This window comes from Arvicanthis niloticus, chromosome 2 (genome assembly GCF_011762505.2).
Source record: "Arvicanthis niloticus isolate mArvNil1 chromosome 2, mArvNil1.pat.X, whole genome shotgun sequence".
NCBI lineage: Eukaryota > Metazoa > Chordata > Mammalia > Rodentia > Muridae > Arvicanthis > Arvicanthis niloticus.
Genome location: NC_047659.1, coordinates 99,967,889 through 100,039,785, shown reverse-complemented (window position 1 = coordinate 100,039,785; position 71,897 = coordinate 99,967,889). Strand labels below are relative to the sequence as shown.

General features: G+C 44.6%; 2 protein-coding genes across 3 annotated transcripts; both read right to left on the bottom strand.

Annotated features, from left to right (window-relative positions):
- Nucleotides 1–26,862: 26,862 nt before the first annotated feature.
- Chchd5 (coiled-coil-helix-coiled-coil-helix domain containing 5) lies at nt 26,863–30,603 on the bottom strand. Of its 2 annotated transcripts, none has more exons than XM_076929731.1 (4): nt 30,418–30,603; nt 29,944–30,101; nt 29,699–29,864; nt 26,863–27,049 (listed from the first exon to the last, which is right to left on the bottom strand). In XM_076929731.1, exons 2-4 carry the CDS (start codon nt 29,970–29,972, stop codon nt 27,026–27,028), a joined length of 219 nt encoding a protein of 72 aa, XP_076785846.1. In that variant the 5' UTR covers nt 29,973–30,101; nt 30,418–30,603; the 3' UTR covers nt 26,863–27,025. The 2 variants fall into 2 exon arrangements, with proteins under 2 accessions (XP_076785846.1, XP_034352818.1); XM_034496927.2 differs by having other exon boundaries at nt 29,944–30,084.
- A 2,119-nt stretch (nt 30,604–32,722) lies between these two features.
- Nucleotides 32,723–58,686, bottom strand: Polr1b (RNA polymerase I subunit B). Its single transcript, XM_034496183.2, has 15 exons — nt 58,385–58,686; nt 56,702–56,869; nt 56,111–56,257; nt 54,514–54,646; nt 51,557–51,693; nt 50,295–50,518; nt 49,640–49,811; nt 47,486–47,657; nt 46,380–46,661; nt 44,762–44,895; nt 42,512–42,682; nt 41,622–41,778; nt 37,776–37,972; nt 37,083–37,336; nt 32,723–35,408 (listed from the first exon to the last, which is right to left on the bottom strand). The coding sequence occupies exons 1-15, from the start codon at nt 58,559–58,561 to the stop codon at nt 34,526–34,528; spliced, it is 3,408 nt and encodes a 1,135-aa protein (XP_034352074.1). The 5' UTR covers nt 58,562–58,686; the 3' UTR covers nt 32,723–34,525.
- Nucleotides 58,687–71,897: the final 13,211 nt, after the last annotated feature.

The window sequence follows — 71,897 nt, the reverse complement described above, 5'->3', positions numbered from 1 at the left end:
GCTAGACAGGACCTTTTCCAGCGTTCCCACATGCTGGCCTGGAAAGCCTGCTGTTTTACCACCACCACCACCACCACCCACCCCACACAAGCATCCCAGGAATCTCTGACCCTTATTCAGTCTCTGAGGCTCCTGCCTTCAACCTCCCCTGAAGCATTGATGTGAGTCCAGCAGACACACTCAGATGCCTAGGGGTTGCCCAACCTCTTTCAGAAGAATATACTAACCTTTCTTCCTGGGCTATCTTCTCACGAGATAGCTTGGCTCATTTTCGTGCCTAAGTAAGCCTTTAGGCAGCCCTGGTCATGCATTAGAGTGAGTCTTCGGGTATCTAAGTATGTCTTCTTTTTTGTGTGCCATACAAAACAGCATTTGGAAGCCCAGCTACGTGAACAATAAAAAAGGATTTAAAAATGATTTTAAAACAACTTTTTGAAATATATTACAAGGGAGGTGATGGGCAGTTTCTACGAGGGGACCACAACACTGACAAGGGAGTGGGTTCTTTTAAACAGTGAAGGATGGAATTATCTCCTGGACCATTGGTGTGGGCTCCATTTGTGGATAGACAGGCACTGAAGCCAAGCACCAAGTAGTCGTTACCTGATTGTTAAAGTGAGGAATTAGCTTGTGTGTGTGTGTCTATATTATCCCCCCACCAACACATATATAACAGATCAACAAGGTCAAATCACTGACAAAGGGCAAATTAAAATTTAGGCGTTAGTGATTTAATGATAAGCATGAAAATATATGAAATAGAGGCTGGAAGGGAAAAAATAATCCAAAAAATCCAGAGAAAAAATAAAAATAAGAGAAAATATAAGTATACTGCAAAAGCAAAATGATCAAAGTATTCTAAACCACCAATATTATGACAGATATAACAGACCATTAATTATTATATAGATTAAAATCAAACACACAGAATATCAATAACTAAATTTTTCATGTGGAGAAAAAAACCCCCTAATTGTAAGAATAGATGATAGGAAATGCAATTTTAAACTGTTGATAAGAAACATCTAAGCGAACCGGCGGTGGCGCAGCGGCTAAGGCGGCCTGCAGAGGACGCGGGCCCCCCCCCCCCCCCCCCCCCCCCCCCCCCCCCCCCCCCCCCGCTTGTTCGAATCCCGCTCCGGTCCCATTTGTGTCCACCAGAGTCTCATGGGAAAAAAAAAAGTTTGGCGGCCGTGGTGGCGCAAGCCTTTAATCCCAGCACTTGAGAGGCAGAGGCAGGCGGATTTCTGAGTTCGAGGTCAGCCTAGTCTACAGAGTGAGTTCCAGGACAGCCAGGGCTATACAGAGAAACCCTGTCTCGAAAAATCAAAAAAAAAAAAAAGCATCTAAATATTTAATTTCCAGAAGGATTTAAAGTAAAAAAAAGTAAAATGATATATTTAGAGAAACTAAAGAAAAGAATTGTGGCCATGATCACATCAGGAAAAGAAGAACCGAAGGCCAAAGCAAGAGATGGAGGAACATTACAATAAAAGGTTAAATACACCAGGAACATGAAACACAGTTTGGGAGTATGGCTTGTTTGCATAACATACATGAAGTCTTTAAAAAAAATTAATTTCATTATTTATCTGTGTGTACATGCGTACACATACAGATGCTCACATAGGCCAGAAGAGGGCCTCAGATTTCCTGGAGCTGAAGTTACAGATGGTCCTGAGCTGCCCAATATGGGAACTGAACTTGGGTCCTCTGGAAGATCAATGGTGGTGAGAATTTTCTCTGGGTGTTTGTGTGGTGGAGGGACAAGGCGACAGCTACCTCCCCTCCTCTTAAGGTCCCAGTGGAAAATCAAGGTGTCATTCCACCAAAGTTCACTTTGGGAGGACCAATGAGTTTATTAGGTTTACGTGCAGATCAGTGGGTGAGGAGACACAAGCGGGAGCATGGGTGACCTTAAAGTAGGCACACTGGAAGGCCTGCACCCAGCATGGACGACTCTCCCGCTGGATAAATGGAGTCACCCCTTCCTAGACCTTCCCGGCCTACATACCTCTAGCTCTTTCATGAGGCCAGGTACAAGTTGAGCAGAATTGCTTGCATTTGCTTGGGAGAAGTGTCTGGATACTCAGGTGAGCATCCAGAGCGCTTCTTCACGCCCTCCCCCTTGTGTAAGGGGACTTCACAGTCAGTGTGGGTGGTTTGGCTCAGAGGCTGGTCCTGACAAGCAAGACATGCTCTTAGGTTCAATCCCTAACAAAACAAAACAAACGGGGTGGGGAGGGGAGAGGGATGGGGGGAGGAAGGAGAGACAGAGAGAGACAGAGAGACAGAGAGAGAACAAAAAGGCAAAACCAAACACAAAGGAACCTAACCTGAAGTTTAGCATATGAATTTTTAAAATGGGCAGAACCACAAGGGGGGAGCCACGACGTAGTCATTTTCACACTATTTCCATGGTGCTTAGACCAAGTGCCACCATGTTAATTGAACTCTGCCCATCAGCTTACCCTATGGACAGTCATAGAATATGACACAAGAGTCTGATGTCCAAATTGTTGGCATGTGTAAAAAAGGGCTTCAAAGAAGTACTGATGTCATTCTCTGACTGTAATTTAATTAAGTTAGACTATATCAGCCAAGGAAAGTGGAAAATTACCATATTTGGAACACCATGACTTAAATGATCCATATCAAAGAGCCAGAGAAGCTTGGTCAATGTGCGGAAATGAAAACAATGACAAGAATTAACTGCATCACAATGTCTCTCTATATATCAATAACCTTATATGCTCATGTTGAGAAAAACATAAAAGCTATGCATTCAGTAGTCATGGTAATATGGAACTTAAGAAATTACAAAAAGGAAGGTCAGCACAGCTCCACAGCGTTGATATTGTTTTTGGTTTGCTTTGAGACAGGGTTTCACTGTGTGACCCTCAGTGGTCTCAAACCTCCTGCCTTAGCTTCTCAAAGGCTGGGGTTTACAGAAATGGGCCACCACACTTCCCTCAGTCTCTATGAACCTAGACCTCAGATCTACATGGCCTCAAACCACAAGGCTGTGAGGACTAACATGGCTGAGGTGTGAGGAATCGCACTACTGACTGTGCTGTCACACGTGCACTCTTGCTGCTGCTGTATGGCATAGCGTGCAGCCCTGGAAGGAGAATATCCTAAATATTTTTTTCCAGGATGCTACAAACATTTATATGATAGGCCATTTCAGAGTTTTATCTGGATAGCCGCTCCAGCTGAGGTGACATATGAGGCAATCAGTGGCTCCATCTTTAGATACCCATTATTAAATCTCATCCATATTCAACCTTGATTCTAAGTTGATATCATACAAGGCTCATGTACTGGCTGGTTTTGTGTGTCAACCTAACACAAGCTGGAGTTATCACTGAGAAAGGGGCCTCCCTTAAGGGAATGCATCCAAGAGATCCAGCTTTAAGGCATTTTCTCAATTAGTGATCAAGGGTGGGAGGGCATGGGAGGGCCCACTGTGGGTGGTGCTATCCCTGGGCTGGTGGTCTTGGGTTCTATAAGAAAGTAAGCTGGGCAAACCAGGGGACGCAAGCTGTAGCATGTAATTATAAAAACAATCCTCGTTAATGCCTGCTACGCACCCGCAATGCAGTCTCCAGGAGCCACAAGTCCTGGTCTTCTCAGGTTCCCATGGTTTGCTGCTGCCAAACTGAGCCTATCTTCTTAGGCCATCCACCCCCTGCTAGCCCTGTAAAATGAAAACTCCAGAGGCTTGTAATTTATCAGCCAGATTTATAACAGTAAATCTTCAACTCCCAAAATGCCCACACGAAGAACTCAAAACTCAATCGATAGTGATACAAGCTGCACACCTAGATTGGACAAATGTGCCCTACATTATTCTATTGCCCTTCTATGATATCCACTACTGGGGGTCCTCCTGTCCACATGGTGTTAACAGCATCTTTTGAGGCGAATGCCCTCAGGTAGGCAATGACCTGTGACACAAAGACACCTACATGTTGTGTGTCGAGGGACACAAGTTCATCCAAATGCTTCTGGCTCAGGCCTCTGTCTCCAGCTTCCCTATCCTGCTCTATGGCGTTTTACGTTGATGTGTTATAACTGGAAGTAGAGTCATCTAAAGGTCCATATGTGAAAGGCAGGATCCCAGGGTGGTGCTATTGGGAGTAGTGGAACTTTAAAAGGAGGTGCCTAGTTGGTGGCCCTTGGGTTACTACAGCCATAATATTCTGGCTCTCAGAAGTTCTTGAGATCTCCGAAATTCCCAAGAATGTTGTCATGAAAAAAGCAAGCATGGCCCTTCCTGTTTTCCCTCTGCTCCTAGTGCAAGATGCAATTACTTGTTCCTTTATGTTTGTCACTGTCTACCATTTCTCAAGAGGTCATCACTAGAAATTAGAGCCTTGGATCTCGAAGACATAAGCTGAATAAACCTCCTTGCCTTCATAAATAGCCCTGTCAAGTTCTTCATTATGCCAGTGAAAAGCTGACTGAGATATCTATGCCAAACCTCTTCTTCCTTCATATGGAGCTAGGGTCAAATACCCTGTTATATTTGTTTTCTCATTTCTGTGACCAAATGCCTGATAAGAAGCACCTGGAGAGAAGAAGTAACTGTTTTGGCTCACAGTTCAATAGAGAACAAGATGTGGTGGCTGGGATTGTGTCTAGGGTAGTAAGAGCTTTCAAGCAACCTCAACAACTTGGGGGATCAGAAAGCAGATCGCAGCCTGGAATCATGGTTGGCTATAACCCCTATGGCTATATATCTTCCAATTAGACCCTAAGTCTAAAAGGTTCCACAACACCCCCAACACAAAGCCAAGCATCGATACTGGTGAACCTGTGCAGGGGAGGGGAAGCATTTCACAGTTACACCACAACATCTATTCACAGATCTGGTCCCCCATAAGATTTTCCCATGCTACTGTGACTGAAGTTCATTCTAGATAATTCCAAGGCACAGGATTTCTCTTCCATCACTTTGTCATGCACATGCACTCAAGGCTGTGTCATGAGTTGAGAGACTGGCTCTAATGCAGCAGAGGAAGAAGACACTGGGATCTTGGCCATGTGCTCATTTAATTGCCTTGTGTTCTTTGGATCTACTCCCAGTGACCGTTTCCCTCAATCTTGAAAGGCAGCTCCAGCTTCAAAGTCATTTGATGTCTTACAGTCAATTTCAAAATGTCCTTCAAAAGACGACTTTTCAAATCACTGTTTAAGAGTCATTTGTTACAAAAGGAATACCCCTGCTCCAGGTTCCCATGGCCCTGCCCTACATTTCCAATAACAAATCTTCTGGAGACTCCATACTGCATCTTTATCTACCATGAATAACCTGCCTATTGTACAGAGCATTTTGAACCACAGTATAGATCGGCTACTAAGTCTCCCCTTGATCTAGGTGTTGTTTGAACCACAACCTAGATGAATCAATGCCATATTGTCAATCTAATATAGGATACCCCAAACCCCAAGAGCTCTAACAATGCTATGCCTTTTTTTTCAGCAAGAAGGATTAGCTAAGACACAGCATCCTATCTCAGACCAGTGGATTCCCCAAAACCTTTTCTCAGTATGACAGAGCTCTAAATTTTAGGGAAAGGGAGCTTTATCTCTCATCTACTTTACTGACAATATTTTGTTCAGATACAATTAGCACCATGCTCTGTAGAATGCCAGGGTTATCAAAGGCGCTGGAGGCTCTATTGTGACAAGAGAATTTGCTCTACACAAGGGCAAGACAATAAATCGACTTTGCTGTGTTTCCCATTCATGAACAAAATAACTTTGAATTTCCTTACTGGTGAGGACTTAATTTGGGGTAGGGGGCAGGGAAAGAGTGAGACAAGGTCTCTCTATGTAATCTTGGCTGGCCTAAAACTCCTTATGTAGACCAGGCTGCCTCAAACTCAAAGAGATCCACTGGCCTCTGCCTCCAGAGCCTTGGGATTAAAGGCGTGTGCCATCATGCCTGGCCCTGACAAGGACACCAAGTGTCAAAGGCTGTATAAAGTCTCTGGTAGAGACTACCTCAGATGCATTTGGAGCTGTGGCTTGGTTAAACTCATGGAAAGCCTGTCACCCAGCAGAATCTTTGCAGTTCCTCATGACTATGAACCTATTGAGCATGTGGTAGGAATTGTCATTGTCGTGCCTTTAGTATTTGATGGAGGAGCTGACCTCTGCAATTCTTCACCCAGCATGGTTTTGCTTTTTCATTTCTTGTCTTAACATTTAATGCTAGAACTTTCCTAACATAACTGGTGAGCCCTCCAGCATGCCATTAAATATATTTATCCTACTGAGGAAAACTCAGAAATAATGCAAAGTGAATCTGTGAACCCGTTAGACCCACTGTGAAGGACAGTCAGGCAGGACTCTTTACCTTGTCTTTATTGACTTATTCTGGGCTGGGAGCCATGACAGTTTTTCAGGTCCTCTGGCATGGGTTTTAGGCCAGAAGTGAGTACCTAAGGCCCATGACAAATCCAGACATTCCATTCTCTATGGCGAACACTTAGTCTAGAACATGGCCATGGGTCCCTAAAGGAAGAGCCAGAAGGCTTCAGATACAAACACACTCTTGGTGTGCTGCTTTAAGTTATCAGGGCCGGCTACGGTGGCACACGCCTTTAATCCCAGGGCTCAGGAGGCAGAGGCCGGAGAGTCACTCTGAGTTTGAAGCAAGCCTGGTCTACCTAGGGAGTTTCAGGCCAGGTATACACACACACACACAAACACACACACACACACACACACACACACAAAGAGAAAGAGAGGGGGAGGGAGAGAGAGAGAGACAAGATGCCCTCCTCTTCATGGGATCTGAGTCTGAGGACTGACACAGATGTAGAAAGTGCATGAGGACTTAAGATTCTTGCTGAGGAGGGTTCCATCTGGCTTTGCTCCTCATTTTTCTGGTTATGTAATCAAATGTTAGTCAGCTTCCTTCCTATCTCTTCTCCCAAAGAATTTGGTGACTCATTAGCCATCACAGACACCTCTGTGTCAGGGCACGGTGGCTCCCACTCCAGGCTTGCTGTCCACTATGGGAAGTATGGCCACCTCAGCTCTTAGTAAGTACTGGCACCTGCCTCTGCTGTTCTGGAATCTTCCCATTTACATGAGGAAGTCCAGTTCAATGGCAGCACACCTTACTGTCATCCTGGGCCCATGTGAACCATCATCTCTCCGTTTCTCACCAATGCCAGAGGCTCCCTCACTGGTGCACTTGGAACTGAATCAAGAGTAAAGGACCACGATGCCAGTACTTATTCGCAGATTGTTCAGGTAAAACAGATGTTGGGGAAAGAGAGAGACAAAAAGCAAAAGAAGAAAAATGTCAATAATGGGAAAATCTGAGGAGTGTCTTTATCTGCTAAGCTATCTGACTAGCCTTACAATACTTTATATTTTCTAGTAATATTTTCTGCTGAGTAATTTTAAATTCAAATTTTAGGAACCAATTTTAATTTTCATTTGTGTATATGTTTGCATATATATGCCACATATTTACAGGTACCTGCAGAAGCCAGGAAAAAGGCATCAGAGTCCCCAGAGCTGGAGTTACAGGTGGTTGTGAGCTGCCTGATGTGGATGCCAGAAACACTTCTCTTGGGGCTCTGAGGAGATGCCACCTACAGTAGGCTCTTTTCCAGACATGGTATAGCAGGTTTCTACTTTCTGTTTCCTTAACACTGAATTTGAATTTTACCTATTCTTTCTTTGTTGTTGTTGTTTTTGTCTTCTGTCTTTTGGAGACAGGATTGCCATATCTAGCCCAAGATGGCCTGAAACTCAAGATCCTCCTGCCTCAGCTGCCGGAACGCTGTGATCACTGGTGTGCACCACACTCATTGTACATCAAGGGCTCAAAATTGGACCAGTCAAAAAGAAAATTTCTGCAATACATCTTAATTACGGCCCACCCTTATTTTGTTTTACTTTTTAAAAACAACTCAGAAAAACACTTGTGTGATCACTGTCCAATGTCTGGACTAGAAACCACAAAGATGTCCATGCCATTAATAAAATCTAGAAGTACGAACTCCTCTGTACTTCATGGTATGCAGTTTCAATGACGAAGCAAACATAATGTGATATTTAACCATCGATGCCTCTGTGCCTGGTAACAGAACCCAATTTGTTTCCATGCAAAGGATCTTTGACATTCCATGCACCCTTCTGTGTTCTGGGAGCTCCCTTAGTCAGCCTCAGTTCAGCCCCACAGAGTTTGAGTGCTTTGTTTACTTCATAAACGTCATATAAATATAGCTACTGCACTGCTGTTTAGGGAACAATGACAGGAAAAAAAATCTATATGTGTTCCAATAAATACTGTTTTTTCCTAAATATTTTTGTTTTATGACTGCCTGAATCCATGGATTTAGGGCCCATAAACATGTGGGACCAACTGTAATATACTGTTAATATCGTCTCTCTGTCATGATGCATCCCACAGAGATGTATGCTGAAGCCTTTGTAGCCAAATCTCTGCTGATTTGTAAAATTCTTTCCTAAGCAAGATGTGGTGATGTATGTCTGTAACCCTAGTACTTGGGAAGCTGAAAGAGGAGGATCATGGGTAGAAGGTGAGCCTGGGCCCGTCAGGAAAGAAATGGAAGAAAGAAGAGGGGAGAGGAGGGGAGGAGAGGGGAGGGGAGAGAAAACAAGGAAGGAAAAAAACTTATTTCCTGATTTGGTTTTCTAGACTGAATTGCTGGGTTAAGATGCTAATATTTTCCCAGGTCTTTTAAGCCATACTGCTTTGTTCTCCCAGAATGCTTCCCCAGTTGACTTAGGAGCTATTGTCTAAGCACAGCGCACTACACCTGCATCGATACCAAAACATAGCAATTTGCTAAATTAAACACTACAGCATCGTGTTTAAAATACATTTCTACTGATTGTCACTTGAAAATAAGGGGCAAGTAATTTATATTCTCTGAGCTTTAGTATAAATAACCTCAGCCTACTTCCAAGAAATATTATGAATAATTAAGTGATATATAACACTTGAAAGTATTTTAGGAAAATCAAGAGCGCTACAGAATGCAAATTCTTAAAATATTGATGAAGGGATGGCCGTTGCTAAGGTTTCTGATCTCTTTCCATAAGAAAATGGACGGCAGTGATGGTGGCAGATGCACACCAGGCAGCGTGAGATGCTGGTGTCTGGAGTCTCCATGCAGCCCACGATGGGCGGAGGAGTATTTTAGCTTCATTTGATAGATGAACAAACAGGCTCAGTGATATTAAAGAACCCTCCCTCCCTTAAAGGGAAAAAAGCACTTGGGGAGAAAAAAACAGGAATCAAGGCTCATTTTAAAACTTATTTTGTTACTATTGTTTTTGTTGTTTTAGTGTGTTTTGGGAAGGTGGGGACTGGAGAGAGATGGCTCAGCAGTTAAGGGCACATACTACTCTTTCAAAGGATCCAAGTTACTGACGTCAAAGGGGTCACCCATCCCCCACATCAGGTGGCTCCTAGCTGCCTGTAACTATTGCTCGACGGGATCCCACCGCCTCTTCTGGCATTCCTTGGCACATGCACTCATGGTATATATCATACACAGACATGAGTACACATACGTTTTTAAAAACTTTCACTACATTTATTTATGTGTGCACATGTTCACATGCATTCCTGGAGTACAAGAATTCATGGAGGAGTCAGTTCTCTTCTTCCACAATCTGGGTCTCAGGGATCGAACTCAGGTTGGCAGGTTGGCAGCAAGCCCCTTTACCAGCTAAGCCATCTCGATAGCCCAGTGCTTATCTTTGTCAAAGCTGTGCTCACACATTAGTGGCCACATGGCTGGTTCTGAATTGTAAGTTTGCGTGGTGGGGAGTAAAGCTGCCTCCATGGTCTACTGGACAAAGATGGGCTGGTGGAGGTCAATGGATAGAGTTTGGGTCAGAGGCCTTCCCACAGTGGGTCCAGAGGAACCTCGGACTAGTCTTGTGATTGCATTCTGGCCACATTTTGAGACTACAAATATACCACATACTTCATGACTGGGAGAGTCTCTCCACCTCTTCTCTGACCCATGAGTAAGAGCTACTATGATGTGACAGCCATGTGGAAATACTACCTCTTCCACTGAGATGCCAACATACACTTTGACTTCCTGTCCCTCTGGTGCTGCCATGGAAGATTTTAAAGATTCAGAGGTGATGATTCTAAGCACATCACCAATTAACTCTTGTGCATGAACAAGACACAGAGAGCAATGACAGTGCTAGGTTGGGCCTACGGACAAGTAGACTGACCTGATGTGGAAGAAGCCACATGAGAGGCGACCTGGCCACAGTGGAAGCAGTGGAGTCTGTGCATGAGTGTGGTAGGATGGCCTTCCCCTCACCCGTGTCACCATGGACACAATCGTGATGAATGTCCAACCTATTGTCAACAGAGGCCAACACTGAGCAATGGAATCCTTGGAAATGCAGTTCAGTTTAGCCAAGTTGTGACACAAGGAAGTGTCAGCCCCAGTGGCCAAACTACTTTAGTAAGACAAATGGCCCAGGAGCCAAGAGGGGACTCTAAAAGTTCTATAGCGTGTGTGTGTGTGTGTGTGTGTGTGTGTGTGTGTGTGTGTGTGTGACAGGCTTTTGCTCTATAGCCCCAGTTGAACCAACTATGTAGACTACTACAGCCTTAAACTTGCAGTGATCCTCCTGCCTCTGCCTCTGAGTGCTGGGATGGCAGGATGATTGAATATCTCCACTCATTCTATTGCTGGGCAATGTCTGAGCCTTTATTTCAAAAGATACACCGATGCAAAACTAGTGGTGGTCCAGAAAGCAGACATGCAGTAGTTTAGTTTCAGGGACACAGTTGTGGGACAGAACCACACCAGAACACGGAAAAAGGGTTGTGAAAGAAGTGAGATAGGATTGATGCCAGAAAGGGTGGCCAACAGCCCAGCACGGTAAGCATGTCTGGGACTGGTGGAGCCGGTGCCCCAGTAATGAGGCCTTTCCCTGCATGACACACAGGAACTAACTCTTGGCAGAAGTCACAAGCCTGGCATTCAGTAGAGTCCTCTGTAAGAGGGTCGTTTATTTTGTGCTCAGTGCATGACGGGAGAGGCAGTTTGTTGCTTAGTGGGATGTCAGACACTGCACCTTGCTCAGACCTTGGCTCTAGCCGGCCTCACTTTCTCCCATCCCATCACCCATCATGAGGACCGACATTTTGTCCATTTATGTAATTTCCAAACTTAAAGTGGACAAATACATATCTTTGTTCATTTTCCCCCTTTTAACTTTATTTTTAACTAATCCAAAAGCACCCATAAAATTTGCACACACTAATAGGGCATTATGTAAAGTCTTTAGACGTATGTCCACTGCAGAATGTTTAAATAAGGTTAAACATCTCTGTCTCTTCAACAATGACTTGGCGTTGCTCTATGGCAAAAACTCTAAAATCTTTCTGTCTGCCCCTTTAAAATATAGTATACTGTATTACCATGTACTAACACACCAATATGTTTGCTCCTGTCTAACTGTAGCCTAATGCCCATCGATCAGCCTTTCCTCATCCACGTTTAAATTTTTGAAGAGTTGCCAGCTCAGTTTCAAAGCAGCGGTACCATCTTGCCTCTCTCCCCCACAGACAGATATGCCACCACAAACACCACGGGCTCTTGGCTGCTTCCCAGTTTCCAATCCTGCCAAACACCCACTTTCTCATTTCTTCACCAATTACATGAAAGTCTTGATTTCCTAAAAAGTTTGGTTGTTTTACTGAGATGAAGGAGAAGCCTTGATAAAAATAACCATTAATTCTAAGTTCCGTTATTTCTTTATTCTTCATTCCTCATCACACTCTCACAGAGCTGAACAGCAAATGTTAAATGTAAACATTTATTAACCTGACAGGTTTTTTTTTTTTTATCACATAAAAGCCTCAGCTTTATACATTTTTCAATTTCGTTCGTCTGAGATTATATTTATCATGCACAGCAGGAGGCTCACACCCGCTTCACTTAGCAGCTTGTTAACGTATTACTTTTGAATATTAGATATGTTGGTGTGAGGGCTCTGTTTGCGTTGAGGACTTGGCTGCCAACGATGGGGCCCAGCTGGGAGCTGCTGTCTCTGAGAGAGATCTAGGCAGTTAATCTCATAATTTTTCCTTGCCAAACCTGACAGATATTGAAGAAGAAGTGCATGTGATAGAAAGATGAGGAACCAAAGTTAATATGGGGGGAGGAGAAAGCACTTCTCCCAAGTGAAGGGAGTGGAACCAAGTTGATATTTGACTGATGTGGGCCTTTGCTCTCTCTCCAAGGGTATTGGATAATATTGGGACAATGGCTTTAACGTGTTTAAAAGCAGCAAGCAGGGGTCAGTTGATAAAGTGTTTGCCTAGATGCACAAGGCCTGAGTTTGAATCCCAGCACTGCAAGAAACCCTGTGGTAACATGCTCACACTCCTAGCACTTGGAAGGTGGAGATCGGATGAGTTGGAGGCCAGGCTAGGATTCATGAGACCCCGTCTCAAAACAAACAAACAAAAAACCCAAAAAGTCAGACTCAGTCTTGTTGAGATTTGTCATGTAGAAAGAGCACAAACCTTGTTTGGAGGTGATTACATTTGGTGTCATTTATTAATACTTCTGTAAACAAACATTAACAGAACGTGTCCCCTCTATGAAGTGAGTCTCTCAAGGATTCTGATCAGAGGAAGATGTGTACAATGCAAACAGGTCTGGCTGAAGTTTCCATCACTGACATGTGCCCAGTGGTAACCTTGACACCTAAGAAAGCCCAGAGAAGGCAGCAGCTTGCCCCACAGGAGGAGTGGGGGGGACAGCAAGCCCAGAAAAGCTGGACTCTTCCAGAAAGAACCGCCACAGTTTTCTTCTGTGCACAATCCAGATTCATAAAATGTTAAGGCATGAGAGATCATATCCTGCAGGAGTCTTGACTTGGAGGACATTAATAGAAACCACCGAAACACACTGGAAAAAGTAAAAACCCAAATGCACAAAATGCGCATGCTCATGACTGAGCCGATGATGAACCTAATCAGCAAAGTCAAAGGATGCAAAATTTTGTTGAGCAGGTAGAAAACCTTGACTTTTTTTTTTTTTTTTTTTTTTTTTTTTTTTTATCATATCTTGCCTCCTTTCCTATCTGGCAGAAGAGAGGATCAAGATCAGGAGCGGCATAACTTCGGAGGTCGGAAGAAATTCTTTCAGAATAAAGATCACAGTACAGAAAACCCAGGGACAGAGGGCGAGTCCTGAGATGCACGCACAATGGGCGTGGGATGTGAGCTCTGGGGCGGGGCCTCCACCTGAGCAGACGGCTCACTCTGTGGAATACAGGATTGGGGTGATGGAGGAAAGCAAAAGCAAGCATCACGTCACCAGGTACGACCAACAGCAAAGTTGACTGATACCATCTCGGTTCTGCTGTAAAACCAAAGGGTGAATGTGTAGCCAGGCTTCAACTATGAATTAGAGACCGTCAGGGGAAAACAGCAACGGCAGCAGTAAAGATGAACCATGATTTTATTTCAGTTTACGCATCCCATGGCTGACTCTGGGATGTTTTTCCCACTTAAATACGCATGCTCTCTGGGAGTAGTACATCCCCCACTCTGGTTCTAACTCCTTCCCTAAGGGGGAAAGTCATGAACTTTAACTGACTTATGGGTTTCCATAAAGTCTTCCATGCATCCTTAGTTTTTGTTAACTCCCTCCATCCCCAGTAAACCTTTCCACCCCAGTATCCCAGGCTCTGCTTTCATGTACTCCACCAGCCCCATTCTCTATCAACCCCTCTTCCCTTTTGCCCTCTCATGGGCTCTTTCTAGTTTCCCTTGTTTTTTTTCCCCATGAGACGCGGGAGGAGGCGGGCGGGAGCAAGCGGGATTCGAACACGCACAGAGAGAGATGGCGCAGAACTACCCGCGCCCTCTGTAGGCGGACGCCTTACCGCCGGTTCGCTTCTTTCTAGTTTCCTGATCTCTACAGTTTTAATAAAACAACAAAATCTAAAACTTCAAAGCTAGGATCTGCATATGAGACAGAACAGATGTCAGGGGCCTGCATGGCCACACTTATTATTACATTCCCAAATTCCATCCATTTCCTGCAAATTTCATAATTCCATTTTTCATTACAGTCGAGCAAAATCCTACTGTGTGCACATACGATATTCCCATTATTCGCCCATCATTGGGTGGCCAATTCCATTTCCTGGCTTTTGCCAATAGAGCAACAGTGAGAATGGCCGAGCAAGTGTCTCTGTAGCAGAATAGACTCATGTGAGATGTGTCCAACAGTGGCGTCATAGACTCATCTATTATTAGAGTTTCAAGAAACCTCCACATGAGTTTCCATAGTGGCTGTATCAGTTTGCACTCCCGCCAGCAGTGCATGGGATGGAGCAGAATCTCAAAGTCATTTTAACTTGCGTTTCCTTTTTTTTTTTTTTTTTTTTTGGTTTTTCGAGACAGGGTTTCTCTGTATAGCCCTGGCTGTCCTGGAACTCACTTTGTAGACCAGGCTGGCCTTGAACTCAGAAATCCGCCTGCCTCTGCCTCCCAAGTGCTGGGATTAAAGGCGTGCGACACCACTGCCCGGCTAACTTGCGTTTCCTTGATGGCTAAGGATGTTGATTTAAAAAATATTTATTAACCATTTGTTTTGTCTTTTCAGAACGTTATTCAGTGTCATATCCCATTCTTTCCTTTGGGTTGTTTTCTTGATGTGTAGTTTCTGAGTTCTTTGCATATCCTAGGTCCCAATACTCTGTCAGATGTATAACTGGAAAACGTTTTCTCCCATCTCTGTAGGCTCCCATCTCTGTAAGCTCCCATCTCTGTAGGCTCCCATCTCTGTTGGCTCCTGACCAAGCCAGCTGAGTCAGTCAACAGGGTCTTGAGGGAGGCAGTGAGTATTGAAAAGAAAAGGACAATTAGACAACACTATAACATGATTCCAGCCAGTGCTGAGGCTGAAGCCAGTTTATTTTTTTCCAGTCTGCTTTTATATCATTCTAGGTACATACAAAGAATAGGGTTAGTCCTAAAGTAATCAAGGAACAAACAAGGCAATAAACAAAGTAATCAAGCAAGACAATAAACAAAGTTCCTTGGTCACTGTGTCTGGGCTTATCAGGATGACCAAGATACAAGGAATACAATACATTCCTCAGCTGTATTTATCCTGAGCCTACTTCCTTGTCCTAGTCCAATGTCAAATTCCTGCCAAATTCCTATAAGTGGGCCCCAAAAGCTCTCCACAGACTCCCATAACTGTAAGCTGCCTCTTCCTTTGACAGGTTTTCCTGCTTTTTAATTCCATGAAGTCCTGTTTGTCAATTACTGGCTTTATCTCCTGACTGATGGGCAGTCATATTAAAAAATTCTTTACCTTCACCTCAATCTTACCGTGCTGCCCCTGACTCTGTCCTCTAATAGTTTCAGAGTTCCAGGTTTTATGTTGAAGTCCTTGATCCGTTTGGAGTTGGTTTTTGTGCTGGGTAAGACATAGTGATTTGGTTTCGTTTTTTCTACATGGAACCATTTCCCAGCACCATTTGCTGAAGATGCTATCTTTTCTTTAGTATATTTGGCATCTTTGCAAAAAGTCAGATGGCGTGTTTGTGCAGATATGTACGTGTGTGTCTACATGTATGAATGCTAAGTATGGATATCTGTCCTATGCAGTGAGATTTATCTTGTGTGCCTGGCCTTTTAAAGGATCTCCAGTTTTTAGTCAACTATCCCTGTAAGAATTTTTTACCTGTTAGAACTGCTTGACCCTATGGCCTTCAGTGTTGGTTGTCTCTTAGATTTCTGGGAACAGGATAAGTTATTTGAAGAAAAAAAAAAAAAAAAAAAAAGGCCAGCTGGGGCTGAGAAAGTGGGTTGGGCTAGCAGAGTGGGAGAAGGCAGTTGGTGCAAAACATATGCTAGGAGACAGTTGGGCCAGGAGGGGACGGGCTGAGCAGAGAGGCTAGAACAGTCCTTATAGTTTGGAGCTTGGAAAACTGGGAGACGGGGCTGTTTAAGCAGACTGCGGGGCAACTGAGAGAGGAACAATTGGAGAAGTGTTTGAAGGGACTGGGCTGGAAACTGGGTGGAGGGCTGACAGGGAGTTAAGAGGACTGGATACTGTTGTAAAATAGCAAGCCATTTTACAGTCCTCTTAGCATCTCTCTTGGCCTCTGTATCCCTTTCCTCTCCATAAGATCTCTACATACATACATACATATATACATACATATTTTTCTTTTCTGAACTACATAAAAATAAGTCACACTATGAACATTTCTCTGTTGCTGTCTTAGTTAGGGTTTTACTACTGTGAACAGACACCATGACCAAGGCAACTCTTCTAAGGACAGCATTTAATTGGGGCTGGCTTACAGGTTCAGAGGTTCAGTCCATTATCATCAAGGTAGGAGCATGGCAGCATCCAGGCAGGCATGGAGCAGGAGGAGCTAAGAGTTCTACATCTTCATCTGAAGGTTGTTAGCAGAATACTGGCTTCTAGGCAGCTAGGATGAGGGTCTTATAGCCACACCCACAGTGCCACACCTACTCCAAGAGGGCCACACCTTCTAATAATGCCACTCCCTGGGACGAGCATATACAAACCATCACAATTGCTGTAGTTAATACTGATAGTCAACTTGACCACCTCTAGAAGCATCTCAGAGCTAAGCATCTAAAGTTGTCTGTGAGGGATTATGATGGGAAGACCCACCCTGAATGTGAGTGGCAGCACTTGCTGGTGTTTTGATTGGACAGGAGAAAGAGAGATGAGCACCAATTCCCATCTTTCTCTGTCCCCTGACTGCAAATGTAGTGTGACTGTCAGCCTCGTACCCCAGCCACTGTGCCTTTCCCACCATGATGGACTAAACCCGCAGACTGTGAGCCAAATCAAACCTTTCATTCTTATCAAATATTTTGTCATAAAACAAGAAAAGTAACCAATGCAAATGTGAATCAAGATCTTAAGAACAAAGACATGCACGTAGATGAGAATAGCATCCTCAAACTGAAGACATTTAGCCCTGATGCATGACTACTGCCTAACATGCAGCCCATGCCCTGTATCTTGGGAGTCCCAGGGATGGCTTTTAGAGCTGCCCAGAGCCTCTTTTAGTTGAATACTGTTCCCTGGGATTTTTCTGTCTTTCATGACACTGACATTTTTCAAGAACCCAGAAAAGCCAACTACACTGTCTTTCAATAGTGCGTTTCCTCATTCAAGTGGGGCCGCAAATGAAGGGTTTCCAGTACTGCTATGAAAACATATAGATGTAAAAGCTTGACCTCCGAGGTGATCAGGAAGGGAAGGATCTCAAAGGCATCACTCTTGGCTGATCTTGGGACTGAGCAATGAGTATGACTTACTGGAACACACTGTGTCAGGTAGAGGCATTCCAGTTAAAGACACAGTGGTGGGAGAGAGCATGGCGCCAGAGGGAATGGTAAACTAGGACCACAATGGCTTCCCTTTGAGAAAACCATGTAGATCACCTCATAGCCAGGTGGAGCTCATGGCAGAGGCCCTAGGCTAGGGATGACCATCCATGAGCCAACTGCTTGTTGGAAAATTCTCTGCGACAGAGAGTCCTAACCAGAGAAGAGGAAAAAAAAAAGAGAGAGAGAGAGAGAAAAGAAAAGGAAAGGAAAGGAAAGGAAAGGAAAGGAAAGGAAAGGAAAGGAAAGGAAAGGAAAGAAAAGGCTTGGCTAAAATCTTGACAAGTTCTATCATGTAATACCCAGGATGGAGGTAGCAGGGGAGTGGCCTAAAAATGTAGAAAGAAATCTGTGGAATATATGTAAAAAAAGAGAAAGAAAGAAAGAAAGAAAGAAAGAAAGAAAGAAAGAAAGGAGAGAAGAAAGGAAGAGAAAACACAAGTGAAAAGAGTTTCATTCAGGAAACTAGAAAGGGCATTTAAAGACAAATTTCTCTGAAATAGTAAAGACTATTCAAAGCCATCACCATGGGGATATCACAGGAAGAAAAAGATGGGACTGACAATAGAAAGAGAAGGTGGGGTTTAATAACCAATAGGCAGGGTAAGATGGAGCAGCCCTAAGATTACGGTAGGGTAATCCCAACTAAACTGACCTAGAAAGCCAGGTCAAGCCAGCAAAAGGTAGAGGAGGAGGAAGCTGATCAAATAGCAAGGGTTCGGAGATTGCACTACACTATGCCTGGCAGGGGCAAGCCAAAGAATACAGGCTGAGACTGAGGTCTGGCCACCAAGAGAACTCAGAGGAGCCTGACTGAAGTCTGACTGTGGGCGGATCTTAGGCAGGTGTTGACTGGTGAAGAGCTACAGAGATGAGAACTGAAAAGTACATCCATGGGACAGTGGGGGATGGTTTGGAGGTGGGGGTGGAGTTGGGGGTCACTGGTGATCTGGACAAAAGCTCAGAGTTTGAGGCTATTTTCCACATAGAACTGTGAATATACTAAAAGGATTAGTTTTATATATAATTCCTCTTCTATAGCCCTATAAATAACTATTATGTAGCCATGATAAGAATTACTTGTTTATATATAATATGGAACGATTGCAAGTTAAACTTCTAAGTGGAAAAAGGAAAGGACACAACAGTATATATAGTAAGGTAGCCTCTTTATAAAAAGAAGGGCATAAAAATACACATTTATATATGTAGGAGTGTGTCTGCACATGCATGCATTTGCTGACATATGCATAAAATGTTTATAAAAGGATTAAAAAAAGAAACTGGTAACCTTGGTTACCCAAGAGGAGTGGGAACATACACCCAGAGCAGGGGTGAACGGGATCTTTTCAACACAAGCTTTCTGTACCTTTGAAATTGGATGTTACATGCGGCTATGACTTATTTTTAAAATCAAAAATGCATATGTAATTCTTTTTGAGATCACACACTTGTGATTTACATCTTATTGGACATCTGATCAAATGGTAATATAATGTCCTTGTTCTCTTTCAAACTGCTACATGCATCTCATCTTGTAGACCAAACATTGCTTGTCCACCACTCCTAGTTACTCATTCCTGTAAACAGAATGTTTACTGCAGGATGTACCTTTGGACATTCCACTTTGTGCTGCATAAATTCCTGCAGCATGACTTCCTACAAGTGGGGCAAGACACTTCTCCATTGCTTTTCACAAAAGGCTGCTCCAGGACACAGAGTGTCGCCTCATGAACACTAGAGCTCAAGGTATTCCAGGACAGACAGTATTCTCCCCAAACTGTTCTAGTTTCCTTGCTGCTGTGATAAAACACCCTAAACAAAAGCAACCTGGGAGGATTTGCCTCATACTCCGAGGTCCACAGTCCTTCCCTGCAGGAACTCAAGGCAGAAACCACAGGGGACTGCTCATAGCTGCCTCATTCTCTGTCTGGATTGCTCGTTCTCACTTAGCTTTTTTTTTTTTTTAAATACAGACCAGGATGACTTGCCTAGGGATGGTGATATCCACAGTGAGCTGGGCCCTCCTGTATCAATTAAAAATCAAGATAATCCCTCACAGAAACACCCACAGACCAATCTGATCTAGGCAATTCCCCAATTGATAGTTTTCCTTAATTGTCAACTTGACATCAGGGTGAGTCATGACAAGAACGATACTGAGTGCTCACCTGCTTCCCACCCCCAACCCCCACCCCAAAGATATGGGTAGGCTGTATTTCCTAACAAGCCTTGCAATGAGGTAGGGTCGAGTTTGGATGTGAGCAACAGTGATAGACTCTGACCCCAGTAAATGTCCCCCTGACTCTCATCTTCCTATATCCACTTGCGCTGTGAAGGAGCTTGGATGGAGGACTCCAAACCCTGTAGGCAGAGTAACAGTGTTGGTCACATCTTTGAAGCACACAGCTGACTTGCAACTTCCTTTGAGTCTTCCTGCCCCAGGCAATGAGTTCATCCTGGATGAACTTGCTGGTACAGCACAAGGCAGGAAGTGAGAGGAAGCAGTAGCTTTCTAAGCTCCAGGCCATCTGCCTATCACACCACTACTCCAGTCTTCTTGTCCTGCCCCAAAGTAGACCACGTTCCATGCTGAGACCTGACGAGGACATGGTGACCATCTCCTTCACTCGTTCAAAGTATTTTCTGTTAACTAGGCATGACAGCACACACCTGTAATCCAAGCACTCTGGAGGATGAAGGCCAGCCTGGGTCACCTGCCAATGCCTTGTCTCAGAAAGCTAAAACAAAACAAAACAAAACAAAACAAAACAAAACAAAACAAAACAAACAAAAAAACTCTGAACGAGCTGGGCGGTGGTGGCACACGCCTTTAATCCCAGCACTTGGGAGGCAGAAGCAGACAGATTTCTGAGTTCGAGGCCAGCCTGGTCTACAGAGTGAGTTCCAGGACAACCAGGGCTACACAGAGAAATCCTGTCTCAAAAACAAAAAACCAATCAAACAAACAAACAAAAAAGAATTAAAAAAAAACCTCTGAACACTTACTGTGCGACATACACTATTCTAAATGTCTTTAATATACTAGCAAACAAACAAGAAAAAGATTCCAGTCCTTGTGTCTCCTGCTAGTAGAGAGGATGGGTAGTGAAGCTAATATCTTACAAAGCATGAGTCAGGGTGTGGCCCAGGGGGTTCTAAGAGTAGAAAAGGGGCCTGTGCCTGGGATCTTGGCAGAGCATGAGAGTGGAAAGGAGTGAGAAGTAGGAACCCAGTTGCGTTGACTTTTGGAGGCTGCTATAAGAACTTTTGGGTTCTGCTTTAAGGTTGTTGTTGTTGTGGTGGTGGTGGTGGTGGTGATGGTGGTGGTGGTGGTGTGTGTGTGTGTGCGTGTGTGTGTGACAGAGAGAAAGAGAAGGAGAAGAGGGAGAGAGAGAGAGAGAATAATCAGTCAATGAAAGGACAACTTTTGAAGTCAGTTCTCTCCTTCCTCAGTGGGTTTCAAGGATCTACCTATGGTCATCAGGCTTGCCCGGCAAGCTCTTTTCTTCTCTGAGCATCTCACTGGCCCAATCGGTACAGGAGGTTTCCCTCTGTACACTTTTAGACAGAGAAGTAGTATACATTCTGATTCATGACTTACCCAGTGAGCCTCTGCTGCATCAAGGGCATCTAGAGAAGTTGAAAGCAAAGTAGAAGATGAGCGGAAGGCATGAGACAATGGCGGTGGCTCATCTGAATCTGGTGACAAGGAGGCAGGATGAGTAGCTAGATTACAGGTAGACTTTGTGGGTGGTGAAGTGCGATTGAGTGTGAGACAGGACGAGTGCCAGAGGACCCTGAGGTCTTTGGTCTGAGCAGCTGAAAGAATAATAGATCTGCCTGCCTCAGGGAAGGGTGGGCATGGAGCCAGCTCAAGAGCAAAGTCATGAGCTCGGCCCTGAACACGGCAAGACCAAGATCCTCTAAGCCTTATAGTCTAACATATCGGAATGGAGTTGCTGGATTGTTGAGTGGAAGTTAAATTCCAGAAATTATTTACCTTCCATAGCTTTTTTTCTCTGTGAATCACAATACTGAACCACTGAGGTGCCATTTTGAATGCTGTGACACAGTGCATGACTTAGTATACTACCTTGGAGTTCGGTGCCAACAAGTCATCTCTGACTGTGGGTCAACTATTGCATTCTGTGTTAAGGCGACGATGGCTTAGTTGTTCAACACTGCAGATGTCTTGATTTAAATAGTGAAATGAGAAGCCTAAGGAGACTGTGTCAGCATGACCCAGATGTCACTGAAAACAAAGTGATGATGATGATGATGATGGTGATGAGGAGGAGGAGGAAGAGGAGGGTGCCTGTTTGATGAGTGGAGATATTCGTATAAATGGATTAGGAGTGAGAGAATAAACCAAAGAACTCACACCTCACAACATATAGAAGCACACGAGATAATATGTGCCCAAAATAACACACAGCAGTGCACATGAAGGCCTACTGTCACAATCGCACAACATAGGCAGACGCTTCTCAATCAGTCAGAAGTGGCATTTGACCAAGTGTGGGGGTACATGCCTGTGATCCCAGCCCCGTTAGGACACTCACAGACATCTGCAGATTAGGGACTCCAGAATCAATTGAAATGTCCTTTAGGACTACATTTCTAGGAAAGAGAATATATATGCGTGTATACACATACATATGCAGAGACCGAGGGATTTTATCAGAGTGGTATTTTTCAGACTTGGCTGGATGTTAAATCAGTTTTTAAGCTCGGATTATTATTATTTTTTTTAAATATGGATCTTATCCCAAGAGATTTGTACTTAGTTGGCATGACTATATCATGGCTTTTAAAAATCAGCATGCTGTGTAATAGAAGCCAGCATTCTTTCTTTCAAGACTGGTTTTCCTTAGAGAATCTGCCTTCTATTTGCACACAGTCCCTCTGAACAGCTTTTTGTTATTGCTTTGTTTTTGAGACAAGGTTTTGCTATGTATTCCCACTGGCCTGTTAGGTAGACCAGGCTGGCCTCAAATTTACTGTAATCCTACCTCAGTCTGTCAAGTCAGTCTGGGATTACAGGTATGTACCCCTACACTCTGCCTTCTGAAAAGTTTTGGTGGTGCTAATTGGCTTGCCCATTGGAGGCCAGGGCTGAAAAATACTATCATTATTATAGTGATTATGATTTTCAGCAGGGTATATTTAATAGCATCACAAAACTTCATCTTAAAAACCACTAAAGGAAAAATAGAAATTCTTGAAGACATGAATTGCTTCCTGGCTGACATCTCCCACCTTTTTACACCCACAGCCCATTGACTGGAACATTTGCCTGCTTAGAATTCTGAACACCAACCAGTTGTCTTAAAAGCCACATCTGTACCAGCATTCTCCAACGTTGCTACCTGACTCCACCACTGTTCCCAGTAATTCTCAACCACCCTTCATGCCCAGCACAGCTACTTGGTATTCTTTGTGAAGTGAGTCAGGTATTTTGAAGGATTTATCAAAAATCTTTTCACCAGTAATGGCCATGGTGGGACAGAGCAATTGGTGACAGCAATGATGGGTAAGAAGGGTGGGAAAGATGATGGTGGCCGCATCTGTGGCAGCTATGACAGGCTCAGGCAATGGCAGCCGAGGGGATGCATAGTAGCAAGGATGCTGGCCACAACTGTAATGAATTTAGAGGATCATAGCAACCAAGGAGGCAGTCACATTGGGTTGACTGACAGCCTTCACTTTGCCTGCAAGTATGGCCAGCAGGAAGTAGCAGGGAACAAAAGCTAAAGCCCTCAACAAAATAGTCCTCAATCAAAGGGATGATGGAGGTTGGTTTTCCTCACCCCTTGAGTGGGAATGTTCTATCTCCCAGAGTTCCCCAGAGAACTAAGGTATTGCCCACAGTGACGGTTTGCTTGGTAAGATCCTTCCCTTCCTGGTCATACTTCCTGTTGTTCTACGACCATGGCCTTCTGGGATCATCTCCTGACTCCCTGTCTTACATCTCTTAGCTAAGACAGTGTATCATGAGGAGAGTATGATTCAAGCACATATGGCACATTAACAGAACTGAGCCTCTGCCAAGCTGTAAAGCTGTGACAAATTTCAAAAGACTGAAACGTAAAAGATGTTACCGAACCGATTTGATTAGGCAAGATAACTAGAAAAATTCCCGCATGTTTAGAAATTAAGAAATATAACTCCAATTTTCTAAGTAATCCATTGCCAATAAAGAGATAAAAATTAGAAAATATGCTTTGTAAATAATATGTATATACTTTTATATTATTTACTTTGTAAATAATATGTAATAATGTATATACCTCAGTATAGGACATGCCTGAAACATTCATCTCAAAAAGGTGCAAGTCATGTGTGGTGCACACACCTGCAATCCAAGGCAAGGGGATCAGAAGTTCAAGGTCAGCTTTTGCTACACAGTAAATTCAGGCCATCCTGGCCTACAGGAGAGCCTGTCTCAAACAAATATAAGCCAAAATGAAGATCAACAAAGCTAAAAACAAGTTATAGAAAAAGGTCAATACTTGATATACTCCTGTTCTGATAAAGGAAGGAGGGAACAGCCTCCAAAACTTACTTCTGAAGGGCGGGATGGTGCTACAGATGCTACGGACCTTAGGGTAACATGATTATCATGAACAGATTTATGACAACCCCAAATCATCAGTAATGTGATAAGGTTCCAGGGAAGATGAAATTACCAAACCAGATACAGCTAGAGAAAAAAAAAAAAAAAAAAAAAAAAAAAAAAAAAAAAAAAAAAAAAAAAAAACCACCACAAAGTTGTGTTTGCTTAAACACAAGCACAGATTCTTTTCAGCCAAATGTCATCCAGAAGTGAAGTCTCCATTCCTGCAATGTGTGAGGTCTCAAGAATGCTTGGGCCAACAGAAGGCAATAGCATGATGCCTGTGAGGTCCTCCCTTTCACTGTGTTGGACCCGGCAGTCCCGACAGGCCATATAAAAACCGTCTAAACTATAGTCTGGACCTCCATTTTGTTGTCCTTATCTCACTCTTAGGAGCATGGAGCAGAAGCCCCACTCAAACAAAACAAGCTCTGCTGAAAACATGCCCCAAAGCCTTAGGGTTCAACCCAAATGGGCTAGGAGCAGAGTCACCAGATCCTAGGCAGCACTTTCAGGGCTACAAGACCTGCTGTTTACCCTCTGCCAACACCTCTTCCTTCCAGTCTTGCAACCCACATAGGGCCTGGCAGCCCCTCCAATTTTGCCTATGTAAGACTTCTACTTTGACTCCCAAGCCAACAAATTTCTTTTGTTTTCAAAGTAAATATTCAGGGGAAACTCCCAATGGGCCAGGCTATTTTCTAAGCCATGATACAAAACTTGGGATTCAAGTGGCTGCCTACTTTTGGAGTCACCTCAAGGGAGGAGACTCATCTCAATAGTTAATCTGAATGGATGGCATAGGTATTGTTGAGCCAAAAATTCTGTAGATCAAGGAATCTGAAATCTTGACAGCCTACAGAATGAATCTGGGGATATAGCTAGTTGGTAAAGTGTTTGCCCAGTGTGTACAATATCTGAGTTGGATCTTCAATACCACATAAACTAGGCATGGGACACATTCTTATATTCCCAGCCCTCAGGAGGTAGAAATAGGAAGAACAGAAGCCCAAGTCTTCCTTGGCTACACTGCAAGTTCAAGGCCAGTCTGGGATACATGAGGCTGCCTCAAAATAAATTAAAATTTTAGAGATTGGTTGGTATTAACAATCTGGAAAGTTCATACATAAATAGGAACCCTAGTGATCAGCATGATACAAATTAAGATTTTAATATATATACAAATGTATTATTTAAATTGAAGCTTTTTGCCATGGAAGTGACAGGTAATGACAGGTTACCTCTCCTGAATACCATGTGGGTTAGTGTCTTCTTTTATCAATTGCTCAAAACACAAAGGAAAAAATAATTCCTGTCAATTGCAGATGGTACTCTTAGTGCACAGAACCTTATAAATATGAACAGAAATGGACAATAACTTTCTGAAGAAAAAAAATATTTTAATATCCTCCCATCAACATTAAATGGCCTTTTCATCTTCTCCCTGGCTACTGACCAGGCTGCTCCCACTTATCTTCTAACCTCTGTTCCCTAGCAGTTACAGAGGAGAGCTGAAGCTTTTACCGGAATGCCATCCCTGGGCTTTCTTCCCTCTGGATCCTGGACTGATTCTTCATGAACTGACCATATTGGGAAGTCAGTGGGCAACCAAGAGCTGTTACTACGGAGACTGATCGGGATCTGCACGGGCTGGATCTCTTCTGTACTTGATTCCCCCACTCTTCACATGCAGTCCTCTCCTGAGAGCACGCTGATCCACAAGGACAGAGGTTCAGTGCCTGTGACAACGGCCCTCCCTGACAGACAGGGAGTTGGTAAACACACAATAGCTAAGTTCTTAGCCATCCTCAGAGGCCTCATTTTTGGCAGTGGTAACCAGTTTCGTAGTAGACTTTTAAAGATTTCTACCCTTCCAGCATGCAGGTCACGGGATCAAACTCAGGCCTTCAGGGGTAGTGGCAAGTACATTTACCCACTGTCCCATCTTGTCACCCCAAGAATGCACTTCTTATTGGCTGTCGTCTCCCTTCCCCACTCCCTCCCACTGTTTCTGGATTCAGACTGAGACCATACCGTCAGTGCCTCGCTCTGAGACTTGGCTTCTGGGAGACTGCTAATCAAGACAAAAAATCTAGTGATGGAAGCCTCCAAGCCATGTCTTTCCTGTTTTCAATTTTTAAAGTTTATTTAAAACAAGATGGGGCCTCAGGTGGCCCAGTCTGGCCTCAAAACTATGTAGCAAAGGATGACCTTGAGCTTCTGCTCCTCACGCCTCCCCTCGCTTCTGTCTCTACACAGTTGTTTTCAATAAGATCAGTATTTTGATGTCCACTGCCCAAAGCCTGTGCTTACTGCTCAACTGGTTCTAATTCAGTAGTGGAAAAACGTGCTATTTATTGCTCCTCCACCACATCTCTAGAAAACTGTATGAAAGTGTAGTGAATGTAGGCTGGGGACACAAATGGTAGGCAGGGCATATCTGACTGACATGTGTTCGGTTACGGGTTGTCTCCACCTAGGCATGGTGGTTCACACCCAGAACCCTGGCACTCAGGGAGACTGCTGTTGAGTTTGAATCCAGTTAGGTCTGCATAATGAGTTTCAGGACTGCCTAGACTTAAACAATCTGGTTGACTATGAGTGGGAGGGAAGCCTGTCTCCAGTGTATGGACAGCAGGGACAGGGGATGGCTGTTTGAGTCATCTTACTCCTAAGCCTAGAACAAGAGCACCCTGGCCCCTCCTGAGCGCGTACTTGGCAGACCAAGTAAAACTGGGGGATGGATGAGCAAGCTTTCCCTCATCTCTCCTCTTCCCCCCTCCAATACTGAAGGCTGGAATCAAAGCCCAGTACTCAGTCTTTATTTATTTAGCATCCCGATGTCCAAGAGAGCCAGACCCACAGCAGGGCCCTCAAGACTCCAAAACTCTTGTCACTCTTCTAGACAAGGACACCAAGTAGGACAGTTACTCATGTCTGTTTTCTTCAAGTCCAAGGGCTTATCAGGAGGCAGGCAGGGGCTGTGCCTGTGGAGAAAACATAGACATTTACTGGCCTTGAGACCTCTGATGGGGGAATGAGTGTCTGGAGGGAAAAGGTGCCACATGGTGACCTTGGCCACTTGCCATGAGAACAAGTTGACCAGGATAAGCCAAAACATGGAGCTGAAAGGTACTGCTCTGTTTTTTAATTTTTTTTGGAGGAGGACAAGAAACAGGGATCTTACTCTAGCCCAGGGTGGCTTAGAACTTGCCAGTAGCCCAGGCTGATCTACAACTCATGTATGAACTCAGGCTAGGCTGAACTCATGGCAATCTTCTTAGCTCAGCCTCCAAGTGCTAGGATTCAGGCATGTGCCAGCACTGTTACGGGTGCCGGGGACTCAGTGGGTAAACATCTCTCACTCAAGAAAACTTTCTTTCAAAAGGGGAGGGAGAGGCATGCAAAGAAGAAAACTAGTCAGCTGGTAGGAAAGCCTATGCACCAGGGTGGAGAGTGGAAGTCTGTGCGGGAACAGGGAGCTTTTGGACTGTCAGCAACAGAACCACAAGCTCTCCCACAAAGGCTTTCATGTCACATGGTGGATGAGGGCATTTTAATGTGACAATCAGAGAACGGAGGAAGCCTAAATCTCCCAAGAGGAAAATTGTGATGCCATAGGCATGAAGGGGCAGGACAGTGGAGGAACTGGTATTGGCCCTTCCTGGTGCACTAGAAAGCCTGGAGCCAGGAGGGAAAACAGGTGACCTAATTTCCATTCTGTTCTTAACCCTTACATGTACTAATTCATGATGGGACTGCATGTGTGGAGGTGTGCGTGCACAGCAGAGGACAGCCTGCAGGCGTTGGTGATAGAACTCAGGTTACCAAACTCGGCAGCAAATGTCTTTACCTGCCAAGCCACCTCCCTGCCCTAATTTCCATTTTTAAAAGCTCTTTTAGTTGCAGGAAAGAGGAACTGTAGGGTCACAGGAGACTGAGAAGAGGTTACCCACTTGCCTAGGAAGAACAGCAAACCTTGACAAAAGATGGGCTCAAGAGATGGCTCAGCACTTGCTCCTTTTGCAGAGGACCTGGGTTCAGTTTCTAGCACCTGGATGTTGGCTTACAATCACCCACAGTAACTCTAATTTTAGGGGATTCTAGGGGATCTGAAGTCTTCTCCTGACCTCCATGGACATTAGACACACACACATGGAGAAAAAAACATTGATTCATATAAAATGAGAAATAAAAACTAAAGTTAAAAATGAAGCAAATAAACAACAAAGAAAACAAACAAAAAAGAAATATAAGAACTTTATTGTCCAGATGCCAAAGACACTTGAAAGAAATAAATATCCCTATGAGATGGCTAAGTCATTAGTACAGACAATATGCAACCATCGCTGAGCATTTCCGGTGGAGCATTAAAAGTCCTTTGGGGCAGTTTCTGCTCTCACAACCTAAATCTTCCATCTACCCCTGTTCTATACAAAGAACCAATAAATATCAGACATAATGAGAAGTTAACCTTTAGCCAAGAACTCTTCTGAAGTATGAGACACAAGGGTAAAGTATGAAATGGTAGGATGAGGCCTGGGATGCAGGGAGCTGGTGGAGCTTAAAAGCCAGCGAACAGGAATGGGGGAACAGAGGAAGTCTTTTTGAGAGATGGTATCGTGTACACAGGATAGGAATCAGGACAGGAGATGGACTTGAGAGGGCAGCCCACGCAGAGTAAGAGAGCTGGAGATGCAGGATGAATATGCTTGCACTGTCTACTGAAGATGGAGCATGGAACTGGAGGTGGAGAGTGGAGAGGTAGGGCCAGGTCACCCGGGATCCAGGCTGCACTGGGGGTGAGAGCTGATCTGGAAGAACTGGAACCACAGAGAGCTTTCTATGCAGAAGCCAACATGCTAAGATTTCCTCTGATACCATTCTGGGACCATCACAGAGGGACTGGAAAGGACAAGATGGACCAACAAACTAGGCAGGAAGGTGAGAAAGAAAAAGGCAGAGCTGCAGGGACAGAGACCCCACGGAGGGGCTCAGATAAGGATGGTTAAAGGTGTGAACTTTCCCTTTGAGTGGTCCAGCAAGAGCAGCAAGACACAGTTGAGGGTTTCTCACTCTTTCTCCCATTTCTGCCAATCCCAGAGCATTTTAAGACTTTTTCCTCGTTGCCCATCAATAACATTTTAGTATCTGAGACATATTGTATGTGTATTTATGTACTGTGTACAGTAGCTAGATCCTTTTCCCTTCACCCCTCCCCCTCACTTCTACCAGCACAGCTGGAAAGCAGTGAAGGGGACACAATGGCAGAGGAAGGGATGAACACAAGGGATTCGGTAAGAATCAGGGTCTTTGTTTCAGTGTGAGTCGGAAGCCACCAGAGAGTTTTAAGCAAGGGTTTATCATGACCAGAATTCAGGTCATTATATGGAAGCAGGAGGATCAGGCAAGCCAGGCACAGGCCGGGGCAGGTGCCCTGTCAGTGAAGGAGTGTGAAAGGTGAAGTGAATCGAAGACTTAGACTTGGGGATAGAGAACCGTGTGTTTTGGATTCTGGATGCATAGCCAGGGCCATGTATGGGAATGGGACTGGAGCTAGTTCTTGAAGGCATTTAAACTAGAAAATGAAGGGAGTTGTGAAGGGAAAAAGATACAATCGAGTGAGCCTCCTTTACCTCTCCAGTTGTGGGTGAACTTTGTGGCTGCACTTGCTCAGCGCACTGCAGGAAGCGCTGCATGTGTTCGGCACAATTGCCAACTGCTGCCTCATTCAAGCGAAGACACTCCTCAAAGGCTTCAAACGGTTCAGCACAGGCCTGTCGGATCTGGCGGATGATGGGGCTGCAGGAGTAGAGCATTTTAAACCCTGAAGCATTCAAACGCCACTGCCTGGCACCCTCTAGCCCCAAGTTTTACTCACTGGGAGGACGTGCATCGAGCAATGCTCATCTTAAGGTAGTGACAATCTCGATGCCACGACTCTGGCTTGGCTGCCACACATCGGCCATACTGATCCAGCTCCCGGCTGCAGTATCGAGCAGTGACTTCCAGAGCTGCCTGCCTGTGGGACAGGGTAAGCTGAAGATAATAGCAAGAGTAGGGAAGAAAGAGTTCTGATTTTGGTATGTGATTGGACTAGGGATTCGGTCTGGATTTGGGGATTTTAAGGATCCTGTGATAAGGACAACCAATGAGGGGCAGAAATAAGCGCCGATCCCTGAGCATTAAGGAACAAAGTGAGATTTCCGGGGAGATAGTGGAAGTCTAAAACAAAGTGTGGCTATTGTAAGGCAGGCCTGGAGTATCTCTCAAGGGTCGTGAGTGCAGTCATTTCCCGTTGGGGGTCTTGCAGCCTGACAAGCATGATCTAGAGTTATAGGGAGTTGCAACTCACATCTCCAGGCCAGTTCAGGAGCCGATCAGTCAGGAGAAGAGACCCGCCTTTTCCGGTATCAGGTTGTCATGGCGGCGCCCAACCCAGACCTCCTGGACTCACTCTTCCGGAAGCTGAGCGTCCCGACCACTCATCCCGCGAAAGTTCAACCTTCAAGGCTGTGTTCTGTTTTGCCTTCCGGCTCACTGCCTATCCGGGAGGCGGCCCCGTAACTACTTCCGGTCCGACAGCTATTTTAGTTTATTTACTTCCGGCTTGTGGTGGTCACGCTTAGAAATCACCGGAAGTAGGACTTCGGCAACGATTCTGCTGCTGGGCACCAGAGCTAATTCCCTGTAGGTCAAATCTCCAGCTGCTCGCGCTGCCACTTTCCCGGCTGGAGTTAGAGGCCACCGGCCCGCGAGACTATGGCTCTGCACACGCTGCGGTTGAGGCGGCAGCTGTGCCCCCAGCTGCTGAGTTTAGGGACACGGGGATTGACCTCTCAGACTGAGCTGCCCACCATCCATCAGTTTTATGCAGGTGCATATTCTCCTCCTGACTTTAGTTCCAACTTGATGGGGATGACCTTAATCGCCACATTGGGCCTCCCATCCGATTATTCACTCAGGCATGTCCTTTTCCTGGTATAGGTGGTAAAGGCAGGATGAGAGGGGGTTTTATTGCTTACTCTTTGCAATTGTGGACAAATTGTTTTCTTTGTAATTTTCCTTGGTGGTGTTTGCACCCTCCACATTTGCTTTCAGATTATAAGGCTAGACCTGGAAGTTCATTTCCCTGTAATATTTAGCTTTGTCACCTAGTATAGAGAGGTTTAAGACTAGAGAAAATGAGCGGTAACCACCTTAGCATGCAGTTGTAAAATGAGGATGACTGCTGTGGCCTCCTTCATTCCAGGCAGTGACATGTTCATTTTTGGGAAACATGACACTCATACTCCACACTTGTGGTTGCCATTTGGTGGCTTTGTCAAAAGAGTCATTAGGAATCAAAAGGAAGCCGGGCCGTGGTGGCTCACGCCTTTAATCCCAGCACTTGGGAGGCAGAGGCAGGCGGATTTCTGAGTTCAAGGCCAGCCTGGTCTACAGAGTGAGTTCCAGGACAGCCAGGGCTACACAAAGAAACCCTGTCTCGAAAAACAAAACAACAAAACAAAAAACCAAAAAAAAAAAAAAAAAAAAAGGAATCAAAAGGAGAGAAGTACATAACCATAAGGTTTGCAGTGAAGCGGATTTGAGAAATGATCTCAGAGTGCTTCTGTTACTGGGGTTCCCCTTTTGGGAGCTCACTAATGAAGGAATTTTAAAATATATTCATTTAGGCCGCTCAAGGGCAATGTTATTAGTCTGAGAGAAAACACTGGGACAGGTAAGCTGTAAACAGCAGCTGCTAAGAGGGAGCAGGGAAAAGACAACTAGGGACCAAGAGTATGGTGCACATGTGAGGGTGTACATGTGTGTGAGGGCGCACAACTGCGTGTGCAGGCCAGAGGTCAGCGGCAGGTGGCTTCCATTATTGCTTTACACTGTAAATTTTTGGGGGACAGGGTGTCACTGAACCTTGAAACCCACCAGTGAACTTGAACTGGCCGTCCAGTGAGCTCCTGGGATTCTGTGACCTTACCCCAGCACTGGGATTCCGAGTGTGCCCTGCCATGCCTTTGTTCCACAGGCTGGAGATCCACAACTCAGGTCCTTACAAAAGCACTTACTCACTTAGCTACTCCCCGAGCCCCTTTTATAAGAAATCAGGTAACTATCTTATGACTCAGTAATTGCTTCTTGGATGTTTGTCCTAGATACAAGAAATTTGTATCTACACACAAACATGTATATGGCCATCCAGAGAAGCTTTATCTTTTTTTTTTTGAAAGATTTATTTATTTTATGCATGTGAATACACTGTTACTGTCTTCAGACACACTAGAAGAGGGTACCAGATCCTAGTACAGATGGCTGTGAGCCACCATATGGTCGCTGGGAATTGAACTCAGGACCTCTGGAAGAACAAGCAGTGCTCTTAGCTGCTGAGCCATCTCTCCAGCCCTGAAGCTTTCTCTCTAAATGCCCCAAACTGGAAACAATCAAAATGTCCTTCAAAGTGGATGATAAAAATAGTTCACCCATACGTTAGAGTACTATACAATACAAAGGCATGAACAAATACATACAACTTATACAAATTTAAAAGAAATTCTGTTAAGGAAAAAAATGTCTATTCCAGAATATGATGTCAGGATTCTATTTCTTAAAATAATAGAGAACATGTAGAAGGGTTGGAGATAACCAGAGAAGACACAACAGGACAAGCTGTGTGGTAATATGTTCTGTGGGTAACAGCAATTTACACAGAAAAGAACAGTCCATGCAACTAACTATACATAAGAACACATAAAACTGGCCAAATCTGAGGAAGCTCTTGGGTTGTCTTAATGTCACATCAATTTCTTAGTCAAGAATCTACAAGAACAAAAGTTAATTTTAAAAAATTAGCTGGGTATTATAGGGTATGTTGGTAATTTTCACACTCTGGAGGCTGGGGCAGGGAGGTGACCAGTTTGCAGGCGGTTTTTGCTTCATTGTAAATCCTACCCTCAACAAGACCTTAAAACACAAATATTTGTGACACTAGATCTGCACACAGAGACAGAGAATAGGGTGTCTTGGTCTAAAGCTGAGCTATTAATAACATGGGGGAAGTATTAACCAATTCAAGGTGCTTTCCTTATGGAAAAATTCAAACACCCATCAACAGGGAACAGTACAGCTGTATAAGATGTTATACACAAGCATACACATAGAACCCTAACAAGCACTGAGAAACACATACAAAGGTTAGGGAAAAAAAGCAAATGGACATACTCACTAATCAGATACATTCAGCCTTAAAGGAGGAAGTCTCACCATATTTAAAGACAGGGCTGACTGTTGAGGATGTCATGTGATACGAAACATACCAATCAACTGGACAGGTGCTGCATGATCCCACTATGAGTTAGAAGAAAAGCCAAACTCACAGGACATACTTGTAGCTGATAATTGTGCTGCATTTGGAACTGTGTAGAGGACAGATCAACTTACACACTTACACTTACACTTACACACACACACACACACACACACACACACACACGGTGCACAAGGAAACTTTGGAGATGACGGATTTGTGTACTGAAATGTATAGGAAGCCTTAGTGTCTGGCTTTGAGTGAAATGTTTCAGCAAAGCCTCTGCTATGTTTGGGTTACTAAGTAGAGGCTAAGAAATTGTTTTGAGACTGTTTAAACCTTGAAGAAATGTTGTCTCCCTCCAAAGTCTGCACTTGCTTCCACGTGAGAGCTTTCAGCTGTACAGACCTTCCTTGGTACTAAAACACTCCTGGCAAACCTGGAGTTCTTACTTTTGATTATGGCTATCCATGGTCAAAAGGGATTGTGTGGGCTGTCTGCTCTCACAGGCAGCAAGGGCAAGCAAGATAACTTCGGTAGTTGGAACTTTCCCCAGACCCAATTAATTTTGTGAAATGACTGAATAAAAGTAACTGGAATGTGCTAGTTGGGGTCAGTCTTTTCAAGAAGGCTGAAGCCCTTTCCTCCTGTGGAAAATTATGGCTTAGCATCTTGGTGAGCTTCTCTCTCTACTACGGCACCTATGACTAACATCGATCAATAGATCAATAGACCTTGACTGTGATAATGACATCACTGACCATACCTACATTCCGATCCAATTATATACATGAAATAGCTTTAGTTTATATGTACATAAAAATAAAAATTACACTTATGGCTTCCATTTCTGGTTTATTGTACTGCCCTGCTCTGGATGACAGACACTGCTACTGAAAGCAGGGAACAGTGAACATGGGTCCAGAAAGGAGACACCCTGCATGATCTATTATCAATTAAGTCATTTTTTTAAAGAAGGCACATAAATCTTTTTTTAAATGAATGTACCAAAGCTAGCTTCAGCAGGTTACAGAGACACAAAAGCCGTGAATTCTCAGCTGCCTGTTCTGGGTTCAGTATTGAAATTCTTGTACAGACCCAGAGTGAGCCCGTAATGCCCACAGCTGTCCTTATCTCCCAGCCTGGACAGCCAGGGGCTGAGTTAAATGACATCCAGCTTCACTTTGATGTTCATGGCTGCCAGCTCAGCTACAAAGTACCGGAAGACGTATGGCACAGAGACGGTGTCGATGGTGTCGCTGCGGCCACACACAGTGCAGTTGTATTTTCTGTTACGCATTGCAGACCAAGATGGAGGAGGCTTCTCAAGCAGCGGGGAAAGCAAACTGCCACACTTCACACATACGTGGGCGACAGAACGGTCAGAGCAGTTGAAGAGCCGGTCATGAAGAAGAAAGGACGTACCGTGCGCCAACAGAGCATCCCGCTCCATCTCCCCAAAGCGGATCCCACCCTGGACATTTCGTCCCCCGATGGGCTGGTTGGTGACTTTGTCTCTGGCTCCAGTTGTTCTGACTTGAAATTTGTCTGACACCATGTGTCGTAAGCGCTGGTAATAAACCACACCAATGAAAATGTCGGCCTCCAGCTCCATCCCGCTGATGCCGCTGTACAATCTCTCGGTGCCATAGAAGTTGTAGCCGGCAGCCTTTAACATCTCACCAAAGTACTCTAGGGCAGAGTTCTCCTCGGAGAAGATGAAGGGTGTGGCGTCATGGCAGAGACCATGCAGAGCTGCAGACTTCCCAGCCATACTCTCGATTAACATACCTATGGTCATACGGGAGGGAAACCCATGAGGATTGAACAGAATGTCCGGCACCATCCCACTCTCAGTGAAAGGCATGTCCTCAGTTGGCCACAATCTGCTCAAAATGCCCTTCTGTCCATGACGGCTGGCAAACTTATCCCCAATAGTTGGGTTCCGGGGGACTCGGACTGTGATGCAGATACACTTGAACTTCCCACTGCCCGTGTCATTACTACACACTTTGATGTTGTCCACAACACAGTTTTCTTTACTCCTACAAGAAAACACATGAAATAGAAGTTAAGCAGTTTGCTCTGTTTGCTGAGTCTCTTTAGCCCTGGATTACCTAGAACTTGCAATGATCCCCCTGCCTCTGTCTCCCATGTGCTAGGAACAGAGGCGTGTGACACAGAGCCTAGCCAAGCCTCATTTGAACTTAAAAATATTTAAGCCCTGTGGACACGATTGTTTCATAAAGAGTCCAATGCATCCCCATCTACTCACCAATATAGATATTAGACGTTATTCATGACTAGGATTCCCAATCATGTTTATCTGAGAGAATATCAGCAAATGAAAAACTTCTAGGCAAGCTCACTGAAGCTGTTACTGTAAAGCAGCTAAGATCATTATTCATCTTTAAAAAGAGGCCTTAAGAACCCAGTATTTCAGCTAGGAAACACCCCTAATGCCATGCTTGGAGGGAAAGACCACAGAAAGCTACCACAAAACCAAGACACCAAACACAGTGCAATGCTCATTTCTGCCATGACCACGAATGACATCACCCAAGTGTGTCCACTGCCAGGTCACACCCAACTCCACCTCTGCTGCTATGTTGTCAGGAGTCAGGCCTTTAGGACTGAGGAGTCTCATTAGTGGACAGGGGTTTCACAGAAGGGGTCTGAGCTATCCACTGCATCTGCCTTCCTGTCGTGTCTCATGTGAGGACACTAAGGCAGGGCCACCACGAGGATTCACCTTAGTGAATCCATCAATGCTTCATCCCTGAATGTCCTGGCCCCCAGAACAGAGAGCGATCTTCTCTTTCATTTCCCAGTCTTACCTATTTTGTTAGTGCAGTAGAAATTTAAAACAATAATAACTAGATTACTACCTACATTTTTGTTGGGGGCCGACTTTTAGCAGAAAGCGGCTATCAGCTTTGCAGCCATCTTGAGCCATATACCCTGACATGAGACTTGGATTACAATAGCCTACAACAGCTGTGCACACTCTGATAATCTTGGTTTAGATACCTTGAGATTAAAGGTGTGTAATTTAAGAGTATGATTTAGAAGTATAGAGATCAGAGTTAGAGACAAGACCTAAGGGCATGATTAAAGGTGTAACTTAGAGGCGTGGCTTAGAAGTAAGACATATAAAATGCAGAGGCAGACAGTAGGATTCAGACACTAGGGAGACACAGCAGAGAGAAGACATTAGTCAGACGATAGAAGACAGAACCAGAATCAGAGAATATAGACAGAGATCAGAGACTATAGAGGGATCATCAGAGACGAATCTCAGACATTAGGTAGAATCTGCCGTCACCCTCGCTCTTGCTGAACCCCCGACCTGAAGACCGGAGCGGCAGCTTGGGCCGGGATACAGTGGCCGCCCAAACGTGGGTTGGCCCGGGCCTCAACATTTTGCTCAGGCCGAGACATTTTTTGGCCACCCCAACGTGGGACTAGTGCGGTCCTCAACAATTTTTTTAAGCCTTTTTCTTCTATTAGAAGGCAAATTCATTGACCTCCAGTAATTTCACTAAGAAACAACCCATGAAAACCAGCACAGAAGGCAAGTGTGGCAGCATAGGCCTATAATCCCAGCACTTAAGAGGCAGGGGGATCACCCATTACATCAGTGCCAGGCCGGTCAATACAGTGTCCTCCTGACACACTTTTCCACTAACCAACCAGCAGTCTAACATCCCCAAACTTACTTATAGTAAACCACAAAGCCTTCACCAGTGTTAAGGTTTAGGTAGCTGTAGTAAGGATCACCAAATTCCAGCTTTGCTCCTATGAATGGCAATCCATCATCGTCCAGCTTCTGCATAACCCGTGGGTCACCAGGTTTGACCCCAAACACCAGACTATCGTCCCCTTGCTTAAATTTTTCAGAGAGGTCTATGAACTCAGACTTGTAGACGCTTCCATGAGCAAAGCCTCGTTCCCAGGAAGCCTTGTTCACAATCTGTGGAGTCAAAGAATCCAATTAATTTATGAGACTGAGAGCAAACAAAAACTTTCAAAATATAACCAGTTAAGGCTGTACTAATATTTGGTTTAAGGTAACCACCATTTGATTTTGAAACTACATTTCCAAATTACCAACACTGTCAACACCAAGACTCATAAATGGCTTAAAACATAATCAAAGATAAACTTAAAGGGTGAATATACCAAAACCTCACATCAACCTTTACCCATGGCGTGTCTGTAGATATGGAAGATATACACACAGTGGGTACCGTTCAGTGCCTCCCTCCATTCATCTCAGAGCAGGAATTAACCATTTAAAGAACAAACAATTTACTACTATGGCCTTGAGGACATACAAACACTGCTCCAGTGACCTCACAGTAAGAAAACTCACAAGCAGTAATGGAAAGGACTAGGACTGGGACACTCACCATGGCATCCTCCATGTCATAGCCAGTGTAGGAGATCACAGCTACAATGGCATTTGTCCCGATCGGATAGTTGTCCATATCATAGTAATCATACATGCACGGTCTCACTAGAGGGCTCTGAGGTGTCTGGAGACGATAGAGTTTATTATCTGATCGGTCTTGGTAAGTGAGCAGCGGAAAGCCCATGGTCTGCTTACCTACAGGGAAAACAAAATGTTTTTGTATCTTGTTTTCAATCCTCAATTCTCAATGTGCTTCCTAAAACTGGAAAGAACTAAACACATGGCACAGAATGAATAAGCAAGCATGGTGGCTCTGCTTATCAGACTAACATCAGCTTTAAGAACCAAGAATATCAACACACCTAGACTATGAAAATAATGCAGGCCAGGAAGAGTTCAGAACTGAGATCAATGTACATACATTTACAGATGCTTGTAACACGTAGCTAACAACACTGTCATTTATAATGTAATGGAAGCACAGAAAGCTACAGAGGACAGTGGCAAGCAGAGCTGGTGGATGCACACACAGAGATGTCAGTATCTGTAAAGTCTGGGTGCAGGCAAGTGGGTACCTTTGTGCATTCCTTTACAAGTAATCCTTTCAGAGCAAGACGATTTAAAACCAAAAATGTATACAGAAATGATGGCTACTGGACTGTCAACTTGACTAGATGTAGACACAGAAACAAATCTCTGAAAGCGTCTATACGGGATTATCTAGGTGAGGTGAACCGAGGTAGGAGACATGCCTTAAACATAGACTGGGCTCCTGGACTGGATATAAAGGAAAAAGGAAACTGAGTGCAGAGTCACTGCTCCCTCTTCCCAACTGCGGATGCTGACTGTGGATGCTGTGTGGCCACCTGTCCCTGCACCTCCTGCCATGACAGGCTGTACTCCCTGGTACAAAAAGCCAAACTAAGCCCCTAAATGTGGTGGTTTGGATAAGAATGGCTCATGTTTGAATGCTTAGTCATTATAAGTGGCACTGCTGGAGAGGGATTAGGACACATCACCTTGCTGGGGTGGGTGTGGCCTTGTTGGAAGAAGTGTGACACTGGGGTTGGGCTTTGAGATTTCAAAAGCCCACCCAAGCCCACTGGCTCTGTCTCTTCCTGGTGCCTGTGGATCCGGATGTAGAACTGTTACTTCTCCAGCACCATGTCTGTCCATTGGCACTGTGCTTCCTACCCAGTTGATAAATGGACTAAATCGCTAAAACTTAAGCTAGACCCAATTAACTGCTTTCTTTTGTAAGACTTGCTGTGGTCACGGTGCCTCTTCACAGAGCAGAACACCAAGACACTCCATTAGGTTGCTTTTGTCAGCTTGCCCACCCACTTACTGCCCAAGGACTGGGGTGTGTTGGAAGTAGTCAGAAGCTGAGAGGAATTTATATTGGAAATAAAGCAACCACTTTAGTTTAAAAAAAAAATTCAGTTTATTTTTTTATTTTTTTATTTTTTTTTATTTTAGAAACTCGTGGTTTACTGTTTCTTTACTGTTTTGAAGAATCAAAGAACAGAATTCACAGCATGGCAGCTACTGGAAAATAAGAGGCATTTAAAACTAGATGGGGATAACAGAGGAAGAGCCTTTACTCTGCCTGCACACATGCTGAGTTTACACCTTTGGTGGGAACTGAATGGGGCATGAGGCATGAGACTGAGCCAAGTAGCTTAAATGAGACTAAGAACCTAGTTAAATAGCAGTCAAGACTGGTAACGGCGCCTTCAGACGGGGCTTCAGCTAGTCTATCAGGGGCCTAGCTTGAAAGATTATCAGTGATAGTAGCTGACACAGTGATTACCAGAGACACTGTGACACAGTGTAAAAGTAAACATAACTCAAGAAAAACTATAGTCAATGGATAGCAACCCTGGGACCACCCAATGCTGGAACAGTAGCTTTATAGCACCCACTATGTCAAGCTCAAATGCACAGGAAAATATATCTATAGTCAATAGAGAACAAACCCCCAGAAAACATAAACTGTTAACAAGAACAAACAACTCAACAAACAACCCAACACAACAGGTCTAGACTGAAAGACAACTTGAGTTCAATCCCCAGAACCAGCATAAAGTCAGGAAGAGAGACTACTCCACAAAGCTGCCCTCTGACCTCCACCCTCATGCTGCCCTCCGACCTCCACTCTCATGCTGCCCTCTGACTTCTACCCTCATGCACACCCACATACATAACCTGCACACATAGCAAGATGAATAATCACAGGGATCTTTAAGATAACACACAGCTAAGTCTTGGAAGAGGAGGAGAAACAAAGAGGAAGAAGCAAGTTTGGAAGCTCAAAGTTGATCAGGTTTTTTCTTATAAAGACCAGTAAATGCTATTGGAACACAAAGAGGATCATATTTAGACACACGAACAGTCTCCGGGAAACAAAAATAAAGAACAAATCTTTTTGTTTTATATTTTTGAGACAAGGTTTCTCTGTGTAGTCCTAACTGTCTTGAAATTCGCTCTGTAGACTGGGATGGCTGTAGAACTCACAGAGATCTGTCTGCCTCTGCCTCCCAAATGCTGGGATTAAAGGTGTGCACCATCTCGTCAACCTTAAGAACAAGTCTTAGCGAGAGGGAGGACAGTACACTAAGCAGGGAAGCTACTGTGCAAGCCCTGCTTTCTAGTCAGACACAACAGACTACAAGGAGACCACGTGGCAACTGTAACACACTGAAATAAAAGGAAATGTCCACTCAGGGTTACATAGCCAGTGAAGATTTCCTTCAGGTGAGTGTGAAAAAGAAATTTCAGGATAATGACAAGAGGATCTGTAGTCAGCAACACACGCAGTCAACAACAAATACGCCACAAGGATCCAGGCCGTGATGTGGGGCATGTGCACCTGTAACCCTGGGGCAACAGACAGAGGCTGGAGGATACTGAGTTCAAGACCAGCTCAAGGAAAGCCGTGGGAGTAGAGAGGCTGTCAAACGCCAAGAGCGTGACTCTCAGATAGAAATGAGTACCACAAGTGCTAAGAATGTGACTGACTAATGGCCTCAGTCCCGCGATCTCAAACAAGCCATTTTTTTTAAAAATGTAAATGTCACAAACAAACTAAACAGTTCTTCTACATCATGGGAGACAGACAGACACGCTATGGGAACACAAGTGAACTGGTCACAGGCATTTACTTCCCCGCCCCCTTCAAAGTGAGGAAGAACTAAAATATGGAATGCGTGCTGCTCTCACAGAGGAGCCAAGTGCAGTTCCCAGCACCCAGTCAGGGCTGACTGACTCCAGCTCCAGAGTCAATGCCTCTGGCTTCTGCAGACCCTGCACACACACGCAGTACTCACATACAGACACACATACATTAAAATAAGACATTTTTTATAAAGAAGTCAATGCTAGGGGCTGGAGAGATGGCTCAGAGGTTAAGAGCACTGACTGCTCTTCCAGAGGTCCTGAGTTCAATTCTCAACAACCACATGGTGGCTCACTACCATCTGTAATGGGATCCAATGCCTCTACTGGTGTCTTCTAGTGTCTTCTGAAGACAGTGACAGTGTACCCATATACATAAAATAAATAAATCTTAAAAAAAAGTTAATGTTAAACTTCCTGATTTTGATAAATATCCCGACTAAGAAAGTCCTAACAGTGGGGAACACACACTAAAGTGTGGGGGAAGGCGCCATTATGCTTGAAAAAGCAAACTGTGCAAACAGGTAACAGAACAGACGATGGATCTGTGTACCATTCTTCATAATATTCTTGAAACTTATTGTAGTCTGAAATCACTTCAATTTAATTTACAAGTGCTTTTTGTGCTTGCATGTGCTGACCCCCATCCCCACCCCACCCGCCTTACCCATCTGGCACTGGTACATGTTCCGAGGACTCTGGTTGTGATCTGAGAAGGGGATGAAGTTGGCGATCACGCTCAGCAGGCTGTGAGGGAAGAGCTCCTGGTGTGTGGAAACTCCACCAAAAACCTCGTCCTCAAAGATGGCAATGTTCATGAAGAGCTGGGGCAGAGTGTGGACAGGAAGGCAGAGGCATGAAACAACTGTGGGGTCTTGCTGCTCCCCAGGGGATGGTGCTCGAGGCTTGCATCACCCAGATCAAGAATGAGCTCTGCCAGAAGCGTGGGGAGCTTCCAGACAGATGGCCCACTCACTGCTATTAAGGTGCTGGAGTCAGAATCCAGTCTGTGCATGCCAAGGAGTTCGGCACGGAGCTACCTCCCTAACACCTTCCCCTTAGATGTTCATCCTGCATCCACCCTGTCCAATTGTGAAGGGTCAGAAAGGAAGACAAACGGTCACTTATTTAAGATAAGGTTTCCCTATGTAGCCCTGGCTGTCCTGGAACTCACTCTGTAGATCAGGCTGGCCTCGAATCAGATCTGCCTGCCTCTGCCTCCCCGGTGCTGGGATTAAAGAACACCATGATACCCAACTTCTTTTTTAAAAAGTAGGCACAGATCTATTTGTTAATGGCAAAGATGTAGGTGAAGACCAAGACCAAGTCAACGGGATGCCTCCGTCTCACCAACTGGGACAGAGCCAAGTGCAAAGGAGCCGTGAAGGCTGGGCAGCACTGAAGGGCCGCCTCCCTCAGGTTCCTGGAGGCATGGTAAGACAGCTGGGCAAAGAGAGCCAGAGAGTCAGTTTGACTTCCTGTCAAATGCTTTAGAAAGTGATACCCGAGCATCTGAAAGCTGTGTTCGACCTAAGCAACACGGCAGCAGGTACCCACCTGTTCCATAGTGCCAATGAGCTCTTCTCTGCCCAGGTCCAAGTTCTGCACAGGCCTCACCAGCCTGCAGGGAGTGGTGAAGAGGAACAGCCCTGGGTACAGACTTGGTTTTCCTGTCATGGGAATCAGGGCCACCTCCATCCAGGGAGGAATTCTTTTTTCTCTCAACACCTGTGTTAACAAAACAGAGTTTAGTGAAGAATAAATGTATGTCTTATCCCAGCCTCCCTGCCACGAGGAGCCAGAAAGAACCGGAAAGAAAACGATCTAAGAAATGACATGATCTTGTAATAAACTCAGTGCTCTGAAGTCACAGCTGTCCATCCCAGTCTCACCCCGCAGACAAGGCCATTCAGCCCAGGAGAAATGGCAAGGGAGTTTTTTAAAAAGGCAAGTTTATTCTCTTATGCTTGAAATATATGTTAATGAATTTCCTTTCAAACAATTACATGAAAAGGGTTCTATATCTTGAAATCAAAACCCTAACAAAACAGGGCTGTAGAGATGGCTACGCAGCTAAGAGTACATCCATCAGGCATTGTATTCACAAATGCACGCGCACCACACACACACACACACACACACACACACACACACACACACACACACACACACAAATAAACAAAGGACCAGGGTTCAGTTCCCAGCACCCATGTCAGGGGACTTATAACTGCCAAGAGCACCTCTCCCAGGGATCCAGCACCCTCCTCTGGCCTTCACAGGCATTGCATGCATGCAGAAAAAATAAATCTTAAACCATTTTTTAAAATCCTAAGTAAAGGGAGAAATGCAAACCCAAACTACAGTAATTTGAAAAAGATTCTAAAAGCTACATATGCCTAAAGGACCCACAGCTGAGCACATTAACAGTAAAGAAGAATAGAGATTGCGCAGAGGGAGGAACCAGGAAATGACATTAAAAGATGACATTCCAGCGCTGGCAGCACTGAGCCCTGAAACCAGCCATGCCGTCTTCAACCTCAGTTAACAAAGCCAGATCACATCTTTGATGTCTGTGAGTGGGTAAAGCTCACCACACAGACAACAAAAAGGCTCAAGAAAGGGAGAAACAATGGGTATTTATAGCCATCCCTCTGTCTTTTGCTTGGGATTAAGCCACCATGCCTGGACCGAACTGAATTCTTTGGTTAACTGTTTTAGATTTAATCATTTTACTTTATGTGTATGAGCAGTTTGCCTGCATATGTGTACATGTTATATATATGTATCATGTTGTGCCTGGGGCCCATGGAGTTCAAAGGAAGGAGTGGGATCCCCTGAAACCGGAGCTATAGACAGTTGTGCACTACCATGGGTGCTGGAATTGAATCCAGGTCCTGTGGAAGAGAAGCTAGTGCTCTTATCCACTGACCCATCTCTCCAGCCCTTGAATTCTAACGGATTCACTGTATCACGTGTACAGGTCCACGAGCGTGAGTGTGCAGCAGAGGAGTCTCAGAGGTCAGCTCTTCCCTGTGACCTTGTGGATCTGGGGATCAAACTCATGCCACTGGGTCTGAGTGTGTGCCTGTGCCCACTGAGCCATCTCACCAGTCCACAAATTAAATTAACACAAAAGTTAATAATGAACAGGAAAAAAGAAAACCAAACTACAGAAAGAAAAATGTTAAAATCATTGGCTGGTAAAACCAAGACAGAAATATTCAGCTCACAAAAACAGACCTCGGTAGAGGCAGCAAGCTTAGGAAAGATAGAACTGAAGAACTCTGACTGGGCTGGGGGATGGGCTTGTAATCCTAGCTTCCTAGGAACTGACCAGGAAGATGGCCAAGGCCTGCGTGGACGTGAGTGAGCGCAGACAACCACCACAGTTATGAGCAACTTAGCAAAAGGACAACCAGTGGAAACTCAGCAAGAACCATTAGTCAGTGGGCCCACAAGTCACCCCTGAAAAACTACACCGTGACCACCCTAAGAGGTTCAGATTAACGCCTCCCAAGGCAGACATCTGGGGAGCAGCCACAGTACCCAACTGGTGGCATTTCTACAGTCAAACTGGTTACATAAGCAGTAAATAAAATGACCAATAAATGCTTATAGGTCATGTGACTGTCACTGGCCCCTTGCTCAAGGCAAGATACCACCAGGGAAGGAGTGAGGCACTTTTGAAGTTAGCTTTCACATGCTGACTGCTTGACCATTGCAGACCATTGCAGAGGCCAGGACACCTTATCAAGGGCTGAAAACCAAACTTAGGAGAAAAGATAACCCACAGAGACTGAAAATCACCTTGAATCTACGGAGAGTGTCTGCAACTTCAGGAGCAAGCTCCTTATCCACCCAGCCCACCATGACACCATCCAGCAGGACGGGGTAGCAGTCACTGTACGGTCGGCATGGCGCTGCATCAAAAGGAGTGACTCCTGGGAGGGAACAAGGGTTATCAATAATAGCTTTCTCAGTTTAGCTGTCCAACGGTCCTATTTGTACAACACAAACACTTTCATATTTGTACATCTGTAAATTGCTTCAGCAAGGACACACAAGCATCTGTCTCCTGTGAGAAGGTGGCTGGGCACGGGGATCTTGGCACAGTATGCCTTTTCACTCGAGGATCCCTAAAGCCTGTCCATTTAAGACCCTTTCCCTAGAAAAATCTAATTATTGCCAACCCTCCTCATCTGCAGTTTCCATACTTGGACATACACCTCTTAGACATTTTCTCTGTAAGCACAAAATTAAACTATGGCCACTTTTGAGGTCACATGGCAGAAATGTAAGTTTCCTGCTGCACACACTTGGCCATCTTGTCTCTGTGCTCCAACTGCAGCAAAGTCTTTCTGGCTGTTCAAGGCCACACAAACAGTGCCAGGGGCTGCCTAGCGTTCCTAAGTGCAGCATGGCTGTCACAGGCCTCAGAGACAGTCAGCTAAGCTTGGGGCTGCCGGCTCAGAGTCCGAGGTTAGACATGAGAGTGCAGAGCCCTCCAGCCCCAGAAGTAATGGTTCAGTATGGCCAACAGCGTTGGCAGTGAATTGAATACAATACAGGGCTGCAAATGAGGGCCAACTAGAGCTCGGTGCAAAAGGACATTTGCACACATAAGCACCACGTGGAAACAGCATTTCAAGTGTCAAAGGTTACCACTCAGGGATTCATGAGGCACCCACCCAGCCCTCCAAGGATGCTCTTTTTATTCTGCCCTCTTCCTCGGAGCCAGAGCAAATGACTTCCTGACTCCTCTTCCAGGCGGGAGGTACTAGCTACCTCTCTCATCTTTTCTTTGTTTCCTTCTGGACTTTAAGACAGGGTCTCCTGTAACCAGGGTGACCTCACACTTCCTATGTAGCAGAGGATGACCTTGAACTTCTGATCCTCCTGCCTCCACCACCCAAGTGCTGGTGTTACAGGTGTGTGCCACTATGCCTGGCTTGATTTAATTAGTGATAGAATAAAACTATTCTTTGCCTTATAGTAAGCAAATGAACAGATCACTCCATTTCTATCTCAACTACCAAGCCATAAAGAAGAATATGATCGAGTTTCCCCCAAAGCAGAGATAGCAGCTGCAAGTTACCAGGAGCAACACTCATTGATCTATGGCATCAGGAATATAGGGTAAGCTACTTTGTAATGGAATTCCCCCAAACCACCACTACTCTACTGAGAAATGCAACAGTCCACCAAGGACACCGGAGAGCGACCCGAAGCTTACACAAGGCATCTAAACTTGAATACTAACCGCCACCCTACTTCTCATTTATCTTTTCATTTTATAAAAAGGGACAACACTGAGGACATTGAACTTGTTTTAGTTCCAAAGACCGGTGAAAGAGAACCTCAGAATGGAGCCCGACTCCTGCAGTGGAGGAGTGAAGAAACACCTCTGCCGAATCACTGTTCCTACCTAAGCCACAGAGCAAGGCTGGAATAGACGCTGTGTACACAAACTTGGTAACAACCTCACACACGGCAGTCAGGTGGTTCAGCAGCCCACACGGTGCACCGTCTGGGGTGTGCACGGGGCAGAGGAAGCCCCAGGATTCTGGCAGCAGCCTGCGCACGGTGGTGGTCCTCATCTTGGCGAAGTCGGCCCCTCTGTGCACACAGCGGAAATGGGAGAGATAGCGAACGAAGTTCAGCTTGTCAGCCACCACACACAGGCCAGAGTCTTGCATGAAGCCGAGACCTTAATTAAATAAAACAGGCACTCAAAACAGGCCAAACTCTTGTTAAAAACCCCAGACTGTTTGTTTCTGAGGTTTTGATAAAATGATAAAACTTCAAGGGCTGGGGATGTAGCTCAGTGCTAAGAGCATTAGCCTAATAGTGGCCCAGGGTTCAATCCCCAGTTCTCCCACCATACACAAAAGCGGGGACTGCAACATATGCAGTATTAGATCAGGTGAATGAGAAGAACTGACTTAGACTGATCTGAGAGCCCACTCAGAGAGAAGCAGCAGCAGCAGTAGTGTCAGAAAAACAAAAGCAGATTCTGGATCCCAACTGTCCTTTTTATTTTCCCAATTCACTCCAATACACCAGGCTCAGGGATATCTGATATCCAAACACATTGAGACTGCAGTGGGCGAGCCTGCTCCAGAAATAACTGGTCATCCACTTTCTAGGAGTCACGGGACTGTGTCTGTTTTCTAGCACTAGATTTACACAAGACAACTCGCTGAAACCTTCAGGGTGGCAGATATTTGTCAAAATTTACTGTATCATGAAATCTGACTTTAGTGAGGGTGGGCTTACTCTGAAATTCCTCAGCAGATTATTTTAATTAACACAATACCTGCCTAATATAGGTTGGTAGTTTGAAAAAAAATGTTTTTACCTGTTTTTTGTTTGTCTGTTTTTCTTTTTCGAGACAGGGTTTCTCTGTGTAGTCCTGGCTGTCCTAGAACTCACTTGTAGACCAGCCTGGCCTAGAACTCAGAAATTCGCCTGCTTCTGCCTCCCAAGTGCCGGGATTAAATGCATGCACCACCACTACCCGGCTAATTTTACCTGTTTTAGAACGCAGATTCCCAGTAGCAAGAAGATACTCAAACGGTCTTGTTAGCTCTGTTCCCATGCTAAAAATCTTCATCAAATTTTCATTGTTTATGGAAACATTGGTTTTCTGAGCCCTCTTATCTAAAGCTATTTTAATAGACGCCAGCCAATTTTCCATTTTTTCCTAAAAGAAGAAAATGTTAAATTTAAAGTAGTACATGCTTTAAATTATCTCAAACACTGTATCTAAGCTCACAATCTACAGACACAATCCAGTAAAGGCCCGCTGTTTATACGCATGACAAAGAACACATCTCTAACAAATCCTGAAAGACAGCCCTTCAATGTACAAGTGAAGCTCAGGCATTTCTAAAGACAGACAGGAAGTCTAGATCAGGGGCTGAAGAGGCTGCTCGGTGGTCAGGAGTGCACACTGCTCTTGCAGAGGCCACAGAATCAGTTTCCAGCAACCATGTCTTCTAGGAAATGGGATCTGGCTAGTGGACCCAGCCCCCCAGGAGCTGGCTCTGCCCCCCATTTCACGCTCCTACACTACATTCAGAAGCCCTTCTCTACTGTGACAGACTATATTCCCCAAAACCAAGAGCCCAAATAAATCCTCTCCGCCTTATATTAGCATCTGTCAGGCATTTTGTCAAAGCCACAAAAAATAAAAAAACCAAACCAACCAACCAACCAACCAACCAACCAACCAACCAACCAACCAAAAAAACCTACTAAAGTATTGCAAATACATTTTAGCAAGTAGATGAACTTAAAGACATGGAATAAAAACCAAAGACTAACAACTGTATCTGAGGATATCGATACAGTTGTTGCTTGGTCATTAGTGCTATGACCAAGATTTGCTGTTACCTTTAGACTACAGAAGAATATATACAAAAAATTAAATGGGCATGGCTGTACATAACTAATCTCCGCATGTGAAGGGCTCAGATAGGAGATGGCTCAGTTGGTGGCGTGCTTGTCTTGCGAGCATGAGTTTGGGTCCCTAGTAGCCGCTTACAAAGCACAGCCCACCAGCACACAGCTGCAATCCCAGCGCTGGGAGACCCCCAGGAGCCTGGTGGCCACCCAACCCACCCAAATCAGTGAGTTCCAGGTTCAGTGAGACCCTATCTTAAAAAAATGTGCCCAAATACCTGAACACACACAAAAACAGACATAGACACATAACGCACCCCCCCACACACACACACACAGTCAAACAACCCAATAACTGAGGTAAAGACATGAAGAGACACTTCTCAGAAAATGAAGTACAAACGGGTACCAAACATATTAAGAAATGTTCAATGAAACCAGTCATGGGGAAATGCAACTCGGAACAGGGACATTCTACCTCAACCTGTCAGAACAGCAGTCATCACGACAGTAAGTAACCGGACGCAGAAGATGCAGACAAAAGGGAATCCTGATCCACTGCTGCTGGGAGCATGGACGAGTTCTGTCATCATGGAAGCCAGCAGGATGGTTCCTCAAAATACTAAAAACAGGCCTACATTCCTCATGGTCCCAAAGGGTTTGAATCAATGTGTCACAAAGATTCTTACACATCAATGTCACTGCAGCACTAGTCACAACATCTAAGCTATGAACAGCCTCGGTGTCCAAGAACAGAGGAATGGGTAAGGAAAACATGCTGTAAGTATTTATAACAGACAGGGCTTTCACTATGAGGAATGAAATTTTATTGCTAGGGGAAAAAAATGGATCCAACTGAAGAGATCCTTTACCTAAGACAGCCAGGAGATATCTTAGATAACACCCTTAACCCCAGTTCTGGGGAGACAGAGGCCAGCCTGGGCTACAGAGCAAGTTCCGGGATAGCCAGAACTACACAGAGAAACTCTGTCTTGAAAACCAAAGGAAAAAAGAAAGGAAGGAGGAAGGAAAAGAGAAACGGGTGTCAAGAAAATGCCTCTTCTTTGGGAACCCAAGATTTTACATGGAAACAAATTTACATACATGCAGATGACACACGCAGACATCTAGGCCTGGGCAAAGCTAGAGTTTTGACAGAGTCCCTCACTGCTAAACAAAGAAGGGAGGATGTAAAATACACTAGGAATTGTCAACATGCAGTAAAATGGCATCCAATCACCCCAGAGGCACAGTGGCCCAAGGACAGCAGTGTGCACTCACCTTCAGAAACATCAGGAAGAGCTGCCCAGGGGTAAGGACTTCTTGGTTCACTAAACTATCAGGGTTGTCCTCCATGCACTCTCCTCTGGCTAAAGCAAAGAGCTTCCGGGTCATGAGGCAGAGCAGGTAGAACTTGTCAGTGTTGGATTTCAAGTGGATGCAGATGCACTGGCTGAGAAAGAAACAACCTTAAAGTAGGCCTGCTTTCTCCTGCTCCATTTCCTATGACCAGGGGCCTAGTCGGAGTTCACATAACATTTCTTATGTCCCAAATTGCTTTTTACCTTCACTGACAACTTTAACGGGATATTGCCACGAAGTCTGGAGCCGTGCTCACCACTATGATACGGAGCAGGTAACCATAACCACACATGGCTACTCCAGTTCAGTTCAAAATAAGACTTAATGTTTTCAGCACTAATGGCCACATCTCAGTTTCTTGGCTCCTACTAAGGTGGAGCACGGTAAACGTAACAAAATACCAACACTAGTGACTTCCAGTGACTACTGTCTTACTTTGACACTGTTGCAAATTTGAAATTATTGCAGAACATAAGAAGCAAAGCCTTCTTCCTGGCTAGGACCTCTTCCCACCAGGCTCACTTCCTAGGCATGAACCCCAAACCACCCCTTACACCCCCCAAAGCACACATACTTAAACAGGAACTCGGCAGCTTCCTCATTAGGGTACCAGTCAGGAAGACTGAGCTTCACTCTGAAGCGTTCACCCAGGTAGTTAAGGACCTGCTTCTGTGTGTGACAACCCTCTTCCATTACAATCCTCAGCATCTGAGAAACACAATTCTTAAAGAAAGAGTCCTCCTCTTTGCCTTTGATGAGCTCTTGGAAAATCTGATAATCAGAAAAGCTCACAAGTGCCTGAAATAGAAAACATTGTTTTAAGTAAGCCTATCTTTTTAACAACATCCAAACATTTAATTCACTGAGCTACCTCTCAAACCCGCTCCCCACCAAAACCCAAACCAAACAACATGCGGGACTAATCCTCTCATAATTTTTAATGCCCAAGCAAAACCAGCCCTCTAAAATAAAGCATTCTTTTTACATCAGCCAAACAGCAAAGTCCAATGATCCCACTGCGTATTTAAAACTGGAATCATCTCCGCCTCTATGAATTAGGGCTGCCCTACATCACCAAGAAAAACACTACAGAAAAGGGAGATGCCAGATGCCCAAGGTGAGGTCACAAACAGACTGCCCTCAACCTCATTCTCTGAGCTAAAGTCTCCACAGAGACAAGGAATGGAGACCCCCTGCCAACAGCCACCAAGGGAGCCAACTAGGCTGGGCACTGGTCCTGGAAGCACAGTCAATCCGAGAGATTGCACCACTTCACTCATTATAAAGTTGTAGTGAGGGAGAGAATGTGGTGTCTGAGTATGTGTGTAGGTGTACACAAGTCAGCACGCAGACGGAGGTGGAGGAGCCAGGTCTCTCCTTCCGCTGTGTGTTCTGGGGGCTGAATTCAGGTTGGCAGTCTTGTGTGGCAGGTGCTTTTCCCAGAGAAGCCATCTCACCAGCCCACAGCACCTCAAACCCTTCAATGTAGCCCATGGAATCAGGCTCCTCCCAAATTCTACAACCCCAGAAACCCTGAGAGAAAATATTTGTTGATATTTCAAGCTACTGACTTTAAGAATGGACCAGGGGCTAATTAAACACAGCATGTATGGTTTGGTTTTTAGTGGGGATAGAGAGGTTGGAGGAGACAAAGTCTTGGTATGTTGCCCTAGCTGGCCTAGAACGTGCAACCTCAAGTCTCAGATTACCAAAATGTTTGGATAACATGCATGAACACGTCTGTTTTAACAAAGAGAAACCATCCCGCTGCCCCGTGTGCAGACATAGCTTCCAACGAGTCTATTCCCAGCAAGACAGACATTCTTCTCATCTCACCTTGAGTGCAAATCCCAAAGGAAGGAAAAACAGCTCCTTTCGGTAAATAAAGTTTACCATGACTGTGCCATTCTCCACATAGTGAAGGTTCATATTGACAGCAGAGTGTTCCTCTCTCACACAGTGTATCGAAACCCCTGTTCAAAGAACAGCAAGGAACCATGGGCGTAGTGTTTCAGCTTCCTTCTGACTACTACCATAATCAAAGCCAAGTCACCTGTTAAGATGAGCCAAGGTCCTGTGTGGTGTCGCACACCTTTAGTCCCAGCACTTGGGAGGCAGATTCAGGCAGATCTCTAAGTTCGAGGCCAGTTTGGTCTACATAGTGAGTTCTAGGACAGCCAGCACTACCTAGCTACCTAGAGAGAACCCACTTCAAACAAAACAAACAAAAAACAAAAACAGGGATTAAATTAACCAAGGCTGGCAATCAAAAATGTCTACAGACCACTGCCAAATGTTTTCAGGGTTACACTGTGAAATAAATGAAGCTATGAATTTGGCCAAACTTCCAAGTTTTCCATCAACTGAGGCCCATGACCTATATGACACCTTACACTTGGGTCACCCTGCAGAGCACACTTCTACCCTCACCACCCAGTGGGACTGGTCCAGACCTGTTATTTATCTAACATCCTGATGGAGAACAGCAGAACTCAGACCTCAGGTTTATAAACACTACAGCAGTGAAACAAAAGGACCAATGGCTACATGCTTCGACACGCCGAGAAACTGTTCTCCTATGTGTTGTATCTATGGTAACAATTACAAGATGATTTTTATCTCAACTATAAAAAAAACATTATGTAACGTAAATGTAGAAGTTTAATAGAGAATGCCATATGCTATCTTACGATGCTAGGCACTGTCACAGGCAGCATTAGAGCACAGATTAGTCCCCCTTGAGGGTGTGCCAAGGCAGCCTGAACCAGGGGGTCTTTGAGGCCTTTGGTCACAGGTACCAGTCATGCTAGCCTTCATCTTCAAAAACAACACCATAAGTATATTAAGTCTTCCAGATTAAAAATACACAAAGGATTTTCATTGGGAAATCACTTTCTGGGTATATCTCAAATTTTCTTAGTAAACATCACACAGTAAAGGGATTTGATACACATATTCAGTGAAGTGATTTGACACAAATATACAATGGTGCCAAGTTACACACATATACAATGGCGTCAACGAACCATGATCCACTTGGAATCTTTCAGCTTCAGCAACGCTGTGTGTTTTCTCAGAATGCTGGACAGCAGTGGTGAGCCCCAAGCAGCCCAGAGATCAAAAAAAAAAAAAAAAACCCAAAAAAACAAAAACAAACAAACAAACAAACAAAAAAACCCTGATACTCTTCAGTGACTGAGCTTGCCAATGCTTTTGAACAATGTTTTCATATCTCACCACATGTACAAAAAGCCAATCTGTGTGTGAGCATGAGAAGATCCAACACTTGCTCATAAAACAGGCTTTGTTTTAGGTGATTTTTCCAAAGTGTATTAATAACTGTTCTGCACACATTTAGGCTTGGCAAGCTAAGCTACTATGTGTGCAGATTAGTGTAGAGTGCATTATGTCTGTGGTGTCAAGTAATGAACCCAGAAACTTCGGCAAGTCAGACAAGCTCTCTACCACCAAACCAGTCCCTGCCTCTAAGGACTTTATCTCCCCATCCCCACCCCCTTTTCAGATAGTGTCTATTATACAGCACTGATGGTCCTATCCTGGAACTCACAATGTAGACCAGGCTGGCCTTAAACTCAGAGATCCACCTGCCTCTGCCTCCCCAGGGCTAGGACTAAAGGCATGCACCACCATGCCTGGCTCTAAGTGCATTTAAAAAAAAAAAAAAAAAAAAAAAAAAAAATATATATATATATATATATATTTATATTTATATTTATATATATATATATATTTTTTTTCCCTATAATTTAGAGCTGCCCAACATGGATGCTGTAGAGTGAATTCAGGTTCTCTGAAGATTAATACAAGCTCTTAAACTGCTATCTCTCCAGCCCCTTTAAGTGTATTTTTAATGCACAATACTTTCTATTTACTACAGGTTTATTAGGTCAGAACCCTACTAGTTGAGAAACATCCATAGCAATTACCATAATCAAATTGATTAAAACATCAATTACCACATATAGTTACCAACTGTGCATGTATGTACATGGGGGATCAAAACACTTAAAACTCTCTACTTTTAAATTTCTAGTAAGTAAAACAGTGTTATTAACTACAGTCACAGTGCCATACACTAGCACTAGATTGTACCTGAGTATGTCTGCGTTCACATGATGGGGAAGGAGGGCGTCACTCTCCATGTAGGCACAGGTAGTGTGTGCACGTGTGCCTATGTATGTGAGGGCACTGCTCTCCCATGAAGCACAGGTAGTCTGTGCATGTGTGCCTATGTATGTGAGGGCACTGCTCTCCCATGAAGCACAGGTAGTGTGTGCATGCGTGCCTATGTATGTGAGGGCACTGCTCTCCATGCAGGCACAGCAGAGACTGGAGACTGACATCCATGTGTCTTCCTCACTTGCTTCTCCACTTTGCTTTTTTTGAGACAGGGTCTTTCATGAAACCTGGAACTTTCTAGTTTGGCTTAACTAGCTGTAGCCCCTACCTGGGTCTCCTGTCTCCTCCCCTCCAGTGCTAGGATCAGAGATGTGCACTGCTATACCCCTCTGTTGTTTTTAAATGTGGGTGATGGGCACCCAAACTAAATTCCTCATGTTTTCCCACTGAACAGCTCTATACTTAGCCTGGAACCTAAGTTTACACTTCGATCAACATTTCCCAACCTCCACCCTGAATCTTACAGAAATGCTTAATGGAAAAACAAGAATAATGTAAGAGAAACACAATAAATACTTTGTATAGTTGTATCTACTTTTAAAAATGGCTTTCAGGCTGTCTACAGCAACATTTCAGTATTCACTAAGACTCACCGAACTGAGTGTAGCCGAGTCCTCTGCTTTTCCATTTCGGCCTTACCATTGCGATGGGGAAATTTCTCCGAGGCATAATCAACATACGGATGACTTTTTCAATGCCATTGATTATAAAATAACCGCCCATTTCCTGCCAAAGACATGGGTTACCAGCTGTTAAACAACTAGACACGGCTGTTTCTCACCACATGAAGTGCAACCCTCAGAAGAGGTACACACTGATGAAAGGGACACCTGCTCTCTGTAAACAGTATGAGCTCCAGAATAAGTCTTGTCACATACACTAGTGTGATCCAACAGAAACAGAACAGGGTCAGGAAAACAGGGCCGTCCCTTCCAACTAGACAGGCTCAAATAAAAATACTACCCACTTTTGCTTCCAAATGGGCTCCTGGGTAAGCTAAGAAAAGGATAAAGAGAGAGGGTGATTACATGAGAGCTGTGCTAACTACAAATCTGGACTAGACAAATATAGGAAAAACGTTTAATGATAAAAAAGAGTATTTACTATCGGTCTGCTCGCAAACAGGCTGCAGCTCTGTGAACAACGGGCATGGCCCTAATGATAGGCATGCCTGCTTCACGAGAGGAAAAGGAGCTTGGGGTGACTTAAATTCTCCAAAGCCCCACAGCTGACAAGCAGAGCGGCTGAGTGTCACATCCAGATTTGACACCCACACCTTCTTCCCAAGGCCAAAAAGCCTCCTTAAGAACAGGCAGAGTTTGTACATCTTCCTTATTTCAAGGCAAGAGTCCAGAGGCACCTTTCTTAGCTGAAGAATCAAAGGAACGGATACAGGAATTGCTCAATAAGCTCAGAGAACTTTACAGGCAGTTCCTACAGACTACTGTGGTTCAGTATCCACATACTGTAAATATACATACACACGTAAACCTAGGACCAGAAACATGGCTCAGCAGGTAAAGGAATTTGCTGTGGATCCTGACGACCTGAGTTCAAGCCCTGACCAACACCTGACATGTTGTCCTCTGATCCTCTGACCTCTCTACATATGGTCAGAGGATACCATGTTACTAAAGTGACCCCTCACCCCCCTTGCTATCCACAATAATGGCATAGCCAGGCTAGATGACATACATCTTTAATCCCGGGATGGGATAGAGGTGCAAGTTAAGGTGGATCTCTCTGAGTTAAAGAACAGCCTGACTGATCTACACAGTGAGTTTCCGGCCAGCCAAGGCTACATAGCAAGACCCATCCTGCCCCACCTCCCAAAATAAAAAGAAAGGAAGGCAATAAAAGAGAATTTGGGCTGGGAGTGTACTTTGGCGGGAGACTTAAGTTTCACAGATGTGAAGGCCCTGGGTTCACTGTTCAGGAAGAAATAGGAAGAGGGAAAAAGGATGGAGGGAGAAAGACGGAGAAGGAAAAGACTTTTAGGTAAAAAAACCTCCTATTAACACTGCCCAGTACAACAGTATTCTTAACGTATGGCTGCTATTCACACGGCCTCAACAGACTGCAGTAAGAACCATGCACAGTACAGACAGGACATCAATGGTCCAGCTTCCTGTTTCCTCACCTCCAACCCCAGCCTTCGCTGCTGCCCCACAGCCTAGATCCCACACTCACCTCTGCCTCTTCATGGTGCTCAATGAGGACTTGAGGAGGAAGGTTGTATAAGTTGCAAAGCTTAGACTTTACCATGATGGGAACATAGCCAAGAAACTGTTTAATGATTCCTTTGGGGACTCCATTCACAGCCCAGCTGATATCAGCCTACACAAAAATAAGAAAAAAAAAATCTTGACCTATACTGTATTTGTTTTTATTTTGTGTATGAATGTTTTGCCTGCATGCATGTCTGTGTACCACATGTGTGTCTGGTTTTGGTGCCAGTGGAGGCCAGAAGAGGGCATTAGATCTGCTGGAACTGGGGTGAATGGCAGCTGTGTGCCACCATATGGTGCTGAGAACCAAACCCTGGTCCTCTAGAAGAAAAGGCAGTGAATGCTCTTAACCACTGAGCCATCTCCCCAGCTTCACAAACGAGTATGTTACAGAGGAGGAAGAGGCCACAGGGAAGTAACTTCATGTTTCAGATGAGACACAATCCCTCCAGTGGCAACACTAAGGAAGCAGGCCTTTCCTATAAGCTTATTAGGCACCAGCCCTAGTTTCAAAAGTGCACAGGGACAACCATCCGCCGTCACTAATGCTCACCGTCAGCTTCCCTCGGTAGGTGCTCCTTCGGCCTCGGCACTCAGCTGGATAAACGTTGAGCTCTTTGCAGATGGTCCCTTTGGGCACTGAGGGTGGACTGATGACAGCATCCACAATAGTAAGAGATATGCGCTCATCTTTGAAAGCAAACTCAAAAGGAGGTATGGCCTGAAATACAATTCACACTGCTAAATCACTTGCATTTATTTCTCAACGCACGTTTCACTAAGACTCTCTAAAATCACCATGGTCTGCACTCACTGACATCTACCAACGCAGCAACTCTAAAGGGACACCTAAAGCTAGGTGGTAACTTCGTAGCTACTTTAACTATAATGTGTTCACTGGGGGCTTTTTCGATGGTGTGCTATGTATTTGACTCCGCAGTAGGCTACCAGACACAGAAAAGGCTGAGCCAAGCGTCGACGTTGTCCTCACACAGGGAGACAAGGACTGCTTTTCACAGCAAGTATAGGGAGACTCTTCTGATCTAAATGTTCAGCTTTGTATATTTTACCCCCTCAGGCTGAAGCCTGGCAATTCCAAGATTCCAAGCGTTCTAAATGGCTTCCATACTGTCAACTATCAGTCTGGTAGTCAAAGCTCTCCAACTATCCCCATCCCTAGTTCTTACAATACAGGTGTTCAGCAACAAAACCTCAGGGTAGTGTCTATTGTGTGTCTCTCCCTGTACCTACCTCCCCGCCCCCTCTGGAGGGAATGCACCATCTTCTTCCCTTAACCTTAGGTAATGCAGAGCTCTCTAAACTCCTGGATCAGCCGCACTCGTGACCCGGAAAGCTCTCCATCTCAGAGCACTCTTAGAGCAGTTCTCAAGAGTATGGCATTGACTGCTGGCTGGTGCCTGCTACTGCTACACGACCAACAATCCTGAGGAGCACTTAAACCTGAGAGGTGTCTTACTCTCAGAGCGTGGTGCCTGGGAAAACTAAAGATGTAGATAGATAGATAGATAATAGAAAGAAAGAAAGAAAGAAGAAAAAAGAAACCTTCCCCCACCATCTTTACTCTGCTGCCACGGTTGAAATGTTCCTCAACATGCTCTACATGCAAGTTTTTCTCTTGCAAATTCTTAAGAGAAAGAAGCAGGGCGGTGGTGGACACACCTTTAATTCCAGTACTCATAAGGCAGAGGCAAGCAGATCTCTCTGAGTCCAAGACAGACCTTGGTCTACGGAGTTCCAGGAAAGCAAACGCTACACAGAGAAACTCTGTCTCGAACCGTCCCCACTCTCCCGCCCCCAAAAGAAAACTCTAAGGAAAGCACACTGAAGGATGTGCCTTGCTGCAGTCTGTCTGAATCAGCTTGGAACCTTCTGAGGAAGTTTTAGAACGTAAGACTCCAAAGCATGAGCACGGTGAATGGGTGGAAAACACAATCTCAAACAGATCACTTCCTGACTCTCATTTCACAGTACCTAGAAAGGGTCCATCCAAAACCAGGGCTCATATTCACATATAAAGCCAGAAATCAAAAATACAAGTTTCCCTACACCACCAGGCTATGAGTTGCTTTTCTCTCTGAACTACCCAAAGCAGGGTAAGTTAGCATCATTATTTGAGGTCATACTGTGGCATCCCGGCCACCTCCTCCAATCTGCGGGACCCTCCAGGTCCCCTCCAGCCGAGGGTAGGGTTCCGGACGGAGTGCGCTCCACTCACTTGCACCGCGAGGCTCAGCCCCTCCAGCACCGCGTAGTTGAAGGAGTCCACGTGCGCCCGCGTCAGGTCCTGCAAAGCCGCCTTTTGCTGCTCCGGGGGGACCGCGTACGAGGGGTCGGTCAAATGCTTTAAGCTGGGCCCGCTGGGCAGGTTCCGCCACCGACCGTCGACCTCCATGCTTCTGCCAGCCCCGGACCGAGAGCCGGAGCTTTGACTTCACTCGTGGCCCTCAGGAATGGCCGGAGCAACCCGACAGCCACCCTACCCCGTGGCCTGCTGGGAAATGTAGTTCCTCTTGTTCGGCCCGTCCCACCCTGGTTCCTTCCATTTGTCAGGGTCGACTGGAAACTTAAGCCATGGCGTGATTGGACCGGTTAAAACCACACAGACACGCCTTTAATCCCAGTAATAGGAAGGCAGCAGTATCTCTGTGAGTTCGAGGCCAGCCTGGTCTACAAAGCGAGGTCCAAGCCATCCAGAACAGTTACACGAAGCTGTCTTGAAAAAATGAAAAAAAAAATGAAAGAAAAGAAAGAAGGAAGGAAGGAAGGAAGAAAGGAAGGAAGGAAGGAAGGAAGGAAGGAAAGAAGGAAGGAAGGAAGGAACTACAGAGATGGTCAGATCTGCCTTTTCTCTAAGCTTCGCTGTTTTGTATCTTGCAAACCGTACTCCACTTTAGCGTGTGACCTCTGTGACCCACATTAGCTTAATTATTCAATTAGGACCTAATAGAAGAAGCATCTTTAAAGGTTCCTGTCTGTCCCTTTCTGCAGTTTTCCTATTACATCCTGATGCAGACCTTAGGAGACTTTGGAGTCTTGGCTTCAACTGAAATGCAGATGTTGGGCACCAACCTATCCTCTCTACTCAATTCTTTTGTTTATTATAATAATATTTATTTATTTATTTTAGTTTCTTTGATTTTTGAGACAGGATCTCTATTTAGTCCTGCCTGTCCTAGAATTTGCTTTGTAGACCAGGCTGGCCTGGAACTCACAGGGGTCCATCTGCCTCTGCCTGAGTGCTGGGTTAAAGGCATGTGTCACCATCCATGGCACCGTCTTTCTTAATTTTTTTCTAGTTTAGTTTTTCCTCATACATTGCATTCCAACCCCAGTTTCCCCTCCTTCCACTCCTCCCAGTCTTCCTTCTTACCACCATCTCCTCCAGATCCACTTCTCCATTTCCCTTCAGAAAAGAGCAGGCCTCCCAAGTATATCAACTGAACACGGCATAACAAGTTACAGTAAGACTAGGCACAAACCCTCATATCAAGTCTGGACAAAGCAAATCAGCAGAAGGAAAAGGGTCCCGAGAGCAGGCAAGAGAGTCAGAAGCAGCCCCTGCTCCCACTGTCAGAAGTCCCCCAAGAACACCAAGCTAAACATCCATAACATATATGCAGAGGCCCTAGTTCAGACCCATACAGGCTCTGTGATGTCGCTTCAGTCTTTGTGAACCCCTAGGAGCCCTGCTTAATTGATTCTGTGGGTTGTGTACTTATGGTCTACTCAGCTCTTAATGTGTGAAGTTCATCACTGGGATAGCCGTCAGTAACCAGGCCATGCTACCCAAAAGAAAAGAAGTTGCCTCAGCCTATTTCTGGATGGAAATCAAGGGGAAGAGGTAGGAAGGTGGTTGGATAGTGTCAGTTAGAATTTGTATTGTTTCCACTGTTTGCCTTTTACAAATGTCAGTTTTTATATGTGCACGTTTTCAATTCTCTTAGGCATCAGAGCTAAGAACCACGTTTCTGTGTTGTATTAACTATGTTTAATTTTCTGAAGTTCCGTGAAACTACTGAAGTGAGCTGTACAAGTTCACATTCCCCACCTAGCAACATCATTACTAATACTGGGTAACATCTTCTGATTGTAGCAATCTTATTATTTGCACAACAGTATCGATTTGTGGGTTTTGATTAGCATTTCCCTAGACTCCAGGGCTTAGAGGGTAACAGTGTCAGATATCACTTCATGTGTTTAATGGTTGATGGCATATTTTCTCTGGAAAATGTGAAGAGACTCTGGCCAGCTTGAGCTTGGCAAGATTGGCTCTGGCAGGCCTTGCCCTTCTCCCTCATTCTCTCTGCCCTGCTAAAAACTGTTAGATACATTCCCAAAGCTAGCCCTCAAGGTCCATTCCCTTATTTGGTCTCCTCCTGAGGCTGACTCCCAAGATCCAGCTATCAAAATATTGACTTCCAGCAATCAAAAGATACCGTTGACTCACCTAATTAATGTGCCAATTAAAATTAAACCTCATCCTAACCCTAATGGGGTTTCCTCTTGTACCTTTATTAATTGTCATTTACCTATGGGCCACGCCTGTCTCCTCTCTATCCAGAGGCAGTCCTTTGTACCACTCCAGGAAATACCCCTCCTCCCCTTTCCCTTATTTCCTTCCCCTTCTCCTTCTAAAAGTATTTCTGTAGCTGGGTGTAGTAGTATATGTGACTTTAATCCCAGGACCTGGGAGACAGAGGCAGACAGATCTATATAAATTCCAGCCCAGCTTGGTCTACATAAGAGTTCCAGGTCAGCCAGGACTACGTAGAAATACCCTGTCTCAAAAGATAGATAGATAGATAGATAGATAGATAGATAGATAGATAGATAAATAAATAAATAATCGTTTTGTACAATGAATCTGTATACTGGGGAGGTAGAGACAGGCTGATCTCCATGAGTTCAAGGCAAGCCTGGTCTACAGAGTGAGTTCCAGGACAGCCAAAGCTATAAAATGAAAGACCCTGTCTAACAACAACAAATCTGTGTTAATTCCTAAGTCATTGTTTTTGGTGTTGGTAAAAGTAGAACTGCTTTCTGATTTCATTTCAAATTGTTTGTTTGTAGTGTTCAGAAATGCAATCAGGTTTTATATGTTGATATCGTACCTAGGACTCTTGCTAAAAGTTTTCTCTATGCTTGTCATTTGCCAAGAGACATAGTTACACTTTGTCCCAACCTGGTTGTCCTTCCTTCCTTTGGCCAACGCTGCTGTGTAGAACAGTGTTTCTCACCCTGCTTACCTCTTTCACATGGGTCACATAGGAGATACCTTGCACAGCAGATATTTACCACTCAAAGCAGTAACAACATTACAATTATAAAGTAGCAATGGAATTAATTTTATGGTTGGGGGTTATCATAACATGAGGAACTGTATTCAAGGGCCACAGCATTAGGAAGAACCCCATTGCCTTACATCTGCTGAGGCTTGTTTGATAGCTTAGCACACTATGGGCCATATGCACTTGAGAAGAATGTATAGAATTAGACTAGATGGGTGGGATACATGGTAGACATTTGTTAATTCCCATTGATTTAGAGTGTCTTCTGTTCCGTTCATGCTCTTCCGTATAACTGGTTCATCCACCACTGAAAGTGAAATATTCAAGGGTCCCAAATCTTATTGAATTGTCTTTTTCCATTCAATTTCATCAGGTTGTTGCTTCATGGACTTTTTGGGTTCTCTTGCTAGATGTTTATAACTGTTTATAACTGTTGCATCCTCCTGATGAATTGGCCCTTTACTGTGATAAAATGTCCTTCTTGGCAATAACATTCTTACAGTCAACCTTGTCTAATATTAGTATGGCCATTTCAGCTCTCTCAGAGTTGCTGTTTACACGATGTGTCTTTTTACATCCTTATACTCTCAATTTACTTATGGTTTTTAATCTAAAATGTGCCTCCATAAATATTATATAGTTGAGTCTTTGTCTGTTGAGGACCGCACTAGTCCCACATTCAGGTGTCAAAAATGTTGGGGCCTAGGCTGGCCCACTTTGGGCGACCAAAAATGTTGCAGCCCTCTCCACTCCATGATTGGTGGCCACTGTAAAGCTGTTCTAAGATCATCAAAGCACTGGAGTACCTGTTTTCCATCTTTTCCAGCTATCAAAATATCATCCATGAAATGAATCATGTAGATTTGCTTCCACATAGTTCTAACACCCTACCTAACAAGGTAGGACTGTTAGCCATACCCTGAGGCAAGACCTTCCATTGGTATCTTTTCATAGGTTCCCTAAAGTTTATAGAGGGAACACTGAAAGCAAAACGTTTTCTATCATTAGGATGCAAGGGGATAGTAAAAAAAACAATCTTTTAAATCTATAACTATTTTATAATAACCTAAAGGTATGGCCACCGGTGTGGGCAGCCCAGGTTGTAAGGCTCCCATTTTAATCATGGTTGCATTAACAGCCCTCAAGTCTTGTAACAATCTCCACTTTCCTGACTTTTTCCTAATGACAAATATTGGGGTGTTCCAGGGAGAGTTACTCTCTTCTAAATGTCCTGCCTATAATTGCTCCTGCACTAGCAACTGGGCAGCTTGTAATTTTTTGGTGGTTAGGGACCACTGATCTACCCAGATGGGCGAGTCCCCTTTCCAGGTGATGGGATCCGCACAATGCCCTAGGGGTGCAGCTGAATCAGTAGCCCCCGTCAAAAATACCCCAAGCCTTTTCTTTCATTGTTACCATAAACTTCAGTAGGATGAATAATTCCATCTTCACCTTTTCCTAATCCTTTGCCTGGGGAAAGCTCAGAGTTTACCATTTGAGCCATGATTACTTCATTAGGGCTGCACATAATCAATCCCAACTGGGATAACAGATCTCTGCCCCAGAGATTAATGGGAAGGCCTGAGATGACATAGGGTTGTATATTTCCTTCTTTATCTTTCCACATCAGCACCTTAGAGCTTTGTAGTGGGTTTTGACTTTGGCCAATACCCCTTAAGTTGGTTAAGGTTGGGGTAAGAGGCCAGGTAGCAGGCCAATCACTTTGTTTTAGGATAGTCACATCAGCTCCTGTGTCAACCAAGCCTTGGAATGCCTTTCCATCCAGCCAAATTGTCATCATAGGTTTTTGTTTAACTATAGGCTGTACCAAGTATGCATCAGAAGAACCAAAGCCTTGATCCCCTCTTTTAGGATTCTTATATTTGTGATTAGTAGGGTACAATGGAAGTAACAATAGTTGAGCTATCCTCTTTCCTGTAGGAATGGTGACTATATTCTGAATTGCCTCTGCCATTACCTTAATCTCACCCTGATAATCATTATCTATAACTCCAGGAAAAATTTGTAGTCCCTGCATAGTAGCACTGCTTCTTCCCACTATCAGGCCAAACACATTTGGATAGAGTGGTCCAAACAGTCCAGTGGGTAAGACCTGAGGTCCCATTTCTGGGGTTAATACTGTATGGGTGGCAGAACTGAGGTCCAGTCCTGTGCTTCCTGGTGTTGCTCGACTAAGTTCAGAAAGGGATTGGTGTTTGCTGGTAGGACACTGACTGCTCCATAAGCCTGTTTTGGCTTGCATCTGTTCGGGGCCTGGAGCTGGCCCCTATTCCCGTTTCCCTGATTATGGGAAAGGGTGTTACCTTGTGCCTCTTGTTTAGACCTACAATCACTAGCCCAATGCCTTCCACATTTGCAACATGGGCAGAGCCCAGGCTGTTTTCTGGGCTGTCTCTGGCTTAACTCATTTTCTACCTTGTAATCTCTTGCAAAGTGTCTAGGCTTGCCACATTTAAAACATGCCTTTCTGTCTTTACTTGCCAAAAATCTCTTACTGATTGTCCTTGCATGGCAGCTGCCATAGCTAAGCCGTGTTGGTAAGAGGGACCTATGTCAGAACAGAGTCTGATATACCCCGTAAGGTCTGTCTTTTTCCTATAAGGTCTAATGGCTGCTTGTCAGGCAGGATTAGCATTTTCATATGCAAGTTGTTTCACATAATCTACACCTGCCTCTGCATTACCAAAAATCCTCCCTACTGTTGTCATTAATCGATGAACAAAGTCAGAAAATCGTTCATCAGGCCCTTGCCTGACTGTTGTTAAAGATGCACCAGGGTCTCCCTTTACTGGAAGTTTACGCCAAGCCTTCATGGCTGCATTTTGAATTTGAGCATATAAACCTGGGTCATATTGCATCTGGTTATCACTAGAAGCAAATTGCTCTTCTCCTACTAAGGCATCAAAGGACCAACCATTGCCTGCCTGAATGTTTCTCCTAGCTGTCTCTTTACAATTCTCATGATACTCTGATTTCCAAATAAGATAGTCTCCACCACTAAGAACTGCTCTCACTAACGTATTCCAATCACTAGGAGTCAGCCACTCCTCTGCAGCAGACTCTAAAATTGCAAGAGTAAAGGGAGCAGTGGCACCGTATTGTGATACTGCATTTTTTAATTCCTTAATAATTTGAAAATTAAATTCTGTGTGGTGTCTCCAAGGAATCCCTTGATTGTCTCTGGTCTCTGATACAAGGAAAGCCTCAGCATTTCCCTTCTCTGGATGATCTGTGGCTAATCTTAAGCTAGGTGATAGGGACTGCCTTTGGACTCCTGGTTGAGGAACACAAGGAGCCAGGGGATTTTCGCAGTTTACCTCTTGAGACATCTTTCCTGTCTTGATACTCTTTTTCTGACTCTATTTGTTGTTTAAGAACAGATATTTTTTCCTGTAACTCCCTTATGGGATCTATAACCACCATCTCCATTGCGGTAGCATTTGGAGGCGGAGGTGCATAGGGAGCGGGTCTTCCGGAAGAGGGCCATTCAGGGTTATAATGTTCAGCTGCCTCTTTCTCTAAGTCAGCACAATCTGGCTCTGACAAATCATCATCAACCTTTGGTTGTATTTTAGATTCTAATTTTGGATAAATACATTTCTTTTTGTTTTGAGCATGAAAGACAGCATTCAGGCAACAAAACAAAAGCAGACAATTAACATACGTGAGCAGCAAACAACAAAATAAAAACAGAGAGTTGAGTTCAGGCTCACTTATTTCTTGCCACATTTTCATTAACATGACTTACCTTTCTCGATGCGGCAGATTCCTGCGGTGATCACCTTCATTTCACTTCTGAATTTTTAGATCCTTCTTCCAGTAAGGTCCCTCACTGGGTCTCTCGTTCTTGCTGCCCCACGTTGGGCACCAAAAAATGTTGAGGACCGCACTAGCCCCACGTTCGGGGGCCAAAAATGTTGGGGCCTAGGCTGCCCCACTTTGGGCAGCCAAAAATGTTGAGGCCCAAGCTGTCCCTGTTCAGGCACCAAAAATGTTGCAGCCCTCTCCACTCCATGCTTGGCGGCCACTGTTTCCTGGCCCAAGCCGCTGCTCTGGTCTGCGGGTCAGGGTTCAGCAAGAGAGAGAGGATGGACTCAAAGAATGGAGACCAGACAGAGTGTGATTCAATCCCGTTTATTCTTCAGTCTCTCTTCTCTCCAAGTCCCAAGTCTTGAGTTCCTAGTTCCTAGTTGTACTCATTCTAGTTCCTAGTTGTACTCCCGTTGTTCTCTTCCGAGTGTCTAATGTCTACTCCTACTCCTAGTGTCTGAATCTCTGTTCCTCCAAATTGTTCTCTCTAAAGTGTCTGATTCTCTGATTTCTTCTGTCTGTCTCTCGCCTTTATATGTCTCACTTCTAAGCCATGCCTTTTGGTCACACCTTTAATCATGGCCTTAGGTCTTGTCTCTAAATCTGATCTCTAAGTCACACTCTTAAGTCACACACCTTTAATCTCACACACCTTTAATTTCACACACCCAAGGAAAGTCCTGGGTATCCAAAGCAAGATGTTATCAGAGTGTACTCAGCTGTTGTAGGCTATTGTTATACAAGTCTCATGTCAGGGTATATGGCTCAAGATGGCTGCAAAGCTGATAGCCGCTTTCTGCTAAAAGTCAGCTCCCAATTTACTTATGGTTTTTAATCTAAAATGTGCCTCCATAAATATTATATAGTTGAGTCTTTGTCTTTTTTCTTTATAATCCATTTTGCTAAGCTTTGCATTTTGATTGGGTGTATCTGATCTATTTATATTTAGTGAAATTACAGATATAATGGGATTTGCCACTTTGCTCTTGGCTTTTGACCTATCTCCTTCATCAGGGATGCCTATTGTGCATATGTTGATATGCTTAATGGCATCTGGTAGGTCTCTGAAAAACTGTTTATTCTTTTTTCCTTTCTATACGATATATGTCTCTATTTCCAACTCTTTCCCACATTACAGACTATATCTTTTTTTCTTTGAATGAGCCACAATTAGTATCAAAAAATCAGGATCTCTTAATGTAATTGAGCATCTTTGGAAACCAAATACTGTAGATTCCCTCACTGTTTCTCTCCCTGTTCCTCCCTATTCCAATCCCCTTTGTAGACAAGGTCTTCTATGGACCTCAGGCTGACTTCAAAGTCTTTTTAAAAAAGTTTTGTGTGTTTGTGAGTGTAGGTACATTCAAGTGGTTGTAGAAGCCTATGTGAAGGGAAGACAGTAGACTCAGCTCTCCCCTGCCACCTGATGAGACTCAGGGCTCAGACTCCTCTATCAGCAGGCCTGCATGCAAGCACCTCGGCCTGCCAGGTCATCACTGGCCCAGCCTTGAAGTCTTGATCTTCTTGCTTTTGCTTTAACCTCCCAAGGGCTAGAAGTACACATTCTGTTTCCTTGTTTTTATGGTACAATTCTTTCTTAGCTGTTGGTGTCTCTTAGCTTTGCTTCTGAGTCTATATCTTTCTGAGAGTTTGTTGAGCTTTGAGATGCTTTTGGTGTGTTTTCATGTTGTATGTACAGGTGTGAGCAGGAATATGTATGTGTTTATCCTATGTGTGGAGGCCAGGGGATGGCAAGCCCTGTCTGCCTTTGAGACAGGGCCTCTCCATAGCCTTGAACTCACTGAGTAAGTTAGGCCAATGTGCCCCAGGGTACATTTTAACGGTGCCTGTTCATTTGTATAAAGCAAGGTAGATCTTGGTCACTATTTTTAAAGAAAATCTCTTATTTTCTACTTATGCATGTGTGTAAGTGCCTGAAGAGGCCACGTCTTGGATTCCTTGGAGCTGGAGTTACAGACATTTTAAAATTACCCACCATAGGTGCTGGGATCTGAACTCCAGATGTCAGGATTGAATAGCAAGCACTTCTAACCACGCATCTCTCCAGTGCCTTGGTCACTGTTTCTTCCATTATGTTCCTATCCCTTTGCCTCTCCTCTCCCTTCAGCTGTTCCCACTATGTGCGTGTTGGTGTGCTTCACGGTCGATGAAACACTGCTCCTTTCTTTTTAAAATATTCTGTTCTTTATCAGACGGTAAAATCTTACTTGACTTCACATTCGCTGATTCCTTTTAGCCAGGTCAAACGTGCCCAATCACTTCTAGAGAATTTTTCTCTGTGCTAAGCGAACTTTTCACCTCCAATGTTTCTACTTGCCTTTATTCAAAACTCGGTCCTGTATCCTGACTGATATTCTCTCTGGTCTCACAGGCTCAGCCTCCTTCAGTTCTCTTCACACACTTGAAATAGGCGAATTCAAGTGTTTGCTTAGAAGGTCCAACACCCGGGCCTCTTCGGGGATAGGGTCCATTCTCTACCCATCTGCCATGTGGGTCTTTATCTCTCTTCTTGTCATACCCCACAATTAATATCAAAAATTAGGGAATCTTAATTTTGGAAACTAGAGATTCTGCTTTCTCTAGGATTTGTTGTTGGTGATCAGCCGGAATAGTCACTATGAAGCCTGTGTTCTTTGTTGTGTGTGCTCCTGTCCCATTAAATGCTCAACTAATGATCGAGCCACGATTTCCTTAAATGTCTACATTCAGACCTTTGGCAATGGTGACTTCAAAACCTGTGCAGGCCTTGGCTGACTCTGTCTTGATATTCACTTTCTATTGTACAGAGCCTGAACATCAGGGACTTTAGAGGGGTTCCCTGGTCATAATCACAGCCTGTGTTGTGACCTCCTGTGGTCTCATGAATATAATGGAGTCTTTCAAAGCCTTCCGTGGCAGCCTGCCTGTTTTCATTTTTCACTTTGTTTGTTCCAAGAGGTACTGTGACCTTAGGAAGCTGAGATGTAAAATAATTGTTGCTATCACGTTTGACAAGAACACTGGGAGAAAATGTTTACACTGGGCAAGATCTGTGTCATATCAAATTAAAATAATCCCTAGAAGCAGAGGCTTAATAGACCTACCAGGAAGTCTGATGATCTGTATATGGTGGCACATGCCTTTAGTTGTAGGATATGGGAGGCAGAGACAGGCAGATCTCTGTGAGTTCAAGGCCAGCCTAGTTTACATAGTGAGTTCCAGGAAGCCAGAGCTGTATAGAGAGACACTTGCCAGAAACAAAACAAAACCAAACAACCAATAAACAAACAAACAAACAAAACAACAGAAAGTCAAATGATAACAACACACAGACATGCAATGCCCATAGCAAAAATGGAGTGTTGAGCAGACAGGCTGCCAGGCAGGTAGCTACTTAGCAGCCCCCAGAGGGGTAGTATTCAATGACACTGGAGGACTTCTCTCAGGCTGGGTCCATGTATCACCAGAAGCTCTTTTTTCTTCATGAAGTTGCAGTTCATGCAGGGTATGGCAGGACACACCTGTAACCCTAGGCCTGCTCTTCTCTCTCTGAAGGGCAGAGTTAGAACCCCTGAAAACCCTCTGTGTCACAAAACCACTAAGAACACCAGGAACATGGTCTAGATGTTAAGTCTATGCTTGCAGCAATCCAGAAAACAGTCACATCCCAGTAACAGTGGTGAGCTTCCTGATGTTTTAACTTGTCCTGCTTCCATCCCTGCCTTCCCAGCTTTATGGTAGTCCTAGAAACCAACAGTCAAAAAACCATGGTGAAGTCCAGCAGTCCCATAGCTATTGTGAGTCACAGGAATGGGGTACAGGTAGCCCCTGGAGGCAGGCCAGCTGTACAGAGGCATTCAAAGCAGACAACCTCATAGCCCAAGAAAGGACTAGTTACCTTGTGGGGCTGTTTGTACACACCGAGTGCTGCAGTGTCTGGACATCCTCCGGAGATTTACAGGTTTCTAACCACTCAATCTGAGTCAGATACTTAGCAAGGAGTTCTCAGCAAACAGCTTCATCTCTACCTTATGTCGGAAGCACACATGGCTTTCCTTCATGACCCTTGGTCCACTTGACCACTGTGCCATGATTCAGATGGGGGCACAAGACAGTGAGATGGGCTAGACCAGAGTCTGTAGCTGAAATTGCCGTCTGCTGACTTCTGCAATATATAACATTTGGTTAGGGAACGACAGTCGTGTCTGACTTGCCTCTGGATGGTATGTGAGTTTAGAATTATATCCATCCATTTTTCAGAGTTTAGGGAGTAATAAGGGATATGCAACACAGATCCCAGGTGGCTCTCGAGAGGCAAGGATATTTGCTGTCTTGCTGTTTCTAGGGAAATCCTGCCTTCCTCTGGGTTACATATCGTAGACTGAAATAACCAGTGATAGCCAAAGGCTAGTCAGTCCCCACAGTAAGATGACTAAACCCAAGGACACAGAAACACTTGAAATATCTTTAATGCTCCAGGCATTTAAACATTCATATAGTTGCCTTATTTCAGAAATTTCCTCTTAGGTGCAGGCTCTGTATCCAGGATTGGAGGCGCATACATCAACCACTGAATCCTCATGACGGAACCCACAACCCACATGCAACCCACTTTGGCACCTTGTCATTTTGTTCATGGATCCCCTACTTGCCACACTCATGACAGGACCGAGTTCACCCATGAACACAACCACTACTGTTCATAAGAACACCTTATAGCATCACTATCACTGGCTGGCTCTGTGGATCACAGACCATTTCTGGCGCTCCCCGATGTCCTGTGCATGTGTCATCCCACAGAGCTATTGAAACACACTGTCGGCTGGTGTGCACACCAGCTCCATGCTATCCCACAACACAGAGGCACTTATATATTCTTGGCAAAATGGACTTTATAATTGCCATCGAAGTCAAGTGTGAGGGGAGGGGCTTTTCTCTCATAATTAATGGACAACTCTAATATATATTATTAGATGTATAGATTCGTGTGTATGCATTTGCTATCAAGGACTTGACAAACCGCTTAGGTAAATGAAAGCATGTTTGATTTTCCAGATGCTTGGATGAGAAGCAAACTGAGAAACTGCTTGGATAATACTTACACTATGAATACACAACATGTGATTGTTCTTACAGAACCGCTTGCTTCTAAGAGTTTTTTTTTTTTTTTTTTTGAGCCTAATCCTTAAGTGATTCTTCCAAGATAATAATGTGTTTATCCTCCTTCCCGAAGTAATGGTTCAAGGCACCTCAAGACATATTGTTACCTGAGGTTCTGATTCAATTGGCCACAGGTGGGAAGGGTCATCAACTTCTTTTTAACATCATGGGAGAGTTAGATGTGGTCGGCACTGAGAGCCTTGGTACCAAAGGCCTTGACTCTTCCACTTCTCTCTTCTGTTCTCACAAAACTCCCCTGAGGTAGTCCCTGGGTCAGGTAATGTCTCCTCCATGAGACACTAAGGCACAGCGAGGTTATTTGGCTTGTGTGACATTGTGCAGCCTAATGACAGAGCCATGGGTGGAATCGGCATCTCCAAACAACCCCTCCTCTCCTAGTGATGGGCAGCACATACACCAACTGACCATGAAGAATGTCTGCGAGGCCAGGCATGACCATTTGTGCCAGGGATACCATGGAACAGTACGAAACGGCTTAAAGCCAATCTTCCTACTTGGTGGGAAGTAAACGCACACAAACAGTTGAAGCTACATGAGGCAGGAACTCAACCCCGCCCCTGTAATACCTCACTTCCTTTCTATGGATTCGTTTAGGCTTATTATAAAACCTGTTGGGATCCATAAAGATTTACTGAATCTTTTTCAGCTCTGTCACCATGATGGCTAAACACTCTTGAATGTCCCTGTGATTTGGCTCCAAGAACACACACGGACCTCCCTGCTTTCTCCATTACCAGCCCACCTAGACCAGCCAAGGACCCAGCACTCCCCCACGTTCTAAGTGAGTGTACACACTGCCTTCTCAGGAGATTCCAGCACTCACCCGTCAGCTGTGCTGGGCCTCAAAACTGATTTCATATTGAGTGTTTTACTTTGCTCTTGGTGCCGACTCTGTTACCCACATTCCAGGTAACCCTGGCACCTTTACCCTCTAACTCTAGGATCCCACGAGTTGGGACTTTCTTTGCTTCAGTAAACACTGTCACATTCCTGCCACCCACTGGTGCACATAATAAATAATCTCATCCTTCCTTCCCTCGCTGCAAGTTCCCACACCTCACCCTGTCTGAGGAAGAGGTGCGTCAGCAGGTCTTTTGTAGATGGTTCACTTGACTGTAGAATGTACCAAGTAGATATAAATGAAGAAGCACATGGTTACACCAGGAAAGAGCACACTGCACTTTGGGGAGAGGGACAGCTTCCCCCTGTCTGTTGTGGTTCCGGGACACTCTTCAGAAGAGCCTGTCTATATGCTCACCCTGAATACTCCAGACTCTTCCCACCACCACCAGGGAAGCGGGCTTCCAAGAGGCCTATAAAATATGAATGGACCCATGACCCAGACACAACATTGCATGGTGCACTTTGTTGACACATACAAGAAGCTGTGCAGGGCTCCAAAATACTTCTCACTTGGGCAGCCACACC

Coding starts and splice junctions, on each gene's coding strand:
- Chchd5 (XM_034496927.2), bottom strand. Junction 29,865..29,943: donor GCTCGATGCACGTCCTCCCA/GTGAGTAAAACT, acceptor CTACTCCTGCAG/CCCCATCATCCGCCAGATCC. Junction 27,050..29,698: donor GTTCACCCACAACTGGAGAG/GTAAAGGAGGCT, acceptor TTTTCTCCACAG/GCACAGCCCCTGCCTGCCTC.
- Polr1b (XM_034496183.2), bottom strand. CDS start 58,561: ATGGAGGTCGACGGTCGGTGGCGGAACCTGCCCAGCGGGCCCAGCTTA. Junction 56,258..56,701: donor CCTACCGAGGGAAGCTGACG/GTGAGCATTAGT, acceptor ATTTTTGTGTAG/GCTGATATCAGCTGGGCTGT. Junction 37,973..41,621: donor CATGTACCAGTGCCAGATGG/GTAAGGCGGGTG, acceptor TTTTCCCTGTAG/GTAAGCAGACCATGGGCTTT.